The sequence below is a fragment of the Scleropages formosus genome, chromosome 15, assembly GCF_900964775.1.
Source record: "Scleropages formosus chromosome 15, fSclFor1.1, whole genome shotgun sequence".
Taxonomy (NCBI): domain Eukaryota; kingdom Metazoa; phylum Chordata; class Actinopteri; order Osteoglossiformes; family Osteoglossidae; genus Scleropages; species Scleropages formosus.
In genome coordinates, this window is record NC_041820.1 from 26,001,120 (window position 1) to 26,072,417 (window position 71,298).

Sequence of the window (71,298 nt, forward strand, 5' to 3'; positions counted from 1 at the left end):
CCAAGCACTGCGATTTATGCATTGCACATAACGATGATGATGATGACCTTCCTATCATTACAATTCATGACTGCAATCTTACAGGGTAGAATAGTTCCAGCTTTAACACTTGCTTGTACTGGTTATGTTTCAGTAATGATTTATATTTATTAATAATATAAATCCTGGAACGGAACGGATGGAGCTGTACGTGCCATGGAGTAACATGCAGTTTCCTACATTACGTATTTGCTGCTGAAAAGCTGCATTGATTCCCCAGCCAAACTGCAGAATGTAGAAGGGCAATCTTGATGAAAATGAAAATCCAAAGCAGATCAGATGGTAAAATACCCGCCATGATATTTGCAGAACTGGTAACATCCTTTGACAAATCAGCAAAGGAGGATATGAGTCATTCCGGGGTTCAAAGTGCCTGTTTTCATCAATGAACCCATAATTTGTTTGGATGTGAATCATTAATATTTGCTACTCCCACTCAGTGGCTCAATTTGTAGTAGGATGCTCGTGAGGTTTCACAACAACATCAGCCTTTTAAAATCAGTTTGTTCCTCGTACTCCTGTTTATTCTAAAGACCTCATCTTGCGTCGCGCCACTATCGCCGCCTTACACATTTGCCGGGAAACACGCAGCTGAGTTACACTGTGACTGCAGGCAGCCGCGAACAAGTCGCCGCTCCGCGGACTCGCAGTCGCAATCTAAGTATTAGGGGAAGACAGGAAATGTCCCCCTTTAAGCCTGTCAAATTTAGTGGCATTGCGAGATGGAGCTGCATAAAGAGATCTCTTTCTCGGCGAGCATGACAGCTGATGTTGGCAGGCTTAGTAGGAGTGCTTCGAGATATGAATAAACGCCCATGGAAGGAAGTGTGTGCGGACACATGCCTCGCAATCCCGGCGTCTTTGTTAGAGGATTTGTGCGTCTGTGGGGTGTTTGGGTGGCTCTGTCTGTCTGTCTCTCTGTCTGTCTCTGCATATACGCTGGGGTGAGGGGGGACGATTTGGCCCCGGTTGGGGCTATTTGTGTTTGGCGTTTTGGGGACCCTGTCAATGTGCATAAATCTCTGTGAAACACTGTGTCACGGGATTCTCCTTTCTCCTCTCGCATTGTACCTGTGTGCCCGTGAGTCGTCCGTGATCTGAATGGGATGAGCATCGGTCTGGGTTCGTCGTTGTGTCTTTTCCTATTAGTTTTACAGCGATCAGCTCATTATAGCAGGGGAGGCTGGTAGCGACGTGGTTAACGCTCTTACCTTTACATCCTGACGTCACAGGTTTCAGTTTCACTTACTACTGTAGCGTGGCATGGTGGGTTTGACCGGGTCCTGCTCTCCGGGGGGTCTGGGGTTTGAGTCCCGCTTGGGGTGCCTTGCGATGGATTGGCGTCCCGTCCGGGGTGTGTCCCCTCCCCCTCCAGCCTTACGGCCTGTGTTGCCAGTTTAGGCTTCGGCTGCATGGGATAAACAGTTTCAGACAGTGTGTGTGTTACTAGTGCAGTACCCTTGAGCAAGGTACTCACCCTCAATTGCTGCAGTAAAACTAGCCAGGTGTGCAAAAGGGTTAATGACTGTAGGCACCCTAACAATGTAAGTTGCTTTGGAGAACAGCACCAGAGAGATGATTGTGTGTGTTTTCAGGGGTAATTTTCACGAGCTGTGGATTTTGCATGTTTTCCTAGCACCGATTTCATGACAGGACAAAGCAAATTCAGCCGTGACACAGTATGACCTCACTATTTGTCAGACAACGTTGGTAACGTGGAGGCGGAGCCACGGAAACATGCTGTGTTTTTGACTCGCTTGATAGATCCCCATGGGGGGGGTGCTGACCACCTTGAGGTCCGAGAAGTGCGAAGCAAAAAGCTAAAGACGAAACAGAAGGACATGCTCTGACGCCACACACACACACACACACACACACACACACACACATAGAGGTAAACTCCATGACAGAGGGCTGACTGACCTTAGCTAAGTGCAAACCCACATTTACTTACCCAGTTGAGTCACACCACCGTTCGGCCCCTTCAGTTTCCACTCCTCCATGCCCCTCCCTGCCCCGTAAAGGTTAATGCGTCCCCTCTCTCCTGTTTAAATCCCTCCCCCCCTCCAAAAAAAACCACATGCACTCTCCCTCCACGTGGCAGCTATCTGCAAAGATAATGAATTTAATACCCCGCTCTTACAGCCCTCTAATATTCTCTAATAGCCTGGTGCCATATGGATGCAGGGCTTTGTCTATTACAGTAATTCACATCCTCCGATGTGCCCCCTTTCGCCTAAAGTCTGCAGCTCGGGAAGACGGGGCTCCCACCGTAATCCCGCCGCCGCCCGGGCGGCTCCTCCGAGCCACCGCCGGGGGGCGCCGTTCGCGAACGGGCCTCGGCCCGGAGCGTTCGGCGCTCACACAAAGGGAGCGCCGGCAGCCGGCAGCTCCACGGAAACGTGGCCTGGGTCGGCGCAGATGTGGGGCACGTCGGTTTGTGGCCCAGCGGGGCCCTCCGGGGGCCACTTGGGGGCAGTTGTGTGTTCTCGCAGCACGTGGCCTCAGCACCTTCCTCTGCAACCGCAGCAACAGTCTGCGATCAGTGTGTCACTCATGGGAACTGGGGGATGTGGACTGAGGTGAGCTACGACATGAGGGGTTCCCTTTGTCCCAGGACCCTGGTTTTCAGACTGGCATCAGGAGTGAAATGACATCCCGCGCTCGCACACAAATGCACGCACGCGCGCACACAGACGGCCTCCGGTACGGTCCACCTCTCCTCGTATTTGAGAACGGGGCTCTTCTACGAATCTTAGCCGGTTATGTATTGAACTGGAACATACAGCTGTAGTGAAGCACTGACTTTGGTGGGGCTTCCTGGTGTGCCCCCACCACCCTCCCCGTGCACCCTCCCATCCCCGTCCCCCGCTGGCGCTGCATCCTGGCAGATAACCAGGCAGGGATTAAGTGTGACATCATGGCGAGGAGATGGCTGAGCAGTGGGTGAGTGTGGGGGGGTAAGTCTGATTAGACAGGACGGATGGAGGTGGTTGTAGTGGGGCGTGGGGGGTGGGGGGGGTGGCGGGATGAGGATTAGGAAACTGTCTGTGAGTTCTGACGTGCTGACACACAAGCCCCCGTCTCAGTGCTGCTCACAGTGCCCCCCCCCCCCACCACCCCCTGCCTCCTCTTCATCACTAGCCCCTCAGTTTTACCATTTTTTTACCACTCCATATGGTCGGAAGTGGTACGCCGATGGCCCCCTTGCTCAAATTGTGCGTGCCACTCTGGGTGGCGGTGGACGGCTCCGCTGCGGGTACCTCGTGCACGTGCCGTTCCTCCTTCTCTGCCCCGAAATGCACGGTGGCCCCAGGTACGAGGGCCGACAGCTGCCCTGCTGTGTGCCACAGCTTGCTATAACACCGGTTATTCCGAGAGCTAGACCTGCCCCCAGTTCCTAAAAGAGAAATGGTTTTGTAATCTGGAGAAATGAGCAAAAAACATCAGTAAATATGTCAGTATTAGTGCGGTAAAACATATAACTGTGAGCTACGTAAGTGGCTTTGGGTAAAAGTATCAGCTATGGAAGTAAACAGTGTAAGGGAGGAAAGGTTTCTCCACCCTCCGTGTCTCTGGTCCCACATCATGACAGCTGCAGTGCTGCGGTTCGAAACAAGTGACTCGTGGAAAGCCGGGAAGGATGAGGAGCTCCCTGCCACGGGTTCCGAGGAAAGTGCCGCAAACAAACTGGGCCAGGCTGGATGCGCCGTGTGGACTGACGGACCGGGTGTTGCTCAGTCGAACTCAGAGGAAATTAATACGTGGCTTTGGATACTATTCATTATATTGAAACAGCTGCCTTTTTACCACTTGAAACACGGTACTTACCGAGTGGCACGCTTTATTCCAACCGTATGGATCCAGGTGTCTCAGCCCTTGGAGGGAATTGGACACAGGATTCACACTCGATACAAATGATATACAGAAGGTCCTCGACTTACGATTGGGTTACGTTCCGATAAACCCATTGTAAACCAAAAATATCGTGAGTCGAAAATGCATTCAATGCACTTAACCTACTGAACATCATCGCTTCTTATCCTTTAAGATGGTCGAGATCGTCGACTGCGAAAGTCCATGTTCACGAGCAATGGCCATTACGGGCTTGCCGCCTTCATGCTGGGCAATTACAGCATCTTGAGTTTCTCCTCAAGAGTAGCTGCCTTCCTCCTCTTCTTCTCGGCAGTAGCAGGAGACACAGATGGGCTTTTCGTAGACATGATGGACACACAAAACACAACGTAGATACGGGGGGTATCCAAAAAAACGCTTGAAACGCAGAACACTGTAGAGTATCGGCCGTAGATACTAGTGACCGCGTAGCAGACTGGGAGATGCGGATCACTAGGGCTGCCCAGCATCACGAGAGAGTATCGTACTGCAAATCACATGCCCGTGAAAAAAATCAAAATCTCAGTTTCTACTGAATGCGTATCGCTATTGCACTATCGAAAAATCGTAAGTTGGACCATCGTAATTCAGGGAGCGTCTGTAATTATAATTACACAAACTATTAGCTGATGGGAGACACCTTTTGGTGCAATATATTGATTGAAAGGAAGAGATCACAATATAATATATGATATAATATATAAAGCATCTCGCTTCACATACTGACAGCACAAGTACAACTAGGGGACAGCTGGTAGTGTAGTGGTTAGTACTACTGTCCTTGGATCCAAAAGTTGCAGGTTTGATTCTCACTTCTGGCTGTAGTACTCTTGAGCAACATAATTACACTAAATTACTCCAGTAAAATTACCCAGCTGTATAAATGGGTAAATAATTGTAAATACCTTAACATTGTAAGTCACTTTGGAAAGAGGCATCAGATGAATGTATTACATTACATATGGGAATAAACCCAGAATTTTCTGCAAAATATCAATACAAAAGTCTCCCTGCTGATGCAGAAACTACAGAAAAATGTTATTTTCCATTACGATGGATTACGTTGCTACTTCGTAGCGGTATTCCTGCGAAAGTCTAAAAAAAAATTTGTTTTCCTTTTTTTGGAATAGAAGGGAACAGCAGAGTGTGAGAGAGTCGCTGTTTTCCCGCTTGTCCGGTGTTTGGTGCACGTTTGCGCCGATGCCTCGGCGAAAAGCTAGCTAGTATATGTATTTTTAAAAAAATTGCGCAATTGTGCCGAGTCGGTGCCGGAGCAGTGAGGGATGTCCGCGTGTAGAGGGCGCTGTTTCCCTGTGTGTGACAGCTGTCGGAGGGCGGCCGCTGCACACAGCTGACAAGGCAACCCGGACCCGGGGCTACAGCACAGCGGTTCACCCACCCCGGGGGGCGCGACACCAATCTATTAAAGGCTTAATGCCTCTTGTCTTAATAGAAGGCCGTGCGCCATTAAACGCGTTGCCCCGTGACACGGACTTTCAGCCACCGACACTCACTCCTCGCATTCAAAGGGTGCCGATAATCTTCCCTCTTGTTTGCTTTGTGCGTTCGTCCTCAAGTCCTTTATTAAAACGGAACAGACACATCATCGGTAGCATAATATAGGCGTCGAGCGCTGTTCACCCCTTCTTTTCTAGATAAATGTACCGCCTGCAGGAAGTGCTTGCGTGGCGAGATCGCGAGAGGCCCGAAAGGGTGCGAACCGTCCCGCCGGCCCCCTCTCGCAGGGCCGAGGGGTCAATCCTGCTTCGGGCAAAGCGGCTCGACTTAACGCCGCCTTGAGTCCCCAAAACAAATAAAGGGAGGGAATGTGGGCCGCGAAGCATTTCCGACGGGGCCTCTCAAATGACGACGGCGCGCCTTTTTAAAAGGCTGCTAAATCCGCCGATAAGTCGCCCGCGTTTAAAAGAAGGTTCGCCGGGTCGGTGGGCAGGCTGAAGCCGAGGGCGCCGTACGTCGGTGGCGCCAAATTGCTTCCGCCGTCGGTGCTTGCGACACACAAAGAAGCCGCTCCTCTGCCGCGGTGCAGCGACGGCAGACGCTACGCCTGGCCAGGGCACATTGGCGGGTGTGTGAAAAACAGTGGGGGGGTGAGGAGGAATCAATGGTTTGTTGATCAAGTAAGTGCAGCTTTCGCCCCCCACCACCCTAGCTGTGATCTTAGCCAAAGAAGCAAAAAAGGAAGAGCCAGGAAAGGCCTAAAAGTGGCAGTGAAGGCAAGGCAGTCCACAGGGCTCCTCCTGTGTATCCCCTGTTGATCACACACACACACACACACATATATAAAACATATACACTCGCATATACATATATACTTTTGTATATATATGTACAGTATTGCTATATACCATGGTACATATGTATAGTGTCAGAATAGAAATGTGCAGCGTAGGCCACTGTTGTTGGCCACCAGCAATCAGTGGACTATAATAAGTCATTTGTTATCCTACATTAAATTATAAGATTACAATACACACATTAACTAATAGACCACAGTTGTCATATTACTTGATTTAAGGATTTAGCATTGTTGGAAATTTAAAATTAAACCAACAGAAGATGTATTTTATCTATAAAAGCTTATCTTTCGTTATCTGCGAGCCAAGTGTAAAATGTGATTTTTTTTTTTTTTTAAACCAAATCACCTAAAGGGACAGTTCTGCAAAAAAAAAAAAGAGAACTGGTACGTTTTACAGGATTTTACTGGAACATCTTCTTTAAATTGCTTTTAAAGTATTTTAAGGAGTGCATATTGTTCCCGACACACGCTGCGGTCCTGCCAGAGCTCTCTGTCCAAGGCGGTGTCCTCAACGCTCGCTGTCCCAAACCAAGTGATGCACATCCAACACATATTAGTGCTGTTTCGCACAAAAACTAGCGCTTCATTTGGGCTCTTTGCTGTCAAATTCCAGCGACCAAGGCCACGCCTTCACGGTGTCCCTAAAGGGAATACCGGGGTAAATGTAAACCGCGACTCTGGGAGACACCAAACAATATCCACACTGGACAAAAACATACAACTATGGAAATTTGTTCATAGATGATCTCAGGTATGGTTTCATTAATAGAGTGACCAGATTTGGACACATCATAATCTGGATACCTTTGTAATAATCAGTCCATAAAAATGATTAATAATCACTGAACTGCCTTGCTATAATGACTGCATATGTATTGATTATTGGAAATAATTCTTTTCATGATTCGGTGAATTGTTGGCATGTCGCTCTTGTGTGTTTGGTGTGTTGTAGCTGTTACTGTACATACTGTATTTCCATAACTCTGCTATTTATGAAGGGCCCTTTTCAGCACAGTCTACCCGACAGACCCTTATACTACTGTACAGTTAAACTGTAGGAATTATCGTTTTTTTGGGCGGGAGGAAGACAGCTGGTGTGTAATTTCAGTCAAACGGGGAAATCTTTTTGTATTACTTCAACGTATTTAATAACCGGCCACTTTCACGCTCTTAAAAAAGCGCTTTTCCTTCGTTTTTAATTCCGTCATTGATTTGGCGCCATTTTCCCGGGCTCCTGCGACTGAGGAAAAGTCACGGAAAGGAAGACAGCTGCTCATCTTAGGAAGGCTTTCAAGAGCCGCGCGACACCGGACATGATCGGGCACGTGCCGCGTGTGCGCGCGCTTTTACCCCCGCGCCCCGTTTTTTTAAACTCGTTCCCTTCAAAAGTTTACTTCCCTTACCAGTGTAAATCTGAACAAAATTCGCTTTCTGGCTGCGCGACAATAAACCTCCGCTGTCCAAAAGTAAAAGAAATAGATAATCGATATAAAGTACAGACATTTTCTGTTATTTGTTGGCATATTTCCAGCACACATTTAAGTCATTCTTTACGTTCTTTTATTCTTGTCTCCCTTCGAATTGTTCATGATTTTCTTATATAACTAATCGTACTATATTGTTTAAAAATTACACATAGGTCGCAGGATATATCGCTTAATGTTGGATAAAGAGCGATTGAAGAAAAAAGTTGATAAAATAAAGCATTTTTCAACTTGAAACAATCGTAACAGATTTCCTCGTTTATACGTAACGTGTAATAATGCTGACGTTTAATTAAGCATTTTAAAATTTGATTATACAAATGTATGATTTATCGTGTGAATGCTTGAGAAATTGTGAAGGCCATTAAAGTTTGGATATTCCAAAGATTTATGGCATCTGGGACCCGTGACGTCTGATTACTTCCAATTATTCCCCGAACGGCGAACTCACGCGGCGCTTCACGCGGAGTCCGCCTGCCTCGCGGTACAGCTCACCCGCGCGCAGTACCACTTTCAACCGACAGGCGGCACCCCTGAGTCGGTCCTGCCGCTCCTGTATGGTTCAAATTTTAAGACCGTACCATAGTTGGTCTTAGAGGGGGAAATTAAATCAGAATGTTCTTTTTTAACTCATATTAAGGGGTAATTTATTAAAAATAGATTGTAAATTGTCTATTAAAGGTTATTCAAAGTAGGACATTTAAAAGCAATTTCGAAATGTTTAACAATGAACCTCAGGCAAATAGTGTGTGATTACGGGTTCTCCTGTTTAGATTCATGATGCCACAAAAACAAGGAAGCAAAATGAATCGACACGTTGAAACGGAAGGAGTGTCGGGGTAACGCGTTGTTGGACGGAACGTTGGTGTGTTTTCTCACATTTAGTTCTGCTTCTGTCTGTTTGGAACACGTTTGTGGTCCGACAGAGACCTGTAGGAATGGCGCGTTCGTCTGTGACTTCAAACTACTTGTTTTGTGCAAGTGCGGGACTGGCGGTTAGCAGCTAACACTAACAGTTCAGTTCAGTTGTACTCTCTCTCTCTCTCTCTCTCTCTCTCTAGTTCAGCGCGGTTAACAAAACGAGAGTGGGGTTACTCGTTAATAACATGTCAGTCATTTACTTAACTCAGTGTTGGTCAGAGCGAGTGGTCGGACAGTTTACTAGTAAGTGTGTCAGTCAGTGTTGGTACAGCGAGAGGTCGGACAGTTTACTGCAGTAAAAGTAAGTGTAACTCGTGTAGTGGTACACAGTGACGACAGTTTACTGTAGTAAGAGTAAGTGTGTTACTCACAGTGTAGTGTGAGTGTTGGAACAGCGAGGACAGTTTACTGTAGTAAAGTGGGTGTGTAACTCACAGTGTAGTGTCAGTGTTGGTCCAGCGAGGGGTCGGGCAGTTTACTATAGTAAGTGTGTTACTCACAGTGTAGTGTCAGTGTTGGTACAGCGAGGAGAGTTTACTGTAATAAGTGGGTGTGTAAGTCAGTGTAGTGTGGTACACAGTGATGACAGTTTACTGTAGTAAAAGTGGGTGTGTAAGTCAGTGTAGTGTGGTACACAGTGATGACAGTTACTGTAGTAAAAGTGGGTGTGTAAGTCAGTGTAGTGTGGTACACAGTGATGACAGTTTACTGTAGTAAAAGTGGGTGTGTAAGTCAGTGTAGTGTGGTACACAGTGATGACAGTTTACTGTAGTAAAAGTGGGTGTGTAAGTCAGTGTAGTGGGTACAGCGAGTGGATGACAGTTGACTATAGTAAGTGTGTTACTCGCAGTGTAGTGTCAGTGTTGGTACAGCGAGGGGTCGGACAGTTGACTATAGTAAGTGTGTTACTCGCAGTGTAGTGTCAGTGTTGGTACAGCGAGGACAGTTTACTGTAGTAAAGCGTGTTACTCACAGTGTAGTGTCAGTGTTGGTCCAGCGAGTGGTCGGACAGTTTACTGTAGTAAAAGTAAGTGTGTTATAGTGTCCTCTTTTGGTCGATCTAGTGGTGTGTCATTTTACTCCAGTAAGCGTATGATTACTGTAGTAACTTTCAGTTTTGACAGGTACAGAGGACGTCATGGTGGCGGCACAGCGAGGTTCCTGGCTCCTCAGTGGTGCCACAGTGGCCGCCGTCGCTGCGCTTTACCTGCCGTGTGTTCAGAAGGCAGTTCCTGGCGGAGACTCAGGTACAGTGTGTGCGGTGTGGACGGACACAGAATACAGCCTCACCTGTGCTGTGTGTGTGTCGTGTTTGTGCGGGAAAAGCACGTTTGCGCACCGCGACAGTTTAGTGAGTGGTGTAGCGACCAGATCCCTCACACTTTTCATCCTCGTGACTTTACGGGTGTTCGGGGGACGACCGGCGGCTCTGCGTACGTCACCGAAGCGCGACCGCGCAGCAAATATCGGCAGCAATTGTAATAATTACCGAAACACGAGCGCACGTCGCACGTTACGGTCGAGCCACGGCGATCCGCCGAGCGAGAAATCCTGCGTGCCGTTGTTTTTAACCCTTCTCTCGCCAGGGTTGCCGTGGCGAAGTGTTCCCGCGCGGGAAGCGTGCTCCTCGTTCGCTTATTGAACATATGTCGCCCGTCGATGGATATTGTACCTGGCTGCACACTGTTTCACACCTGTTAGGGCTGATTTCGCTAATCTGGTATTTGCTGCCACTTTAACAAATTTGAAAGCCCTCAATTTACAACCTAATCCTCGTGGCCTGCGGCGTGCCAGGACCCAGGCTGGAGCAGGGCTGTCTGAGGTGGACGGAGATTAGAGGCAGGCAGGCGAGCGCGCGCGTCCGTGTGTGTGCGCGTGGGGGAGGGGGGACCCACGTTGGGCCTCGACTCCTCCCTGCGGACAGGCCCAGCTGTCCACCCCAGCCTCGCGGGCCGCGTGGCCGGACCCTAGGCCCTGGGTGGGGGGGTGGGGGGTGGGGGGGGGCAGGGACATCGACGTCTTGCCCGTATCCGGAGTCCGTTACTACGTGTTAGGATGTCCTCCTGCAGGGTTACATCACCTCTTTGAAAATGCTCACGAAAACCTTTGATCTTCGCACATTTGCAAACTCCTTTCGGCCGTTAACTCTCTCGGGTACGTTCGCGACAGGGGCGGCGCTCTAGCGGTTTCGTCGTGACCGCCACCGGCCCGGTGGTCAGCAGGCTAACGTGGTCCCTCCGCTGGCTTTGCGTCGCGCTCCCGCCATGTCGTCAGTTTCTGCTCATCTCGTTGTGTTTTTGGGATGTCGTTAATATTTCTGTTTCGTATAAGCTGCCTAAAGTCTCCTTTTCTGTCGGTAACCTCCTAGCTCGCATCGCAGGCTCGCCTTGCTTGGCAGCATGGTTGGGCGGCATCGGAAAGCAGCACGCTCCCCCGGCAGCCCCCCCCTCGCCCCGTCTCAAACCGTAGTTCCTTCGCCTGCGATTATCACGCAGGAAGCATTATGCAGACGTTGGGAAGTAACTTTGCCACAAAGGAGGAGATAAGTCTGACAGAAAGTGAAGATTATGTTAATAGATATTTTCATTTATTTTTATTATTATTTTGCCGATGACAATGAGGTGACAGGGCCGGCGCGCGGGGGCCCTGACTTAATGCAGTCATTATGCAGAGGCGACGGCGACGGCGGTGGCGCTCGCGAGGAGCCGGCGGATTGCTCCCGTGTCGGGATTATCGGCGCGCGGGGAGGCCGATTAGGGCCGGTGGCGCGGAGGGGGCTGACAGTTGGACCGGGGGTGCGGCGCGCTCCTCGCCTCCTCGCCTCCCGCGTCGACGCCTATTATTGCTGTCGGCGACCGAGCGGCCTCGTCGCCCAAAACATCGAGATTCCCGTTCTTAGCTTAACTTAAATTGTCGAAAATCAACGTTTTCCAAGTGTCATTTAGCATTTATGTAGCGAAAGTAGAAAAGTGTTAAGTGGAAAAAATAATTACGGTTTGGAAATGTTCTGTTTACTTTGCTGATGCTTTTGTTGACGCAACACACACTTTTCAACGTGCGCTTGTTGTTTTGCTGGAGCGGTTCAGGCTCAAGTTGTCGTCCTTGAGCATCACGCCACCTGCTGTCTCTTACACGGAACTTGAAGTATGACATGACGCAGTGGGCATGGAACATCTGAGTTGTGTTTCAAGTGATCTTAAAGGGGGTTTGCTCATTGCCACTGTGTGTGTGTTGGCGGGGGAGGGGGGCTGGAGGTTTCATGCCCCCCCCCCACACACACACACACACACACACAGTGAGCCTTGCTGTACTGCCTGTAAATGCAGGTGAATGACAGGGATGTGGGCCGCTGTCAGAGCTGGACGTGACGCTGTGGAGAGACGCAGGGTGGCACTGCTGTGGTGGAATGGCTCTGCTAAAAAGGAAGGTGGGGGTGGCGGCTATCCTATCCCAGAGTGTTTAGGGACGGTCCAGGATGCGGGTCCTGATAGCGGACCGGGCGAGTGCGCCGCGCGGTCCTCCCGGTCTCGCTTCCCCCTGCCCTAATCTCTTTAGGTGTGCTGTGCCCCGAGTGGCTGAGCGCCCCTCGCAGGGGGAAGCTGTTGTCTAGGAATGGGAGCGTGGAAATGGCCGGATTATGCACAGGCTGGCGCCGGTGCCCTGGAACCACAAAGGCGCTTGGCTCTCGCGTGTCACCCCGGCACTCGCCGCTTTTCCTCTCTCGGAAAGGGGACGGCAGCCCCTCTCGCCGGGACCGTGGCACTTGGCCGTTCGCGTCCGTGTACGAGGCCTCCGGTTTTGCGCTTCCCCCCTCCCCTTGCTGCATAAGCACCTAGACATATTGAGAGCGCAAGGGGGGGGGGAGGAGGACACATGAAAAGGGCTTTTGAAAACATGGCAGTGGCGGGTGGTTATGCCGGGTGGAAGCGATTGAACGACTTTGAGCGCTGCTGACTGAAGAGGTTTTGCATATCAGAAGTGACCGAGGCGTTGTCGGAGTGCGTTCCGTTCCTGTTTAGCACGGAAAGGCCTCGAAACGTCCCGTTTCACATGCTGAGAGGATGCGGTGATTTCAGTTGGAAGGGGGAGTTTTTTTGTTTTCTTTTTGAAACACATACGTTGTTTAATGCGCCGCACGTGTCACGAGTCCTCACCCTGCTGGGGGGGGGCTTGAATAATCGATTTCTTAATGAGAGCGGCTCCGAGCGAGTCTGTCCCAGCACACCCTGCACCGTCTCACTCCAATCCCCTCCTCCTGTGTTTGTCTGACTATTCACTTACTAACTTGTTTATTTTTCTGCTCGTTTATATGTTTGGGTTCTTTACACGTGCATGTATGTATAGCAGTAGCGTAGTGGCTTGAGCTGCTGCCTTTGGGCCCAAAGGTTGCGGGTTCGAACCCTCCAGCTGTGCTACAACCGAGCAAGGTTCGGTTTGTTAATCACATTAATGTTTAATTTAGCCTTTCTTTATTTTCCAAATGTTTGCAAAGCGAACGTCGTCTGCGTTTCTGCAAGCAGATTCCTGCTCCGCTTGGCTGTATTTCTGCAGCACCGTGGATCTCATTAATCCAGCTTGCTTCCACAGTGTTTACAGCTGGTTTATGGGTTTCGTAAATGCTGGCGATCAGTAGCAAGACGACAGTGTTGTACATGTGTACGTGATGAATTGGCTGGCAGTGGTAGACGGCTCTGGAGGTGTTGCATTTCGTTTTCAGTAATTTGCCAGTAGAATTAATTATAATATTGCTATGCGTTAATAATAGACGACGAAACGATAAAAGGGTGTACCCTGCCCTGCGTCCTGCGTTTCCAAGAGGAGCCCTGCGCCACTGCAGCCTCACAAAGGCCAAGAGCTTGATGAAATTGGGCTAAATAGAAGTCTTATGTCTTTCGCTGGTTGTGATGTAGTGGAAGAATTTAGAAACACGTTGAGGTGAGGACAGACTTGCAGTCCCAACTCTTATTTGTAATCGGAGGTTCTGTTTCCACGGTCCTGTCATGTCAACTTCGCTGTAAGCTACACATGTCCTTAAATAAGATGAACCATAACGATATATGAACAGTTTGCATAAAATCTGTGTTATATAATGGGCTTGGTTATTTTCTTTTTCGCTAATTTCACACATTCATGGTAAAATGATCATAAAATCTTTTGTCTTTCGCTTTTAATTTTCACTGGTACCAGAACATTTTTTTTTTTCCTGCTCCCTTTTTTCTTTTTCCTTTTAAAAAAAAAAAAAAAAAAAAGCTAATTGAATCACGGCTGAAGAGTTTTATAAACAAACGAGCCTGCTGGCCGTGTGGCAGTGCGGTCGGTCAATGTTATCACAGAGTGGAAGGAGCGATCGCTGTTAGACTTCACCATCGAATGTCAGCACTGGAAAATGACAACATAAGGATGATGGGTTGGCTGTCTTAAGTTCATCCGCTCATAAGTCGCATAGATCGTAACTCGAGAACTACCTGCAACTGTGACCAAGCTGACCAGGAGACGCTGTAGGGTGGCCTCTGCCCTTGGGTAGCTTCGGGAGACTGGGTCCGATGGTCTGATGCATTCCTGGAAGGACTGGACGTTTGGAGAGGTCTATAGGACGGGAACATGGGTGTCCTCTGTGCTGGCACGGTGTTGCGGTGCTATAGAAGGGTGGGGTCCGTACACTTACACTCGGCGCTAGAACCGGGAGGGGGGGTGCGGTGAGTCGGGGGCGCAAGAAGCGAGTTGGGGAGATGACGAGCGTGCCACTTAGGAGATGTCACGCTGGGAAGATTTTCAGGTTTTGATCCGAGTAAATTAATGCAAAACCCCAGTGCAAGTATTTGGACTGGGAAAACTTTGGAAGGGACTCATCTCCTATTAGTAATTATTGGGTTTACATTAATTTTGCTCTCTATTTTCTTCCACAGGAGAGCTGATCACGGCTGCTTGCGAGCTGGGGGTAAGCATTAGCTGTATTGTTTAATCAATTCACTCATTAACTCTTATAAGCATTAACGAAGTTTAATTAAGCATGGGCAAAAAGCAGATTAATTTACTTTCAGAGCACAGGTTTTTTCTTTTCTATACACTTTTTACGAAGTTAAAAGTACAGAATGCCATAATTTGCAACCCGTTTTTCAAATCCAATTAAAGTCAATGGTAAAGTGATGGCTTTGTAAGCTTTGCCTTATGTACGGTATAAGGCTTATTATATTCCCCCCCTTTTTGTGTGTGTGTATGTGTGTGTGTGCGTAAGCCGCAAAGAATGAACTAAATCGGGTTAACAGTTCTAATAAGTTTTATTATTTAATAAAGTTTATTACGCCGCTGTGATCCTTTTAGGGAGTCTGCGTCAGTGCCACTATGCCAGTAATCCTGCTGCAGTCCGTGTGGCCCGCTCGTCTCGCTCAAGGCTTCCCCCCGGACCTCCTCCGGACCCCACCCCCCTTCGACTTCCCCGGCCCCAGGCCTCCGGCCAGCCACCCGTTTCCCCGCCCCTTGCTAGCACCCCAGAGGCAGCACCCTCTCTCCGGGGCCCCGTGCAGCAGTGCATCTCCCGGCATTGGTCTTCCCGCGTCCGTCTGTCCCTCTTTGCCGTGTACCTCCATCCTGGTTCGGCTCGCCATGTCGCTGCTGGCCTGCCTGACCTTGACCATCTGTTTCCCCAAACTGTCCCCCTTCTTGCTTCCTTACTTTGCGCTGCCGCAGCCGTCCCTTTCCCCAGGCAGTGCTCTTGTCTCCGTGCCGCATCCCAGTGTTCCCCTGGCCAGGCGCTATTGGTAGGACTTGGGCCTGAGCCGAACCCTTGTCTTCCGGTATCGTGGTGCTCGCTTCGCTGCTGTACCAGCCCTGGCCTACTCCCTCTGGGGGCCTGCCCAGCCTTATCGGTGCCGCGGATGAGCTTGTGCTTAATAACCAGGTCTTATCAGTCCCGAGAAGACTTAGGCGCTAATTGCTGCGATCGCTGCCGTCCCGGGTGATGGGGCTCAGAGGCGGAGCTATACTGGCAGGGAGCTTCGCTGGCACCACGCGCCCCCTCCCTCCCTGGGCAGTCGGGGGGAGGCAGTTGGGCTCGGCCGACCCTGCCATGGGTGGGGAAGGAGGATGAGTGTGGAGCAATGGAGTAACGGGCAAGTCACCGAGCGGTCAGGGCCCTGGCCAGCGCTGCCCCCCTGGGTGCCCACACATGCCAGAGACGGTGCCCTGGCACTTGTCTCCTCGGAAAGACAGTAATTAAAATTACAGGCTTTTAATTACATTTCGCTTCCTCCCTTTCATCCTCCCCTGCTCCGCCTGTGCGTCAATGTCCTCGTCTGTTTTATCATCGTTCTGCTTCCACGTTTTTTTTTTTTTTTTTTTTTTTCTCCTGTCTTTCGTCCTTTTCCCGCACTCTCACTGTTCACCTCTGTTGGGACTCTCTGCGGGCCTCTGCCGGACCCTCTCTGTTTTCATTCTCTGTATTTCTGTCCTGCTTCTTTTCGTCTCTCTTTCTCTCCCTTCGTCTTTTGTCTCCCTCCGGCAGCACTGACGGTGTTCTCTCTTGCTTGCAGGTGGCGCATCCCCCAGGTTACCCTCTCTTCACTCTGCTGTCCAGCCTGGCGATGACTTTCTTGCCCTCCGTTTCCCCCGCCCACAGTGTCAACCTTCTGAGTGGTCTGCTGGGATCGATGGCGAGTGGCACCCTATGCTTTACTGTGTGCAGGTACGGGGAGGGGGGAACTGTACTTGAGAGCTTCACCGATGGGACTGACTTTAAGAAGCATCAAGTATATGACCTTGTCAGTTGTCAAGCTGCTGTGACACAATTTTTTGAGTGGCACAATAGCCTCATAGAACGAAGTCTGGGCCTAAAACTGTGTCCAGGTGGATGAAGATCTCCACCAGAAGTGTACAAATTGAAAGTCTGATTTGTTTCCTTGGACAAGACATGGCCCAAATGACACCTTTCAGTATCTACTGTGCTGATTGCAAAAATATTAAATTATTTCAAATTATAGTCAAATTAAGCTTTTAAATAGGTTCTTCCTTTCTCGCCTGCTTAGCATAATTGAGAAGTGTCCTTGGGAGGGTGAACGCTGGTTGTTTGCGCTTAGCAAATGGCAGAGTGCTGGATACCAACTAGATGACGGCCTGCTCCAGGGGAAGAGCTCAGGTGGATCTTTCCTCTGCCAACTGCTGTCTCTCTCTGCCTTTGTGGATTCTCTGCCCTCCTTCTCTTTGCTCAGTGTTTCCCTCTCTTCATGTGATATATCTGGGGAGCTGGGAGGGTGGGGGTGCCAAGGAGGAGGCGTACGCAGCGGTGAAGCTGATACGGTTATCTCCCGAGACCGCGACCCCTGGTTCTCAACTCAATTTCCTGTTAATCCCCCCCGACCTGGAAGTTATTTATCCAGTTAACCTTCGTGCTCCCCACGGGGTGGACGGTTGCAGGTCAGTCGAGTGTAGAGGAAGGAGGAGAATCCATACCATTGACATCGCCAGGACCTTGAACGGCCAGAGAGTGAGCGTGCTTAAACAGGCCCGCTCAGGTAGCAGCTCTGTACTCAGATACAGCACACATTACCGTGTCTTTGCTGCATGAAGGACTTCAGCTCAGAGTGTAACCAGGCAGAATCGATGAAGATCAATACTTTTCTTTGTGTGGCGGCAGAGACGCCAGCTGATCCCCTCTATTTTACTGACCTCTGCTCTGTGACCTTGCTTTGCCCTTCCTGTCTGCTTGCTGAGAATGCATTAGTGTGGGGATGTGACGGACTAATTCTGGCTAAAGTCTGCTCTTCGATCGTACTTTTGCTTTTTTGGAAGTACACCCATTCCTCCGCTTACAAACCTGATTTGTTCTTGGAAAGCCGTTTGGCAAGCATCTGTAAATCAAAACGACCTATACTGTTACTTCTTAGGGGATAATTCCATCTCATTCCAAGCAGGACACAGGAACATCAAAAAATTTCACCAGACAATACAATTATCAATGACCGTTTAATATTTTGTTAATAAAACACAGTACTGTACATACAACTGTGCATGTACAGTGAAGACAAAGGATTGAATATTACACAAAAATTTTCCAAATATAAAAGATTTTCAATATTGTATTATAAATCACCATAAGCATAAACAACCATGTTAACTAGTATTCTAGCTAAAGAATATTTAGAGACAAGAAGCCGATTCAGATTAGTTTTAACAGCACAAGCAGTCACTGTGAGGTAGCATTTGATATGACATTCATTCCCACAATGCTCAACGGCAAAGAGACGTAAACAGTGCGCTGAGTGATGCCAGTTCAAAACAGAGCACTGGATGAAGATGAAATTTGCCCAGTATGCCAACGAAAGTGTTCGTATCTATGAAATATAAATTTAAATTTGCAATGTGAAATTCAAAAGTGTAGAAATCAAGGGATCGATGCAGAAGTTGCAGCTCATCACATCGCCTTCAAATTTTAGGCTCAATATGGATGGATATGCAGGATATTGTGTTAGTGCATATGTGATGGACATTTAGGACATTAGGAAGGAAGGAGTAGAATACCAGCAGATGCAGCATTGGTGTTTTGTTGTGCGTTTATGGACTGAGCTGATGGTCCAGATTGCCCTCAACATTCTGCAGCTGCCCCTGTGTTTGTCTGGGGCCTCCAATCCTGAATTAGTGTGTTTCCTGAAGTTCCCTTCAGGGCCTCCTGGGACCAGTGGTGCAGGATCACACCAAGCGAGTGTTTCCAAACTGCCCTTGGAGGCTCAAAGGGTCACGTATCTTAACTGCAGCTGCTGCATATTTACAGTCATACTGTGAGAAATGCCCATTCGGGTTGCGAGAATTTAATTGGACTTTGTGAAGTTTTCCGACAGCTGAGTGGTGCTAGACCAGCGCTATCGTGTGGTCATCTTCACAGTTACAGTTTGGCTTGTGCTGTGTTGTTCTCAACCTTCATTAGTCGTGGATATCGGTGATCATGCACCTGTAATTATATTTACCGTATTTCTCCTATTTGATGCTCCCGCTCTAATAATAGCGCCCCCGCCCGATAAGCCAGGGTGCGGCTAATATTTTTCTGCTGATTATGTTGATTTTTAATATCCTTGTGCACATATATGTAAAACTTTAGCTTCTTGAAAATGATCAATGATTAAACCTTAGTTTAGAGAACGCAGTTTTCTTTTTAACAACTACAACGGATTTCAAGCTGTCTGGCCAAAAAAATCAATGCGGACGCCTACATCTAATGTTCGTCGCTGTCAATGTCGGCGACTCGGACCCCACATTGGTTGTGCCTCAAACCAGTTTATCAGAACAGTTTCAATATCTTGATATCTGACGGGCCGACCAGCTCTTGACTTTCTCTTCTCAGATTTAGATGCGTTTTGTAATCGTGTCTTGTTCTGGCACTGATCTTGCACTCGCCGACGGTGAACATTGAAAGCTTTTGCGGCGAAATGTTTTCCTTTTTCTTCAGCAACTGCAATAACCTTCAACTTAAAAGCAGCTGTGTACGACTTTTTGCATATTTAACCCGCGTTTACAAAATGACGTCACTCAGGCCGCATGGTTACCACGTGCCACATGCTAGGGAGAATTAGGCAAACTTCATAGTTTGCACAATCAGGCCTCAAATAGACGCGCCCTGCCCGTAATTTGCGACGTGCCCAGGCGCGATAATTAGGAGAAATACGGTATGCATTTAGGTGATGCTCTTCCCCAAAGCGACTCACAATGTTGAGGTATTCACAGTTATTTACCCATTTATACAGCTGGGCAATTTTACTGGAGCAACTTAGGGTAAGTACCTTGCTCAAGGGTACTACCACCGGAGGTGGGGATCGAACCTGCAACCTTTGGATCCAAAGGCAGTAGCTCTAACCACAGCTGTCCGGATTGTCGGAACTTATTCGCTGAATGCATTGTTTATTTCCGTTGTTTGTGTACTCCGTGTAATAGCTGCAAAAGTGCTGAATGAGCACAACTGGACAGCTGTACAGTATTATAGTAATTAATGAATGGAATCTGCCTTGTTATGTTTTGTTATAAAAACTAATGTGAAGTGCTGAAATACTTGTGTTCGCTTTTGTGGGGTGCCGTGATATTTAGCATAAGTTGCGGTCAGTTTTGGCGCTTAAGATTTTTCACCATTGAAACGAATGATTATTACATCTTTATGAGAATTCACCTTACAAAAGGTTTTTTAGGAACTTATTGCCTTTGTGAGGTGGGCGAGCACTGTAGTTGTCTTAGTAATTGCGAATTATGGCTGTTAGCGGTGAAAGAAGAGTGATGTTGGGCTGAGCCATGTGTCTTGCTTGTGGCAGCTGCTGTGGACCAGTTTCTACTTCCTGTGAATGAAAGGCACACGGCAGTAAGCTGCGATGAAGAGGTCAGAGGTCAAGGACACCTGCTGCAATGGGACGGGGACAGGAACAGGAGAGGAAGTGTGCACTGTGGGGGCTGGCCCACGTCCCAGGCTGCAGCCAGAGCACCTGCCCCTCGGCAGGGCTACCTGCAGGCTGCCAGCCGTGGCCACAGAGTTTCTTCAGCTGACCCGAGTGGACTCGTAGGCAATATTGCTCCTAACAGTGCCAGGCACTTCCAGTTTGTCCTGCTTTTCCTCCTCAGCAGCTTCTTTGGATAATAGTTGTCACCACCCATCATTCCACCCGTTTTCCATCACATTACTTTTACATTTATTCATTTAGCATTTCTCAAGAATTTGGTACAATGATTTTTTCCACTGTGGTTTTGCTTCCAGCTTTGTTATTGGTGACTTGCTAAATACACTACACTAAACTCCATAAAACCATTCACCTGTTTATACAGCACAGCAAGGTAACACACCGACGCACAAACGCACGCTAAGGGCAATGTAGAGTCACCGGTTCACCTGAAATACATATGTCTTGAGTATCACCTAGAAACTTTAACTCCTGCAGTTGGCAAAGCTTTAGCTCCACACACATACAGGATGTCAAATTTACCTCCATCTGTTATATGCACTACAACACGAACCGTAGTAATAACTACGTCTTATATGACATTATTTTGCAATGTGTGTCCATTGCAGGCCATCCTGTCATTTGCACTCAGATTTGAGCTTCTTGAATAGTCAGTGTCCAAATGTCCTTCAAATGCTTAGTTATTAGAAATGTATATGCATTCATTTCCTTTCTTTTACTTTAGAAGACACTAAAAAGACCTGTCATAGTATCTGCAAAATTCCCATCCTTAGGTCTTCGCTGGTGCAGAATTAATAATTTGGGATTAGGAATGAGGGATTAGAAATGCCTGTCTTTTTACAGTTAAAAACAAACACTGGTCCTAATGTGCATACACTGGACACACAGAGAAGGTGCATCACATGACTGTCTGCCTACAGCCTCCTCAGGTTGCTCAACACTGGGAAGTCAAAGCCAAGGGCATTAACCTAAAGTCCCATCCAGATGTCCATGTTGCCCTGTAACTCCTATCAGTATGCCACAAACTTACTGTACTTGCTAAGCACTACAATGGGTCAATGATTAGTAATCAGACACTGTTAAATGATTTGCTCTATATTTGATGGCTATTTAGTGATTAATAAATATGATTGAATTACCCTGAAAAACTAAAAGGTGAAACAGCACAAAATAACACATTTGCAGTTGTGAGCAAATGTTTGTGAATCCTTTGCAATTTTCTTGCATGATTGTCTCCCAAAATGTGGTGTGATCTTCATCAAAATAATACACCTGCATTTTCACTGCTGTATCTTGATTACACAGTCAAGGTCATTGATGGAAAAAGTGTGGTTAAGCCCTCATATTCAATAACAAATGGAACCTTTTTTTTTTTTTTTTTGCAATAACCTCAACAAAACACTTTCTGCTGCTGCTGCTCAGACCTGTGCAGGGATTAGGAGTTATTTTGCAGCATTCCTCTACATATATTTTTCTAATTTATGTACATTTTTTGGGATGTCTTGCTTGAATGGCCTGCTTCAGATCACACAGCATGTCAGTGGAATTGAGGTCAGGAATCTTAATTGGCCATTCAGAATCTTTCATTTGAGCCACTCTGTTGGTTATTTACTCCTGTGTTTTGGATCATTTTCATGTTGCATGACCCAACTTCTTTTCAGAGAGTAGACAAACACCCAGATTTTATGCTGTAGAATTTCCTGATACAACTTGGAATTCATTGGTCCCTCAATGACTGAAAGCTGTCCAGGTGCTGAGGCAACAGAGCAGCCTCACATCATTATCCTCCCTCCACCATGCTTCACTAGTGGAATGAGGTTTTGGTGTTGGTGTGCGAGGTTTTAGTGTTGGTGTGCAAAGTTTTGTTTTCTCTAGACATAAGCCTGGGCATTTTTACCAAAAGCTCAGCATTTGTTATCTGTCCATTATTTTGTTCTTTAGCAAATTTGAGGTGGACAGCAATGTTTTTTGAAGAGCAGTGATTTCTTCCCTGGCATTATTCTTCTCAAGTGTTTTTATTATCATAGTCATGAACACAGATGTTATCAAGGGAAAGAGATGCCTGAAGATCCTCAGCTGGCACCCAGATGCATCACTTTTTGACGGCATGCCCCATGCACTGATGGACACACTCCTAGGGAGAAGAGCAACAGTACAGAATTTCTTCCATTTGAAAACTATTTGCCTGACCGTGGACTGATGGAGGACCAAGTCCTTAGAAGTCCTTGTCTCACCCTTTCCAGTCCTATGAGCTTCATCAACTCATTTGATGTCTTCAAATCTTTTTAGATCAGACCATATTGCACTTAAAAAGCATTCTGTTGTGAAGACACACACGCACACACAGTGGCTGAAACCGCTTGTCCCGAGTGGGGTTGCGGCAAACTGGACCCTAACCTGGCAATACAGGGCGTAAGGCTGGAGGTGGAGAGGGCACATCCAGGACGGGATGCCAGTCTATCGCAAGGCACCCCAAGCAGGACTTGAACCCCAGACCCACCAGAGAGCAGGCCCCAGCCAAGGCCGCTGCACCACCGCGCCCCCCCCCCCCCCCTTCTGTTGTGAAGAGCAGGTATCAAGTTGTGTGGTCCCTTTATATAACAGGGAAAGTCAAAGCCTTACTTGAATTGAATGAAATGACTAAATCAGTTATTGGAATACCTGATTCTGATTACTTCCATTTGAAGATGTTATATTCCTTGAGGTTCACATACTTTTTCCCAATCAGTGACCTTAATTGTTTGATCAATAAAGATGTTATGGGTGGTGTTTGTTAAATAGCTATATATTATTATGATTTAGATCAGTTCACATTCATACACCATTCAGATTATTCCAAAAGGTTCACAAACTTTCTTCTTTTTTTTTTGGCAGTTTGTGTCTTTGTTATAAAACAGTGAGTGTGATATAAATAAATCGGACTTATTACTGCACTTAGGCCAGGCTCAATGGACGGTAACGGGTGCTGTCCACAGAGCTATGGACCTCATTTAAATCACGTTGCTCTGTTCATAATCTCCAAATGCACTAAGATCCAATTTTGAATTTGTAAAAAGAAAAAAGTCATTACCGGAAACCCTGGCATCCCTCTGTTGATGGTGTAGCAGAGGAAGATAGCATTTCAGACTGAGTGCCCAGTCACACCCCGTAAGCTTTTAAGTACAGGCTTACATGGGGTTTAGACTTTTTCCCCTCTTTTTAATCTATATTCCTAAAATTAAAAGTCAAACATAACATGCAGGTTTTTTTTTTCTTTTCCTGTTTCATTCTGGGCTAGGCCATTTACCGCCATTGAATTGGCAGACTTAGGACCACTGTGTGTGTGGTGGAAAGGGTGCTAGTTCCGGAATGACACCCCCCAACAGACACACACACACATTTCAGTGTTTGGCACGGGGACCTCAGGTGTTGCGTGGTGTACCCAGCGGGACCGCCACAATGGCATACCATCCCCCAGCAGGGGCCTCTGCCCACCGTGACTGTCCTCAGACTGGCGTGGTCATCATGCGCCAAGGCAGACCAGTCCGCACGCCCCACGCCCTCTGCTCATTCTGGGCACGGCACCGAGGAGAGCGTCCACTCTCAGGGTGACCAGGCCTGTTTACCTGCTTCGTCTGCTCCTGTCATCACGCATCTGCTTTTTTCCTCACCTGATAATTCTTAATGGTCTCACCAAAGCCATCCTGTTATATTCCTTTGTAATGTTTGTAACTGTGTGAGGATAAGTTTTAATACTGAACTTTCATATTACAGCTCTGACTTATTTTTGCACTGCATTGCAGTTTGACTGTTTCACTGCAGATCCCATCCACCTGAGTTTGTGAAATGTAGGAATGCAAGATTTTTCTTAATGTTATCTTTAGTTGATGTCTCTTCAAAGGTGTGTGTATATCTATATATGCACACAGTGCTCTTAGAAAGTATTCAGACTGCTTTACTCCTCCCCCCCCATATTTTTGATGCAGCCTTATGGTAAAATTGAAATTAATTTTTCCCTTAGTCTACACTTAACATCCCATGATAAGAAAGCAAAAACAGGATTTTAGAATTTTTTGCAAGTTTATTAAAAATAAAAAACTGAAATATCACACTGATAGAAGTATTCAGACCCTTAGTCCTTATTTGAAGCACCATTGGGAGTAATTACAAGCTCGAGTCTTCTTGGGTATGACATCACAAGCTTTGTACAGCTCAATTTGGGGATCTTTTGCCATTCTTCTCAATCTCTGTCAGATTGGATAGCTACTTTATGTCTGTCCAGTAATGTTCAATTGGGTTCAAGTCCAGGCTCTGGCTGGACCATTCAAGGGCATTCACAGAGTTGTCCTTAAACCACTCCTGTGTTGTCTTTGCTTTGTGCTTAGGGCCATTGTCCTGTTGGAAGGTGAACCTTTGGCCCAGTCTGAGATCCAGAGTGCTCTGGAGCAGGTTATCTCTGTACTTTGCTCCATTCAGCATTCTCTCAACCCTGACTAGTCCCCCAGTACCTGCTGCTGAAGAACAACCCCTCAAGATGATGCTGCCACCACCATGCTTCACTCTTGGGATGGTATTGTGCAGGTGATGAGTGGTGCTTGGTTTTCTCCAAACATGATGCTTTGAATTGAGGCCAGTTCAGTTTTGGTTTCATCAAACTTATATCTAGTTTCTCACAGTCTGAGAGTCCTTTAGCTGCCTTTTTGCAAACTCCAAGCGGGCTTTTATCATCTTTTACTGAGGAGAGGCTTCTTCTGGCCTCTCTGCCATAAAGTCCAGATCAGTGGAGTGTTGCAATGATGGTTGTCCTTCTCAAAGTTTTGCTCATCTCCACGCAGGATCTTTAGAGCTCAGCCAGATTGACTGTTGAGTTCTTGGTCACCTCTCTTACCAAGGCTCTATCCCCGATTTCTCTTCTTGGCCAGGCAGGCAGCTCTAGGAAGAGTTGTGGTGGTTCCAGGCTTCTTTCATTTAAATATTATAGAGGCCACAGTACTCTTTGGAACCTTCAATGCTGCCAAAATTTTTTTGTAGCTCCCTAGATCTGTGCCTTGACACAGTCCTGTGCCTAAGCTTTGCAGGCAATTTCTTTGACCCCATAGTTGGGCTTTTGCTCTGATTCTCATTGTCAGCTGTGGGACCTTATATAGATAGGTATGTGCCTTAACAAATCATGTCCAATCAGTTGAATTTACCATAGGTGGACTTCAAGGGGTAGAAGCATTTCATAGATGATCAGTAAAAATGAGGTGCAGCTGAGCTAAATTTCAACTGTCATAGCAAAGGGTCTGAATACTTATGTTGATGTCATATTTCAGTTTTTTTTATATTTAATAAATTTACAAAAATTTCTAAAGTCCTGTTTTTTTTTCTTTTTCCTTTTTCCATTATGGAGTATTGAGTAAGTATTGAGTAGAGGTTGATGAGGGGAAAAATGAATATAAAAGAATTTAGCATAAGGCTGTGACATAAAAAATATGGAAAATATACATACAGTGCTGCTTGAAAGTATGTGAAGCCAATAGGGATGGTCATTATTCATTCATTCATTCATTCATTCATCTTCCTCCGCTATCCGGGGCCGGGTCGCGGGGGCAGCAGTCCGAGCAGAGTCCTCCAGACTTCCTTCTCCCCGCACACCTCCTCCAGTTCCTCTGGGGAAACCCCAAGGCGTTCCCAGGCCAGCCGGGAGACATAGTCTCTCCAACATGTCCTGGGTCTGCCCTGAGGCCTCCTCCCAGTGGGACATGCCCGGAACACCTCACCAGGGAGGCGTCCAGGAGGCATCCGGAACAGATGCCCGAGCCACCTCAACTGGCTCCTCTCGATGCGGAGGAGCAACGGCTCTACTCCGAGCTCCTCCCGGGTGACCGAGCTCCTCACCCTATCCCTAAGGGTGCGCCCAGCCACTCTGCGGAGGAAACTCATTTCTGCCGCTTGTATCCGCAATCTCATTCTTTCGGTCATGATCCAGAGTTCATGACCATAGGTGAGGGTAGGAACGTAGATCGACCGGTAAATTGAGAGCTTCGCCTTACGACTCGGCTCCCTCTTCACCACAATAGACCGGTACAATGACCGCATTACTGCGGATGCTGCACTGATCCGTCTGTCAACCTGCCGCTCCATTTTTCCCCCACTCGTGAACAAGACCCCGAGATACTTAAATTCCTCCACTTGAGGGAGCAACTCCCCCCTAACCCAGAGGGGGCAATCCACCTTTTTCCGACTGAGAACCATGGCCTCGGATTTGGAGGTGCTGATTCTCATCCCCGCCGCTTCGCACTCGGCTGCAAACCTCCCCAGTGCACGCTGCAAGTCTTGACTTGATGAAGCCAACAGGACCACATCGTCCGCAAAAAGCAGAGACGAGATCTCGCGGTCACCAAAACAGACACCCTCCGTTCCCTGGCTGCGCCTAGAAATTCTGTCCATGAAGATAATGAACAGAATCGGTGACAAAGGGCAGCCCTGGCGGAGTCCAGCATGCACCGGGAACAGGTCTGACTTACTGTCGGCAATGCGAACCAAGCTCCTGCTCCGGTCATACAGGGAACGAACAGCCCGTAACAGCGAGCCCCGAACCTCATAATCCCGAAGCACCTCCCACAGGATGCCACGAGGGACACGGTCGAATGCCTTCTCCAGGTCCACAAAACACATATGGACTGGTTGGGCAAACTCCCACGAACCCTCCAGCACCCTAGTGAGGGTATAGAGCTGGCCCAGTGTTCCACGGCCAGGGCGAAAACCGCATTGCTCCTCCTGAATCCGAGGTTTGACTATCGGTCGGATTCTCCTTTCCAGTACCCTGGCATAGACTTTCCCAGGGAGGCTAAGGAGTGTGATCCCCCTGTAGTTGGAACACAATCTCCGGTCCCCCTTCTTAAAAAGAGGGACCACCACCCCGGTCTGCCAGTCCAGAGGCACCGTTTCCGAACTCCACGCGATGCTGCAGAGGCGTGTCAGCCAAGACAGCCCCACAACATCCAGAGACTTGAGAAACTCGGGGTGGATCTCTTCCACTCCCAGAGCCTTGCCACCGAGGAGTTTTTTTGACTACCTCAGCAACTTCAGCCAGGGTAATGGACGAGTCCCCCTCCGAGTCCCCAGCCTCAGCTTCCTCTACGGAAGGCGTGTCGGAGGGATTGAGGAGATCCTCAAAGTACTCCTTCCACCACCCGAGGACATCCTCAGCTGAGGTCAGCAGCGCACCACTTCCATTGTAAACAGTGTTTGTGGAACACCGCTTCCCCCCTCTGAGTCGCCGGACGGTTTGCCAGAATCTCTTTGAGGCCGACCGAAAGTCTTCCTCCATGGCCTCACCGAACTCCTCCCAAGCCCGAGTTTTTGCCGCGGCGACTGCCAGAGCCACGCTCCGTTTGGCCTGTCAGTACCCATCAGCTGCTTCAGGAGTCCCATGAGCCAGCCAGGCCCGATAGAACTCCTTCTTCAGCTTGACGGCATCCCTTACCTCCGGTGTCCACTACCGTGTTCGGGGATTGCCGCCGCGACAGGCGCCGGAGACCTTATGGCCGCAGCTCTGAACCGCCGCCCCAACAATGGAGGCGTGGAACATAGTCCATTCAGACTTGATGTCCCCCACCTCCCTCGGGACCTGGTTGAAGCTCTGTCGGAGGTGGGAGTTGAAGACCTCTCTGACAGGGGCCTCCGCCAAACGTTCCCAACAGACCCTCACTATGCGTTTGGGCCTGCCAGGTCTGTCCAGCTTTTTCCCCCGCCATCGAATTCAACTCACCACCAGGTGGTGATCAGTTGACAGCTCAGCCCCTCTCTTCACCCGAGTGTCCAAGACATATGGCCGAAGGTCAGAAGAAACGACTACAAAGTCGATCATCGACCTCCGACCTAGGGTGTCCTGGTGCCAAGTGCACTGATGGACACCCTTATGCATGAACATGGTGTTCGTTATGGATAAATTGTGACTAGCACAGAAATCCAATAACAACTTACCGCTCGGGTTCAGATCAGGGAGGCCGTTCCTCCCAATCACGCCCCTCCAGGTGTCACTGTCGCTGTCCACGTGGGCGTTAAAGTCCCCCAGTAGAACGACAGAGTCCCCAGTGGGAGCGCTTTCCAGCAACGCCCTCCAGGGACTCCAAGAAGGCCGGGTACTCTACACTGGCATTAGGCGCATAAGCACAAGCAACAGTAAGAGACCGTTCCCTGCCCCGAAGGCGCAGGGAGATGACCCTCTCATTCATCGGGGTAGACTGCAACACATGGCGGCTAAACTGGGGGGCTATTAATAAGCCCACACCCGCCCGCCGCCTCTCACCCTGGGGAACGCCAGAATAGTGGAGAGTCCACCCTTGGTCGAGAAGAGTGGTTCCAGAACCCAAGCTGTGAGTGGAAGTGAGCCCGACTATATCTAGACAGTATCTCTCAACTTCCCGCACCAGCTCAGGCTCCTTCCCCGCCAGTGAGGTGACATTCCAAGTCCCAAAAACCAGAGTTGGCGCCCGAAGTTTGGGTCGGCCGGGCACTCGGCCCCGACCACCGCCCAAATCATAATGCACCGGCCCCTTACGGTCTCTCTGACAGGTGGTGAGCCCACCGAAGGTCATTATTCTTGTATGAAATATTGAAATCAGTTTTTAAATTCTAAATCTCAAAATGAATAAATTATGATTGATTTACACACCTGATTCTACTTACCTTTTGGTTTAACTAGTGCATCTTGGGGTTCACTTATTTTTGCACTACAAAAACGATGGAGTTTGTACGTTCTGCCCGTGTCTGCGTGAGTTTCGTCTGGGTCCTCTGGTTTCCTCCCACAGTCCAAAGACATGCTGTTCAGGTTCCCTAATAATATTGAGTGACACAGAGAGAGTGTGTTCCACTCATGTATGGATGAATGACCCATCGTGAGTAGTGTATCTATCAGTGTAAGTCACCTTGGTGAATAAGGTGTGTGGGCTGATAACACTACATTGAGTTCGTTGGAAGTCATTTTGGAGAAAAGCATCTGCTAAATAAATAGATGTAAATGTAAAACCAAAGTGACTAGACAAAGACAACGTCCTGTCCAGTAGCTGCTCAGTACTCCTTGAGGTTTTGTGGTTACGTAATGCGAATAGGGCAGTATTTTCTGCTAAGAGGCGGCACCTGTACCCCTCCAGCACAACTCCTTATAAGGTTTGCCTCCATATGGTGCTCACGGACGTCTCCTGACCACACCTTTTGCACTGTTGCAGCTATTCACCTTGCGTTCAGATTGGTCGGTTCAAAGTGTCCGCAGGGGGCCATGGGTGTGTGTGGGGTCCAAGGCTGCTTGAGTGGAACTTGGATGGGAAAAGTGCAAGGACAGCAAGATAGCCAGCAACCCCCTGCTCCTTGAAAGTGAAGCTTCCTCATGTATTTTTTGTTGCTGCGCTGGAATCCAAGCCAGGTTTGAGTGTGTGTGGCCCCCTCAACGGCAGACTCGTGTTCTCCTTTGCCAGCATGACCAATACTGCCCTCAGGACCTCCTCAACAATGCAATGTAACAGATGTTTAATGAAGATGTTATTTCCTCATTACTGGAAGGGGGGTGGGGTGGCGGGGTGGGTGAGGGGTGATGGCGGCCCGGCCTACTGTACCATTTAATATTATTTTAGCCCAAAGGCCTGAGATTGTCTCCACAGCGGCCATGAATATTACATCCCTCTCTCACCAAACAGACTTCTAATGACAGTCGCCAGCCAAGTGACGGATCAGGCTTGGCAATTATAATTTGCCCAGAATTACTTAATGGAGTGTATAGAGCGACCCTATATATCAGTGCCGCCTAATGACTTTTGTCTGGGCGCAGACAAAATTAGAAATAGTAATAATGGCAGTCTGAATTGGGTAAACACCATTTATTTTGCGAGGTGCAGATTAAGACACCATTCTTGTGGAAATTGTCATGTCGGTAGCTGCATTGTTTGAGTAGCGAGAGGATTGCAGTGATTAATTCTGCATGTGCTTCATAGAGGAGACACAGCGGAGGCATTGGAGCAGCACCTGGCCTTTTAACTGCCCCCAGCCACTGGTGTGCAGGAGCACCGACCCCACTGGTCGGGAGCATGGACTCCTTAGCGGTGAAGGTGTATCCAGGTTAACACTGTTACCTGCCTTTAAGATAATTATTGTTTTAACGGTCAAGTTCGTTTGCACATACCAGGAACTTGACGTGGTGGGTGCTTCTTCATACACGTACAGCAAACATAACCACGTGAAGGAAATAAAAGTCATAAAGTAATAGTTTGAAGGAAAATAAATAAATTAAATAATAAAACGGGATGAGTGTGAGCACATATAAATAATATGGGCACAGAGGTGGAAATAGTAGCAAACCTGAACATAAGGTGCAGTTGGAGACGTTTCAAAAACTAAATGAATAAATGTAATAATTGTATTACTTTAGGATATGCAGTACACTACTCTTCTAGTCCAAAGTTTAGTAGCCATCTGTTAGTGCCAATAACCATCAGGTGTGTTATGGATTATAATGTATACTTAAGAGGTTGATGAAGGACACTGCAGGGGGTGCTGCTCTTGTGCCTTGTGTTTTTAAGTCCTGTGTGCCCTCTATCACTTACCGGAACAGAGGGCATAGAAGATGTGATAGCTGGGAAGCATCTTCTATAATCTTGCCTGCACACTTTCTGGTCCTGGATATACATGATACTCTTCTCCAAAGCAGCTCGCAGTGATTTACCCATTTCTACAACTGAGTAACGTTTACCGTCTCAATTTGGGGTAAATACCTTGATTAAGGGTACTGCAGAAGGAAATGGGATTTGAACCTCACTCCTTTGGAGTGCAAGGCAGCAGCTCTAACCACCACAACATCTGCTGGCCCACGTTTACTACCATGGTTGGATGCCTAACCCCACCCAATATGTAAACACTCTGAAATGAGGGGGGTGCGCTGGCGCAGTGGGTTGGACCTTGTCCTGCTCTCCGGTGGGTCTGGGGTTCGAGTCCTGCTTGGGGTGCCTTGTGATGGACTGGCGTCCTGTCTTGGGTGTGTCCCCTCCCCCTCCAGCCTTACGCCTTGTGTTGCTGGGTAGGCTCCGGTTCCCCGTGACCCCGTATGGGACAAGCGGTTCAGACGGTGTGTGTGTGTATTACTCTTTGATGACCACATTATCTCTCTATTGTGGTTATTGTAGCCTTCTGGAAAACATGCATTGCAGTTTATACATGTTTAAGCACATATTTAAATATAATCATCCTCTGGTTGGAAGACATTTTTTATGCAAATTCGTTTTAAAGTGAACAGCTCGCATTTATATCTATTTCTTCACTTAGTGGAATACTCCCTGCCTAGTTTGTCCAAAGTGTCTTGGAATTGATGACCATGTCTTTATAAACCTAGTATGTTTACTTTTAATTGGAGAATAGACAAGAAGTGCCTTTCTCCATCACTGCCACATGACAGAATGACCCCACATCCCCCCCTCCTCTGACCTCACTTCTTTCCTCACCTCGTTTTCCTGGTACGAAGTGCCTTGTGTGATCGTCAACCTTTTTTATTTCACATTTCATAGTTTCATGGTGCCCATGCTGACGTGTTCTTCACGTCATTGTCATGATCGTCACGTGATGTTGCAGTACATGTTCTTTACTTATGGAAAGGACGACTGTATTAAGGAGCAGCTTGTATTAATGTCGTACCAGTTACTGACCTTGAATGCTTTGCAATATGTCACATTTGTCCGAAATTTGCCAATTTTGTTGTGCCTTTAAGGGAACTGATGCTTGATGCTACGACAGTCTGTGAATTTAAAAACATCTGCAGAATGAAGGATTGCAGAAGACAAGAACCTTTTTAATACTGGGTGCAAATTTGGATTCCGCAGGTGACATTGGCTGTCGAACCCTTTTCCTGGCGAAACGCACATCGTATTGATGCAGATGGTGCGATAAAATTTCTGACCAGAACATGAGTGGCTGGTGAGCCCTGTACCCTTGCGGATATTGAGGGAGTGCAGTCTGAGTCAGGACAGTTGTCATATAGACTTAATCTAAATAGTGATTTTCTCTCATCCCTCTGTATGTACACTGCTGCTTGAAAGCGTGTAAACCGTGTAGGGATGGTCATTGTTTCTTGTGTGGAAAATTAAACGTATAAAATGTAAATATTAAACTTTTAAAATGAAAAATCACTGTGATTTACACCCCCGATTCTGCTTACCTACTCGGTTTAACCAGCACAACTTGGGCTTCACTCATTTCCTCACCTGCACTGCTTGTGTGTTTTTACTACGCACATGATTTCCTCCAAAGCAACATGTGGAATTGGTCCTTACACAGCTGTTATGTCACATGAGAAACACTGATTCTCACTGAATGACCACTTTGTGGTAAAACCAAGGGACCCAAGGGCTATACATACTTTCAAGCAGCGCTGTAGATGAAGAGGTACACAATGCACATGAGGACACTCAGATGGACACCGAGTGCATGCGAGAGCCCACGTGTTACAGCACGCTACACCCGCTCTTCTGTAGAGCAACCAACATGCATGACGGTGCCTTCGGCCACCTTCCACCATTCTGTGGAATTCCTCTGTAGGACTCCAGTGGACCGCCAGCTGCCACTGCTGGTCCAGAGCTGGTGCCGCCTGGCCAGGACGGCTCCCCGCAGACCCTGGGCAGCAGGGCGCAGTGCCACCGTGGCCTCCGCAGCATCCAGGAGATTGCCTCGCTGCCTGAATAGCTGTGCTTCGTCGCTCTGGGGGGCTGCGAAGCCAGTTGGAGACGCCGTCCAACTCCCACTCCTGAAGGAACCTCTCCCCATTGCTCCTGCTCAGGAATGCACGGTGCTTTCCAGTGGGCTCTGCCCACAGCCCCCGTCTTGCGGCGGTGGCGGCAGGAGATTTCCCGGGGGTGTTGCTCAGTGGTGTTAACAGTGTCCCTCCCTGTCCCCCTCCTCACACGTGTCACAGAGCTGCTCCAGGAGATCTTAAAGCAGGCAGTCAGGAGCGCAAAATCATTTATGTTTAATTGCGTTTGTGTGTTTATATGCTTTCCTCATTGTGTTTAATGCTGCACCTTTGTTCTCCGCTGCTTCATTTGCATATCACACAGCATGATGGAGACGAGGCGAAGTAGATGCTACACCGGCCACCGTTTGCGCTCCGGATTTACGCATTCCCCGTGCTGTTTGTTTGCTTGTCAAAGTGAAAATGACGATGTGATTATTTTGTTGCTTTGCTGACACCCCACCTCCCACAAAGTGACTTATTACAACTTTTCCCATTTAAAGAACCACAAAGTTTGTCATATCAAGCATTGCCTGTTTCCACATGTGTGGCGGACACAGGTAATGGATGCTGCTTTTTATGTATGGGGAATGTGTTTGGTCGCTGTCCTGCAGGAGCGCAGCAGCTCTTCTCTGTTCTAGTGACGTACAGTACTGAGACGCAGGCGCCGCACCATGCCGCGTTCCCCGGGACGCCGTCCTGCCAAAAGTGTCAGCTCGTTACACGCGTTATCAGCGGCAAGGGTCAGGGGCCCCGGGCGGTGTGACAAGGAGAGATGGATCGTGTGCGGCGCCGCAGTACAGCGACAGCTTTGTGGAAAGAGACATCAACCACTTGCGGGGAATAAAGGCGCCGAGCGGCGAACCCGAGCCAGCGGGACTTCCCCGCCGCCACCGCAGCGGCTGTCAGGCGTCACTATTGAAGGCAAGCCTGGCTGGTGGAAGAATACGTCTCTGAGAAGCCCCGGCTCTCCAGCACGAGACCTCTCCTCCTCCCTCACTAAGAGTATGTGCCCTGGGTTAATTACCACGCAGGAGGGTAGAATCGAGGGTGCGGGGGGTCCGCGCACCTCAACGCAGGGCCCCTCCCCGCCCCCTCGGCTGCTAATTCCTGGAGCGGCACGGGGAGCGAGGGCGCTATCTCTGTGCAGGAGCAGACAGCCCTCTCCTTCCCACCCAGCACCGCTCCTCCCCCTTCCCTGCACAGGAGGCAGAAGCGCAGAAGAAGGGAGGAAGGAGCGAAAATGGAGGGAAAAAAAAAAGGAGAAGTAGTCAGCGAGAGTACGGTTTTTTTTTTTTTCCCCTTCCTCCCCTTCCTCTCCCGCTCCCCTTTTTTCCTGATTTACTGCGCTTTCCTCAGAAAGCTCCATTGTTCCCTTCCCTAAGTCTCATCAGGCCTTTTGTGGCTGACTATCACAGCGGCAGGCAGAGAGCTGGAAATGTATAAATGGTATCATGCCTGTGATTAATGGCGGTGCTTATGAGTCAGGTCTGATAACGGGCCTGCTCTCTACTCAATTTCAGATACCGTTAATGGAATCTGTCTTCTGCGATTGTAATGTGAGAGCGCCTAATTTGCTATGGAGCTTGAAGCTGTCACCGGCAAGGGATTGTGGGGTCATAAGGGACCTGGCAGCCGTTTGGCCTGCAGCTTGTATCTGCCGCTCTGAATAGAGCAGCTCTCTGCCTGTCAGTTAGCTGATAGGCTGATGAGGACTCTAAGCCACTCCACACAATGGAGGAGAGGGCCATACCGCCTGACTCCCCTAATTGTCAAGCCTGCTCAAATTTCAGAGCCAGCATGCTGGGGACTCGATTTTTTTTTTCCCCCCCAACTTTTTTTTTTTTCCCTTCATTTCATCCTCCATCCTCACACTCCACCCCCCCCATCGCCGCCGCCACCACCACCTCGCTCTCTGCACCCTTTTTTCCCTTTTCTTCCACTCTCCTTCCTCTCATTTGCCGTCTCTCTCTCTCTCTCTGTCTCTCTTTCTGTCTCTCTTTAATAAGTGGTGGGTCTTAGCGTATAACAGATTATCCCAAGTTTGCCTCAATTACTGCTAAAGAGATGGAGGGAGAGGAAGGGGCTGGGTGGCGGGGCTGGGGGGGGGGGCACTTTTGTGGAAATATTTAAATTGCTAACGATATCTCCCGCGGCGGCGATTGCTGGCAGGCTGTGCTGGAGCGGGTGGCGGCCCCGGGGAGGGGGGCGCTAATCGCAGAGCGTCTCCGGCCAGCAGTCCCGCACTGTAGGAATGTGGCTAATTTTTCGACGCTCTCATCACAATACATGGGCTGCAAGTGCTTTTCACGTTTTCAGCAGGCGGCGTTACGGCTTTACTTTAATTCTGCATTTACAGTAATGTACATTTGCGGTTTTGCGCTAACGTCACGGGGCATCCCTTCGGCACTTTCGCGCGGCTCCGGCCGGCGCACCGCTTTGGCCTGATGCTTCGAGGGGCCTCGAGGCTGCAGGTTCGAATCCCGTTCCTGCCGCGGCACCCTTGATCGAGGCGTTCACCCTAAATGGCTCCAGCAAGAATCCCGTGCTGTTTTCGATGGGTAAAACCCATCCTTTGTATTTCCTTCGTATAAAGATGCGGGCTAACGAAGAAGCAAAAATGGTTTTCATTCTACCTTTATGTGGCTCCTGTAAGCGTTCACCCGTGTGTGTGTATGTATTTACGCATCCCCGGCGCCCGGGGTTCTCACACCGCGCTTACCGGGGCGATCTCTCTCTTCCGCAGACTGGCTGGGCCGGGCCCGGGAGCCGTGCTAGCCGGGGGGGTGTTCGCCCTCTCCCTGCTGACCTGGCGCTGGTCCGTGGTGGCAGAGGTCTTCTCCCTCAACAACCTCTTTGTGGGCTCGATCCTCGCTTTAGCCGCGAGCTTCCACCGCGCCGACGGTGCCGGCGAGAGAAGGAAGGTAACCGCTGCGTCTAACAGCACGGTAAAAAGTGCGGCTCCGGACGGCGGGAGGCTGACCTTTTTTTTCAAAAAGCTTAGAGACCCGCAGGCACCGCTTGAACAACTTACAGAACGGGGACTTGGGGGTCGTTTCTGAAATTGCCACCGTTTTTAATAAAACATGTCAACTCCACATTGCTCCGAGTTGCCTCGATACGTGTTGTATGGAAATTCTAAAATGGTCCATGACATCATTGCAGGTGAAGAAAGGCGGCAAAGATTAATATTAGCTAGCGAGAGAGTTTAATCCCGAGAGTAATTTTAGTTGGAATTATTCAGAAAGGGTGCTTAAAGTGTGTTGCGCCTCGGCGCTCTGCTGTGACTAATCGAGGGAGATTTTGCTCTGTCCAACCCTAGGTGGCGAGAAGTTTACAGCACACCCACGAGTGCGCGAGTTCCGATTCGATAGGAAAACACAAAACTATTGTACGCTCACTATTTTCTCAGATTAAAATATTTTATCCAGGGGCCAGCCGCTGGATCATGTTCACGTGGAGATGGATGTGGGAATTAAGAGCACTGGTTGCTGCTGCTGCAGTGTAAACACCGATTTGCGTTCGCTGACACTTGAATACGACGAAAAATTGCTGCAACTTGAAACTGATGAATCTCCAGATCAGGCTGAGCAAAGAAGTAAAATATATTTTGTTTGGAAATGCAAATATTTAGTACATAAGTGCATCATTTTTTTAAAAAATAGATTTATAAAGATATGCTCTCGGGGGGCGTGGTGGCGGAGTGGGTTCGGCCAGTGCCCCCTGTGTGGTGGGTCTAGGGTTCGAGCCCTGTTTGGGGTGCCTTGTGATGGACTGGCGTCCTGTCCTGGGTGGGTTCCGGTTGGGTTCCGGGTTAGGCTTCGGCTCGCCGTGACCCCGCTCGGGATAATGAGCTGTTGATGACAGATGGATGAACATATGCTGTCAGAAGTTTGAAAAGTACACAAATGATTGCAATCTTTTTCTTTTTTTTTTTTTTGCAAGGAGGCAAAAAATACACAAAAAATAGGCGGACTTTGAACCGGAAGGTTTCGCAATGAATTGTTTCTGCATGGTAAAATTTGCATTTATTTAGTCGATTGGCAGACGCTCTTCTCCAAAGCCCTGTGCAGCGCAGAGTAAACAAAGGTACGACGACTGATGAAGAGCTTTAGACACAGACACGGGATTATCGAAGCGCAGCTCGCTTGTCTGGTACTGCGGTTTTGCCGATACGTGTCACTCAAGAGCTGCGCAGGTACAAATCACGTTCCGAATCTGCGCGTGTGAGTGAGTGAGTGTTTAATTGTACGTGTATGTTGTGGCTGTCATGGAGCCTCAAGCTGAATATTCTGTCGCTCAGAAAGTGCAGCATCCGGCACATCTTCACTTTAGTAGCTCAGTGGCCCGGCGAAAGTGATGCACGGGACAGCACTGATACCCAGTACAGTAAATACACAGTAAACAGTAAACACTGCTAGATAATAGGTCCAAACGATGCCTGTTTCTGTAGGAATTTGCTTTAATTTATTAGAAAACCATCAGCGAGTGTGTCATTGATCAGTTGTGCCGCCACGTGTCCCTCCGTCAGTTTTCCCGCTGGGGGGCGCTGTGCTGCGGCTTGGGCCTGTGTAACCAGCACACCTTGGTGCTCTACGTGGTGCCTGTGATCCCGTGGGTGCTGCTGCGACTGCACACCTACCAGGTGAGTATGCCCTCACGGTGCGGCTACGCAAACCCTTCGAGACCTCTTCGCCGGGTCGCCGCGCGATCATCTGTACGCTGCACCCTGCTGGCCAGGAGCTGTCGTTGCGCGGCGCGGCGCTGCTGGCCCTTCACTTCCTGTTCGGCTTCCTGCCGTACCTCTACCTCCCGATCTCCTCGGCGGCGAACGCGGCTCGCTGGAGCTGGGGCGACCAGACCACCGTTCGCGGACTGCTCACACACCTGCTCAGGATGGAGTATGGCACCTTCAGCCTGGTACGATCTCTCTCCTTCTCTCACACACACACACACACACACACACAAGTCACACTCTTTTTGTTCTCTAGCTCATCTGCTCCCACGGCAATGCTGTATTGGAAAATGTATAATTAGAAATAAAAATTGGCACCGAGTGTTGAGCGCGTGCTGGAGCGCAAACGGGAGCAGCCTTGGCCTCCGGCGGCCACACGGTGAGGTCGAATCTTGGCCGCTCTGATGCGTTCGGCTTGGCTTCGTGGGAACACGGCTCGGGTAAAGCATTGAACTCTGTCCATTGGACTCCGCTGTTCTCCAGCGGACGCGCAGATAACTGTTCCTGTGGCCCGGGACGCCTGTCCCCCGTAATTAGAGATTCCGCTTGTGCGACGTTAACGTGCGGCTCAGTCGTTCACGTGACCACGGGGAGTAGAGCCTAACACACCCGTCTCCTTCTCCCTCTCCCGGTCTCTCGGACTGCATCACGTCAGGCGAAGGCGGATGGCTCGGTGGGGTCAGCCAGGATGCTCCGGTGAGTTCGCCGCCCGACCGTTAGGTCACGTTGCCTCTCGCCCCGTTTGTTTGGTTGCGGATCGTGCCTCGGAGCGCCAGGGCGGAAGACGAAGTGACGCCTCGAGCAGGAACGTTCCAAGCAGAAGATGGAGAATTCATTGAAGTGGCCAGCAAGCGATCGCGCGGACCTCTCGGTGATAAAGCATCAGAAAGCAGGTGTCAAGATTGAGTCTGGCCTGCTGCTCTCGTGCCCTCAGATGCTCGTTCGTGGTTCGAACGTCCCTGAGGTCAGGAATGCCGATGACAGCACCCGAGGCACCGGTCGCCCCAAAACTTCCGAAAACAGGGTGATGTGCGGTATATACTGATGATCTGAAGGTCACTTTGACTGTCTTGGCCCACATTTCTGATGAACAGAGCATACGGTATCCCCAGTGTAACACACACACGCGGGTCATAAGTGATTTCCACACTGCCGCAGGGTGTCGGAATCGGCGAACCGTCCGGAGACATCCGAACGATGCCGGACAGTTAGATCACCCCGAAGCTTTGTTTAATTCTACGACCGAAGACCTTGTTATTGTGCGATTCCCGTTTGTGCGTCGCCGTGATGTTTTGCCCGCGTGTCCCGCGTTGCGCCGCTTGTTTGCCGTCGCGCTGCGGACGGTTTAGTCACGGCTCTGCGGCTGACGTCCAGCTCCTCGAGATCCCTGGTGCGCCACGAAGCCCGTGTGCCGTCGCCGCGTCTTTTCTGCCTTTTGTTCTTCCCCCGACTCGGTCCCGATGTCGAAGCCGAGCCGGGCCCGTTTCGCTGGGCCAAATCGCCATGTTGTGTTTTCCCAGCACTTTGAGATGATCACACAGCTCTGCTGTTAAAGCGTGACCGGCAGTGATGACAGAGTCTGCAATACCGCTGGAGAGATTGCGCACCCCCCTTCCACCCCACCCTACCCCACCCCCACCACATTATCCATCCTTGTGCCAGCGTTTCTGCGGCTGATGGACAAACGCCCCCCCCCCCCCCCCCCCCCCCACGCCTTGCGGTGCTGAAAGACAGGCACAAGTTTAACTTCAAGGGAGACAGTGGAACATGACAGGCAGTGACAAGCGTGCCGTCTGCGCAGTGTAAACCGCCACGCTGGAGTTGACACACACACACACACACACACGCACACGTAAACAGGAAGTGGCCGCGCTGGCTGACGGACAGGGGGGACACGGAGCCTGATGGGGGGGCGGAGGGGATGTTTGGGGTGACGCGCTCAGCTCACGTGGCCTCCTGTGCGTTTGTGTTCCAGGGCCCAGCTGGACCACTGCGTGGCTCACCTCACTGTCCCTGTGTTGATTCTGGCGGGGATCAGCCTGCTCCTCTCCCTGTGGGACAGGTGAGGATACGCTGGATGGAGTTACACACCAGCCATTAGTGGAGGGTACAGTAACCGCCTGCATACCCTGTGGAGAGACTCCTTCCATGGAGCCTTGCACCCTGACATGCCGGTGTTCCAGGATTGAATGTAAGGATCACCCTTACATTCCCGATACTGGGGCAGCAGGTAGCGTGGTGCTAAGATCTGCTCCCTTTGGACTCGAAGGCCCCAGGTTCAGATCCAAAATCCTGCTGTAGCACCCCTGAGCAAGGGACTTACCCTAAATTGCCCCGGTAAAAATGAGCGCGGCTGTTTAAAGGGGTGAATTGTGATTAAAGGGGTGTTTTCGGACTGGAACGTCTGTTCGCGACGGTGGCGAAGGAGTGGCGCGGGGGGCGGCTGCGGGGTCGGGACTGGAAGTGTTTCGAGGGGGGATGAGTGTGAGGGTAGGTGGGCGAGAGGGCGCGTGTGCTTGAGAGGTCCGGGTTGAGGCGAAGGGCACGGGTGCGACAGCGGGGGGCGGATTGAAGTGGGGAGGGGGTCGGGGGGTAATTCAAGGGTGAGCCGCACGCAGCATCACCTCTGAAGCAGTGCCGATAAAGCTGTACGGTGCCAGGGGCGCGGGAGGGGTACGGGACGCAGGCACTCCCGGGGGGCATCGGCGGGCCCCATCCCCACCCAGCGCCGAGCTCACGAAGGAACTGTTCGCGGACGCTTTAATATGCGCCGATAGCAGCCGCTTCAAAGAAGCCCCCATTCAGCGAGATAACAGGCGTTGAGCCGCCATGCACAGCAGCTCCTCCCCAGGGGCTCGGGGCTCACCGCCGCGGGGTGGGGGGCACCCGTCACACACGCGCGCGCCCATTAGGGCCCCCCGCGCGTGACGTCACGGCCTCGGCCCCTGCTGCCGCGCACGGAGCGATCGAGAGCAAGGCACGCGGCGGCGCCCGCAGCGTGAGCTTACCGCGGTGATTTCCTTACACTTTCACAACGGGACAGGTTCCCTCCTTCTGACACCTGTCGGGACGGATGGGTGATAAATAAAGGGAAAATGTTCAGATATTTGACGCGAAATGATGACTGCCATCGAAATAAAATGACTGTGTGACGTCACCCAACGGGCCATTAATGTGAACCTCTGAATGGCAGTTTGTGTTACACATTTATTTATTTAGTCAGGCCCTTCCCCTGTGTAATGGAATCATTTTATCTCCACAGCAGTTATGTTACTGCTTTTTCACTCAGCAAATCAGATGGGCGCCGTGGTCCTTCTGCAACAAATCCGCGTACTGTACGTTCTCCACTCTTCTCGTCATCCTGATCACAGTGTCAACTGATCACGACATTGATTATGATGACTCCAAGACAAAGGGGATGAGTGGACTGCTGCTTCTGCTTGAGCTCGAAGCGTCTTCGCGTGCAGGGGTACGAGTGCAGAGGTGACCGGCGCTTTCCTGATGAAGTCAAGGACCCAACCGGTCGTACCGGGTTAAACTTGTCCTTCTCAATATCCGACGGAAGCGAAATGGTCACGTGGATGATCATACCCGGAGGCGTGTTTTACTGCCAGTTACTGTGCGCGGTGTGCGTTCAGCCTAAATGGGACCTATAGGGGGTTCGGTCGCCGATGATGGCGCTCGATGCGGAATCAAGGATGCAACTTGCAGATTTCTTGTGCTTCTTCATTTGCGTATGTGCTCAGGTAGAGATGCGTGGCTGTGTAAACGAAATGAGGCAGAGTGTTTGCTACGTGGTGCCATGACCTGTTTGTCCCTGCAGGAGGCAGTATGTGCTGCCCTGGCTGCTGGCTGCCATGGTGCTGCTCTACTCCCTTTTCTTTGCCTGGAGGGCCAACCTGGACATCAGCAGGCCGCTGCTGCTCGGAGTGGTGCGTGGCGAACTCTCCCGAGTCCAACCAACCAGTGCGCCGTTTTTTTCGGGGGGGTTACTGCACGTCCGCAGCTCCGGAATCTGAAAAGTTCCGAAAGCCGGGCGTTTCGTGGCAAACCTGTGAAAACACGACCTGACGGTGGTAACGATGGCAACGATGGCATCCCTTCTTCTCCGAGATCCTCAAGAAACCAGATGTGCTGCACATTTATTGCGTGAATACGTACAGCTGTTTAGGGTTACTTTGAATCTGTGTATGTCTGAAGTTTTAGTAAACGTATTTTCCTTAGAAATAATTATCACAAGAGTATTTACATTGTATTGCATTACAGAGTATTTATCCCACTACTTTTTTACCATACAAACAAACTATAGTAGTTTTTATATCCCATTGTCCCAGATCCAAATGCAGGTGTTCTTCCAGATGGGCTTCATGCACTGCGTTTCCTTTCTAAAATTCGAAAAACACTTGAGTAACACGCCGGACCCCAGGGGTTTTGGCTGAGGGACGCGACTCCACCTTGCTCCCAAGTGCCGTTGTCTCACAGACGCTGCGGAAAAGTTCTGCAGAAAAATGTACATAGATGCAATAAAGTTACTTTTACATTGGAGTCTCTCACACAAATTGCTAGGATTTTTTTTTTGGCCTTTAGCTCAAATAAGTTTTTTGCAAAATTCGCATCCTGGTATAAATAACAGACTAACAGTAAATGCTGTTGTAATCGGTAATTACTGAGCACTAATTCTTCAAATTGAAAGCACTATTGTAGGGTCGTATTCTGCTGTAATGATTTTGGGCAAACCCTATTGGAGGCTCAGGTCCTGGAGAGAGTCTTTTGGTTCTACCCAAATCCGTTAATTAGTGAATTAGATTAATTATTAAGCTTAATTAGGCTTCTTGTTAAAGGTATTTAGTCGTTGATGATTTGTAGAGACCCATAAAATCATGTGAATTGCGGCTCTTCATGCCCTTGTAAATGATGGCGACGGCCCTTGGTGTCGACTGTTGCAAACCAGGGCCTGGATGCGATCCTTGATTTAAAAAAAAAAAAAAAAAAAAATTAAAAATCATTCACCCTGAACGAAGGGGTGAATCTGTAAGGAAGGTGGAATCGTGAGCTCCTTGGAAGTGTCCGCTAAATGAATATAAATGTGAATTTGACACGAGGGACTCCGATGGGACGGTTACGAGTAGCGGGTTCGCATTCTTTCACCTGCGGCCTTTGCAGCTTCTTCTGCTTTTCGCTTCTTTCCGGCATAATTAATTTCGCAAAGTCAGTCGAGATGGATGAGATGCGCTCGTCCAGGCCGCGTCCTATGGAAATTGAAGTGAAATTAAAAGAAATTACGGTGAATTCAAGGTTTTCTTTTTTTTTTGTTGTTGTTGTTGTTGTGGGTCCAGATGAGCTTCTGAAATTCTGCAGAGCCCCTTTGCGAAGAAGGGCACGTTGCGGCCTCCGGTCCCGCGGGGCCGTTGGTGCCGAAGCTGCTGTTGCGGTGAGATGGCTGGGGCGACAGGTATGTTGCTGAGTTATGCCATATGCTCTCTCTGCAGGTGGAGCGCTTCTGGCTGCAGGGCGACGCCGTGCTCTGCGTGCTGTCCGGCCTGGGTCTGGCCGGGCTGTGCGCCGCGCTGGAGCGGTGGCTGGCCCGCGGTACGCTGTGGACCGCCTGCGCCTGGGCACTCACCGCCGGCCTGCTGGCACACCTGGCACGCTCCAACTACAGGTGAGTGCGAGGTGGGTGAATTGTGGGGGGGGGGGTCGGTCGGAGGGGGCTCGAAGGAACCAGGTTCAAATCCCATCTCCTGCTGCAGTACCCCCGAGCAAGGTACTCACCCTGAATATGATACCGTAAAAATGACCCGGGTGTGTAAATGGCTAAAACATTGAAAAGTGATGTGACCCTGTAAGTTACTTAGATGCAAAGCGTCAGCTAAATAAAGATAAATCGTTTGTCAGGTAGGCTAGCGACCGGGTGGTTGAGGCGAGTTTGGAAGGTGGAACGCAGGCATGCATCCCATCGGGTTCCACCCATTTTCTTACATTTATTTATCTATCTGACGCTTTTCTCCAAAGCGACTTCCAGTGAACCCTACGTAGTGTTACGAGCCCACACACCTTATTCACCGCGGTGACTTACACTGCTAGATACACTACTTACAATGGATCACTCATCCATACAGCAGTGGAACACACACACACACTCTCTGTCACTCACACGCTATGGGGGGAACTGAATAGCACATCTTTGGAGTGTGCGAGGAAACCAGAGCACCTGGAGGAAACCCACGCAGACACGGCGAGAACATGCAAACTCCACACAGACTGAGCGGGGATCGAACCCACATCCTCTCGCACCACCCAGGCGCTGTGAGACGTCACCGCGCCGCCCACACGTACTTGTGATCGCTTTCTGTCCTCCTCTGTCTATTACTCCGCTACTGTCCTCCCTGTCCGCTGTTCCTCAAGACTGCTCTGACTTACTCTACTCCACAGTTTACCCCTCATTGCTCCTTGTTCACTGTGGTACTGCACCCCACTTCTAGTTGCTGCGCATTACGCCCATTAGCCCTCATCACTGCGCCCCATTATTCCACGACAGGGTCTTACTCGCCATTATTCCGCGGCGCTCTCCACATCCCCCTCGAGCCGCTCTGGTCTTACCCAGTGAGACGGAGCCAGAAGGTCCCTCATTACCATGTAGAGCAGCGGCTCGCGGTCTTCCCGCAGGCTGCCGGCTTCCCTCGCGCTCCGCCGTTTACCGAGTCTAATGGGTGCGCGCAGAAGAAAGGGGCCCCGAGGAACGGCTGCCTTTGTGGGGGCTAAATGGGAGCCGGGCCGCGGAATAATGAAGCCATTAATGCGTGATGGGAAACGTCCGCGATCAGAGTCAACAGATCGCACTAACAAGGTACTTTGCCAGGCATCAGAGGCAGCGCTTTGATCAGGTGTTCAACCTGGACGGTGCTGTCAGTTCACATGGCGCCTGCCTGACGCTGATTTGAAAGTCAAATCGCAGGAACATCTCAGCGGGGGCTCTCGCCTGACAGCGGGAGAGGGAAGACGGGGGTGGGGGTGATGAGCAGGAATAATCGCGCCGCGCCACACGGCGCTCGGAAACTCTGGGCTGCCGCACAGACCAACACGCATCAGCAGAGGAGGTACACTTGTATGTCACGGGCATCAGTCAGTGGGCCACTTTCTTTTTTTTCTTTTTTACTTCGCTGCATTACCATGATTTTTTTTTTTCCTTCTCCCCACAACGCGCTGCACACGTGCTCTTCCTGGCGAGAATCTGAACACACAGGACCCGGTTTGCCGGTCCCAAAATAAGTCCTGGACTCCATCTGAGAAGAGAGCCGACTGTGAACATTTTAGCAGAGTGCCAGTGTAAAAATGGAGTGTTTGCACCTGTGTTGGGGGCGGGGGCGGGCTGGCTTGGCAGCGACTACTTGTTTCAGAACTGGTCGCTAACTTTTGAGCTACAGCGAAAGAGAGTCCAAATGCGTTGAAGAGAAGTGGGCAGAGCCTCCAGGATGCGTAGCTTCTCGGCTCGGCATCTTGACGGCTTTATCCTCGGCGTCCTTGCGTATTCGGCGTACCGTGTGCTTCCTTCATGCCGCGTGCGCGTACGCAAGTGCTCTCGTGTGTGAGCTGCAGGGAATGCGACCAGAGCCGGAACGACGTGGTGGAGCGCTTTGCACGTGGCATTCTGGACTCCATGCCCCAGGACTCCTTGCTGCTCACCCGGGGTGACCTACCTGGGAACTCGCTGCGCTACTTGCACTACTGCCAGGGGCTGCGTCCCGACTTGCGCCTCGTCGACCAGGAGGTCAGGGCTCCGGGGGATCGCGCGCCGTCGGCCGAGGTGCTCGGGGAAGATGGGTGTGACCGCCTGCTTTGCGTCCCCTCCGGCAGATGATGACCTACGGCTGGTACGTGGCGAAGCTCGGCCGGCACCATCCCGGGGTCCGCTTCCCTGGCCGGCGGTGGGACCCGGCGCGCGCGGCCGAGGAGGACGCGTTCGGTTTGGAGCGGTTCCTGCGTCACAACTCGGAGTGAGTGGAACGTGCGACGCGAACGGCCGCTCGAGGAGCCCGGAAAGGGCGCAGCGGGAATGTCGCTGACAAAGGGCAAGCGTCAAACGCGCGCGCGTCACACACTTGCAACCACCAGGCGGCAGTGTTTGCTTGGCAAACAGTGGCGGCTGAAAGGGGGCAACACTGACCAACAGGATTAACCTTGAGTGCAACTGGGGCCTTTGAGCGAAGGGGTGAGAAAAGCCCACAAGTGTTCATGTGATTACTGCGCGAGAAGACCTCCGTGGCCCAGGGATTACTTTAAACTGAGTGATTTAAACAGGCTTGGTGGCCCATTTACCCTCAGAAGTGTAAGATAATTGAAAGACACACAGGCCGGGCCGGGCTGAGGGAGGTGCTCGAGTGCGGCGTTGTATTTTCGTGCTTAATACGTGAGCTCTTTAGGTGCGAGGCCCTCGAAGCAGCCCCTCGAAGCCCGTGTGATGTGTCCCCGCAGCAGGGACGTGTTTGCCTGCATCGGCCTGCCCGAGGGGGATCCCGGCTGGATGAGGAGCTTCTCCCGTTGGCCTTGGGGCATCTGTGAGCAGCTGGTGCCCGCAGAGACCCGCCTGCAGCCCGAAGCGTGGGCCCGGCGCACCAGGAGCCTCTACAACTGGACGGAGCCACACGACAGGTGTGTGGTCCCCGCGGCAACCTGGGCCCGGGGCTTTCGAAAGCCCACGCGCTCCCGTAGTCTTCGTTTAACGGCACCGTTTCTCCGCAGCTTCCGTGCTGGTTCTTGGGAGAAGGTGGCCAACGAGGAGATGTGGCAGGCCAGGTAGGAGGTGACGGGGCTCGCGCGGCGATGAAGTGCCGCGCCTGCTTTAGCGCGGCGCTTCTCTCTGTCTCTGGCACCTGCCTTAAAGCTTCCCTGCACTTTACAGGATGAAGACGGCCTTCTTCTTGTTTGACGTGGCTGAGAAAGTTCCCGAAGAAGGCAAAGAGCGCCTCTTCGAGCTCTCCTACACCGTGAGTTCGAGCGCAGCCAGCAGCACTGCAGCGGCGCGCGGCCACCCCTGGCCTAGTGGGGTTCATTTGTTCCCTGAAATCTTGTTCAGTGAATTCCTGTTATGAGGTGTCTTCCCTTACCGTTATATCTTCGGGAAAAGCAAATGTTTCCTGGACAGGATATATTACCAAAGGCTAAAGATTTGCTAGAATAAATGGTCTTGTTCTCCATGACAACGCTAAGTACGTTGGCATTTATCCGACACTTTCTTCCAAAGCAACTTGCAACGTTAAGTTACTTAAAATTATTTACCCGTTTATACGGCTGGGTAATTTTAGTGGAGTAATTTAGGGTGAGTACCTTGCTCGAGGCTACTGCAGCAGGAGGCGAGACTTGAACCTGCAACCTTTAGGTCCAAAGGCCAGCGCCTACGCCACCGGCCATCCCAACTGCCTCGATCACGTGGACGCAGGCATGCATTTTTAACGTTTGTGAGAAAAGTTATTGAATTGTAACACTTATCATCAACGTTATTAACGCTGGTACCATGGATTGCGCAGGGGAGTGTTAAAAATTTTGTCGCCTTCGGACTCCGCCTCGTAAAAAACAAGGGAAACGCTTCATTCGCGACGGTTTGAGATTCTTGTTATAAAAGCCGTTTACGTGATTTGATAGTTACAAATAATTTTATTAATATTTACATTTTTATACGGATTATTTGCAAAAGTTAGTATTCGGTCTGCTATTTCAGTTGAGGATCGGGCTCATCGTAATCGATGTCGCCTTAAGTTGACACTGTGATCAGGGCGAGTCGAAGTGTGCAGTACGTACAGTACCTAGATTTGGTACAGAAGGACCGCGGCGTCCGTCTGATTTGCTGAGTGAAACGGAGCAGGCAGTGAGTAACATACCTGCTGTGGACACAAAATGACTTCTTTTGGTGAGGTCTTCTGCATTGTGTAGAGACACAACTGAGATCGATCACCAGTAAAGGCGTCCTTCAATTTACAAAACTAATCCGGTCCGGAAAGCGTTATATATACCAAGATTTTTTGTTTTCGTAAAGTGAAAATCGGATATGAAAAGCCAAGTGCTGTTATACCAAATTTTGGATAAAGACAGCTCACGAATCAACACGGTGGCACAGCGAGGGTTTGATCCCCACTCCATCTGTGTGGAGCTTTCATGTTCTCCCTGTGTCTGTGTGGGTTTCCTCTGGGTGCTCTGGTTTCCTCCCACACTCCAAAGATATGCTGTTCAGGTTCACCCATAGCGTGTGAATGATAGAGAGAGTGAGTCTTCCACTGATGTATGGATGAGAGACCCATTGCAAGTAGTGTATCCAGCAGTGTATGTCACCGCGGTGAATAAGGTGTGTGGGCTGATGACACTACATAGAGTTTGAAAAGTGTCTGTTAAATGAAACATCGTTAATTCAGGGATGCCTGTATTTTGTACACTTAACATTTTGATGAGGAATTTAATTTTTGCTTTTACTAGTGTTTATTCCTATGATCTCACCATTACAGAGCACGCAACAGTGCCATTTGTAATGATCCATCTCTTTTTGCCGTCATTCACAGCTCTATAAGGAGATAGTAGACGCGCATGAGAATCACCCGTCCAACTGGGATAAGAACCTGGCGCTGGCCGGCGAGAGGCTGCTCAGGTACGGGGGCCGGGGGCACGACCCCGACCGCCTGCTCGCGCAGACTATCGAAAGCTTCTCGTTGTACCTGGAGAAGGAGCCCGCGGACCCCAAGGCGGAGGCCATCCGCTCCGTCATTTCACACCTGCGCAAAGAGAGGCAGCGACTCAGACGCAGCAGACACGCTACTTGAGGCCCAGCCGACAAGAGAGGTGGCATCTCATCTTGTTTGAGGGCATTATGAAAACGGCGGCTTGTGTTTAATACGCAAGGAGATAAAAAGCACCAAGAAATGACCGAAGGCTCATCGTTAACAGCCAAGGGCGAAAGGCCGGCATTGGAACGCGGTACTGCGAGATGATCTGTAACTGTTTTCTGTGGAAAAGTGTAGAAATGTTCCTGTTTTTTAAAAAAATCTTTTATTATGTGAAAAATAAACCACTGTCACAAGAACTTTGTTTCCTTTTCACCTTTGCGTTCATTTGCTTAACTGCTGCTTTTCTCCAAAGTGACTTATAATGTTAAAATTATTTACTCATTTATACAGCTGGGTCATTTTACTGGAGCAATTCAGGGTAAGTACCTTGTGCAAGGGTACTACCGCTGGAGGTGAGGATCAAACCTGGGCCCTTTGGGTCCAAAGGCAGTAACTCCAACCGCTACGCTACCAGCAGCTGTGCCGCCGCCGCCTCCCAGGCCTCCCGATGCACTTGGGCCCTAAATTGGCCTTTAGTGCACGTGGTCTGGAAACGTTGCTGACCGCATATGGCGGTAACCGGGCAGTGACCCTATTCAGGCACCGCGTGGTGTTGAGCGCGGTGTGAGCACTTCACCTTTTACTGTTGAAATGACACCCCCCCCCCCATCCCCCGCACCCATTTTGTCCCCTTCCTTGGGATTGAGAAAAACCCATTCCGGGCACAGGAGCGAGGATTAACGCCGCCAGTTAATCTGGGACAGACTTTAAATGTTCCCGTCTTGCGGTTGCTGCTTGCGGTCGTCCTTTTAAACACTAAAAACTAATGGATTTGATGAGGTTTTTCTCTTTTTTTTTTTTTTTTCCTACTGGTCGCTAATCCCTGGTGGATTTAAGGGAAATATGAAAAGTCGGCGCCAGAGACCCTTTTAAAGGCGCCCCGGGGGCCCCGGCTGCGCTCTCCCTGCGGGGCCCACGTGCGGCGCTCGAGCGGCCCCCGGAGACGCGCGGTCGCGCGAACGGAGGTTCGGGCTCGCAGCCTTCGCTACGGGGGAGAGGAGGCGTCCAGCTGTGCGCGCAGAATGTACAGCTGCACGGCCATACGCTCGCACGCCGACGCACTGACATGCAAATAGGCAGAGGGACACAGAGCCGCCACGGTGTAGAAGTACCGGTCTGAAATGGGACGGCGGCCGTTCGGCTCAATAATCCTTGCGAGTGTTAAATATATTGAGGCTCGTTCGTCCGAGCAGCGAGCGAGTGGCTCCTGTGTTAGAATAGCGCATTGAGAAGCGGTAGTTAGTGTGGAAGATGCAACCGAAAAGGATGTTGGGCTGAAGTTGTGCGTGTTAGAAGCGTGTGGCTACAACTCACTGTATATGATCATGGAGCAAAGGAGGCAAAGGAGACGGGCGCTGTGCTGCGGGGCCTTTTTCATTTGAATGTTCTAGAAACATTCTAGTGGAGTGGCATGGTGGCACAGCGAGTAGCGCTGCTGTCTCGCAGCACCTGGGTGGTGTGAGAAGACACAGATTTGATCCCTGCTCAGTCTGTGTGGAGTTTGCATGCTCTTTTCATGTCTGGGTGCTCTGGTTTCCTCCCACACTCCAAAGACATGCTGTTGAGGTTCTCCGATAGTGTGTGTGTGTGAGACAGAAAGTGTGTGTGTTCCACTGGTGTATGGATGAGTGACCCAGTGTAAGTAGTGTATCTAGCAGTGTAAGTCACCGCGGCTGATAACACTACAGAGAGTTCATTGGAAGTTGCTTTGGTGGAAAATGTCTGCTAAGTAAATAAATGTAAATGAGGGATCCGGTCACATTATCATTGTAATGATACAGGCAGTAAGTGTCTGGGTTACGAATGAGTTCTGTTACTAAGTCGGAACAGTTCGATATGGTTTGTATCTAACGTCAGATGTTTGTCTTACTATATCGTGTACCTTCCTATACATGAAAAATATTAAAGAAACACTTCTGGATACACTAAAACATCTTTAATATAACAATACAGTAATAATAACAACAATATTAATAAATGTAACTACAGTATGTATAGTGGAGAGAGACTGAAAGAGAATAATAATTATAATAATAAATGTTACTACATTCTTTATAATAGAGAGTGTGTGTGTGTGTGTGTGTGTGTGTGTGTGTGTAAAAAACAAAGACGCTTCCAATGTTCGTTGGCATTTCACCTTTTTCCACTCGCTTTATTATTTCCACTTTAGTTTGAATCATGATCCTTTTCCTTTTCTTGGATGCATCACCATCACTTTCATCAGATTTACACTTTGGTGCCGTGGTTAGGAGGGTAAAAACAAAAAAATTAAAGCCAAATACAGTAACACACGAGACAGAGACACTTAACAGCGACGTGGTCCGACTGAAAAGATGGAAATATTTGTCCTACCTCGGGCTCACAGGCCGACGAACCGCTGTAGACACTCAATGTTTTGATGTGCATCGCAAAGTAGCACCGTTTCTTATTTCGAAGCATTGTGCGTAACTTGAATTTTTAATATAATAGACTTTACAGGGGGTGGTTCATAACTACGGGTTGTATGTAAGTCGGACGTTCGTAACCCGAAACTGCCTGTGCAGTATGGACATTCTCGATGTGATAGTGGGTTCGGTTCTGTCTAAACGTTGGCTGAAACCATTTATCTATGACATTTTTTTCAACTGTCCAAAGTAGAGTCACTGTGTTCCAGAAACCATCCTTGAAACATAGTGCAGAAGGGTGGGGGCGCACTGTGGACGGGATGCCAATCCTTTGGAATACTTTTATTTTATGATCTCTTATTCACTTGAGACAACATGCGCAAAATTTTTCAACTTGTGGCCACTTTCTTAGCTTTTTAACCTATACAGTCAATAAAAGCAAAAAAAAAACACGGATGTTCCTGAATTTATCCTCTTGGGAGATTCAGTAAGAGTCTCACGGAATCTCAAAATTCTCACGTATCATATATCTTATATCTCGTATATCCCCTATACCTTGTGCTTTCATTTCTTAACATTTCTATTAACTTCAAGGTACATTAAATTTTAATGCAAAAAAAGTGAAAATCCTGTTGACCGTAATGCTGTTGGAGGCGTTGGACTAACAGGGACCCACATCCCTACTCTGTCTGGGTGTGGAAACGCAGGTGGCCTTTGCTCCGCAGCAATTTCTGAAAATAAACAATTTAAAGCATATAAATAGATGGAAAAGGTTTGTGTCTTCAGAAGTTTGTAACTTTAATGTTTCTGACTCAAGGACTGAGTGTATGCTATGGTGTCCCTTTAGTGCTCCTCAAGCTTCTGTTGAAAGGTATCCATGTGAACAAACGGAAGGATGATGTTGGACGTTGCAAACTGGCTTCTGGGTCCTGCCTGTGTCTCCGAGGTCCATACCCAGCTGGGACCGCATGCGACGTACATCTCACTGCAGTTAAAGGAACCCTCTCTGGACCCAAACTGAGTCCAGAATAACAGGCCAGTCTTCCTTCTTTGTCAAAAACTGTGGAACAAGCAGTCCACAGTCAGTCATCTGGATTTGCTGCCCAGATCTATCTCTTTGACACCAATCTATCAGTCTGGGTTCAAAGTTGGTCATTCCACCAAGGAAGCCCTCCTTGCAGTGTGTCAGATGCTCTCCAGTCGACCGGAGCAGATTGCCTCTCCTCGGTCCTCATCCTTCTTGACTTCTCCGCAGCATTTGACACTGCCAACCACCTACTCTCCTCTCTTGGACAGCTTGGCCTCAAAGGAACTGCACTGAAATGGTTTAAGTCCTACCTATCAGATATTACCACGTTGTCTGCTTTGTCTTCCTGCCTTTCCTCAGCTTTTCTCAGCCGGTGTTCCTCAAGGCTCTGTACTGGGTCCCTTACTCTTCTCCGTCTACACCTCTTCCCTTGCTTCTGTCATCATCTCCCATGGATTCTCATATCACTGCTATGCCAGTGATACCCAGCTCTCCTTCCCTTTTCCCACTGCAGTTACATATCCATAAATATCCATAAATATCGGTGCCTTCCTCTCAGACATATCTTCTTGGATGTTTGATCACCACCTACACCTCCACCTCTCCAACACCAAGATTCTTCACTTCTCACCTGATCCATCATCCTGTTGAAAATTATACATCAAACTGTACAACATACTCATATCACCTGCTTCATTCACTCAAAGCCTGGGAGTAATGATCAACTCACATGCTCTCAGCAAAAGTGATACCTTAACCTGGTGCTGCAGGTACATCCTGCATAACATCCACAGGATCTCACAGCAAGCTCTACGCAACATCTGCTCTAGCCTTTAGCGATACCCCACCCGGGATGCGGCAGCTCTCTCCCGTCTGATCCGGCCTCTTCCATCAAACCTCTGAAGCTGATACAGACTTGTGCACGAGTTGTGTTTGACCTGTCAAAGGAAGAACTTGTGATGCACGTTGCAGAGAAGACATCAAAATGCGCAGAGCTGCACGGATAGGAATAAATAGGAGAAAATTTTATTGTAAGAAATGAGGTGGTTTGAATTTAAGAACCAGAAAAAACGTGAACAGACCCCATTCTGACTTTTTGGTAAAGCTATCGTTGTGGACAACGGGTTTGAGTGAATTCATTCCCCATATTCCCCATATCTGCTTCCCGGCCTCATGGCCCATTTTCCGCTGCCAAGATAACATTGCTGTCCCTCCACCATTCCCAAATTTTCTCTGTTCATAAACTATGAGTATTAAAAATTCCTGTTCCCTTTTCTCTTCTGTATTCTTGGTCTTGTGCTGTGATAGACCCTTGTTCTAACGCAGCTCCTCCGTGCCACGCCTCGGACCGGGGTCACCCCTTCACCCCCGAGAGAAGGTGCTGGAGGTCAGAGGGCTTTTCATATGAATGTTTTTTCTGCAATCAGGCAGGATGTGGAGACTGGGCCTTCACACATGGTTTGGGCACCCTACTCTGCCTGCCTTCTGTGAATTAAATAAAATAAATGAGATGAAGAAAAACATTGTGCAGCTCCGTCATTGTGAGTAGTTTTAAACTGTAAGTTGTCTTGGAGAACAGTGTCAGTTAAAAGAAGAAATGTAAAAATACCTCGATAAAGACACGTCTTGTGTTTTTCTCCTTCGCAGTCGGGGTCGCGGTGGTCCTGAACCTATCCTGAAAGCGCAGGGTACTAGTCTAAGGTGGGAACACCCCGGACGGGCCGCCACTCCATCACAGGGAAGGCGAGCTGCACATTTTACTTTGGGTGCAGCGGTGGAGGGACGGACCGCGGTACAGTACTGCGCAGCACTGTCCCTCGCCACCACCGTGTCTGTGCCCGTTGGGGACGGAAGCCCTAGTGGACGAGCGCCGAGCACCGCGGACGGCCCCGCGGCCCGCCTTGGACGTGTGTGGTATTTAGCCAGGTAGCACGGCGTCTGGGGGCCAGGTGGCGTGTTCGCATACCCCCACGGCGGCCCTCCACAGCCAGCCGAGCGTCCACTCACAGAAGAGTATCTTTCAAAGCAGGTGCTCTCTTTTCATCTCCGTTCAATGCCCCCGATTCCTCTACGGGCTGCCTCTCCTCGTCTCTCTCCCTCGCTCTCTCTCTCTCCCTCTCTCGCTCTCGCACCGCTGTCGTGGTGAGTGTCAGTTGCCCACCCCAAGTCAGAGAGCTGCCGGGGGATTGTGGGAACCCGTGGAATCGCCGTGACCATGGATGCAGGCAGGGAGCCACGTAAACGCTGGAATGTGGAGCGTCTGTGCAGATAAGGGCTGTGAGCCCAGCCAGGGAGGGAGAGAGCGAGAGAGAGAGAGAGAGAGAGAGAGAGAGAGAGAGAGAGAGAGAGAGAGAGAGAGATGCGGGCCCATGAATGGGACGGGAGAAGATGACACCATAAACAGCCAGAAAGCAAGAAGGGAAAACAGCAACGGAGGAGTGCTGCGGGCGAGCGAGAGAGGGGGGTGGGGGGCGTGGGGCAGGGGGGGCACACTGGAGATGAGAAGCCAGCCTTATTCCTCTTTGCATTTCATTTACATCCCTGGCCGTATCGTCCAATCGGATTGGGAGCAAAGCCCAGGACTTAGGAGGGGAATAAAGAGACAAAATGCCTTCGCTGCTCTCATCCTTCCCTGATAATACCCCTTCTGTTTCTCCTTTCTCCTTCCTCCTCTCCGTAAGGAGATACTGTCCGAAATGCCAGAGGAAAAGCGACACCTCCGCGTGCTGCGCGTCTCAGATAGACCGAACGGGAAAACAGGCTGAAAAGACGGCTTTCGCTGCCGGGTCTATCTCTCTGGTGGGGTGCCCGGGGGGGGGGGGCGCGCGCATGGGGCGGGTGGTATAATGTACGGCCACAGATTCTGCAGCATCTCGCTTTCTTTTCCGAAACTTGAGCACGCACACGAGTCCCTAAGCGGGGAAGCGGGTTTGCGAGGGAGTGCCGTCCACTTGGCTCATGCCGGGCGACTACGGCGTGTGCGTATTTTTAGCCCGCCGGTGTGCTTTTCCTAAATCCCTAATAAGGCGACTCCAGTCAGCAGATTCCACGGCCGCCCTGCCGTCGGCCCGGCCGCCGACTCATTGCCCGTTTCTGCCGGGTATTTCATCATGGAGGAGAAGCGCGGCGGCCGTGTCGGCCTTGGGCCCTTTTAAAAACAAGGTACTCCGAGCCAAAGGCTACCTGTTGCATTTCTAAGTAGCGGCGAAGAAGAAGAAGACGTGAACTCCGCATCATGTGGGGCTTTTACACCTTCTGTCTGTCAGCCAGTAAGATGGTTATGAGCAAAGCGCAATTATGCTTATGATATATATTCAGTGGGCAGACACTTTTCTCCGATGGCTCGATTCATTCGTATAGGAGGGTGGTTTTTACCGTGCTCCTTCTAGGTGCGTCCCTTCGTCGAGGGTACTATAGTAAGAGGTGGGATTTGAACGTGGGTCCTCAGAGCCTGAAGGCAGTAGCTCTAACCGCCGCGCCACCTGCTGGCCGCCTTTCTCTTCGCCGTTAGTCTCTCGGTGCCAAGAGAGACAAACCCAGTAGCGTCAAGTCAGATGTTCTGCACAAATCCAAGGACACTCGTTTAATGAAGTGTATCTGGTGGAGCCTCTCGAGGGCCCTCGGCTGTGCCGGAGCTCGGAAGGCAGCGTCTATTGTTTCCCGTGAAATACCGGGACCCCCAGTGGCAGCAGAGAAACAGTTTCGAAAAAACAATGCGTTTAAAAAGCGATCGTGAGCAGATAAGAGCGCCGTCGGGCATCTCGTGTCCTCCAGGACGCACTGAGTCCAGGACTGGAAGTGGGGGAAGCGCTAGAGGAGCGCTGTGGGTGGCGCGATGGCACAGTGAGTAGCGGTGCTGTCTCACAGCGTCTGGGTGGTGCGAGAGGATGTGGGTTTGGTCCACACTCAGTCTGTGTTGAGCTGGCATGTTCTCCTCATGTCTGGGTGCTCTGGTTTCCTCCCGCCATCCAAAGATGTGCTGTTGCGGTTCACCCATAGCGTGTGTGTGTGTTCCGCTGATGTATGGATGAGTGACCCAGTGTAAGTAGTGTATCTAGCAGTGTAAGTCACTGTGGTGAATGAGGTGTGTGGGCTCATAACACTACAGAGAGTTCATTGGAAGTTGCATTGGAGAGAAGCGTCTGCTCCATAAATGTAAGATGCTTCTGGATGTTCTCCTCACAAAATGCCATGAGAAGGTCTGGATGGAAACACACCACACACGGTGTGTCGTTCTTTACATTTTTACAGCAGTTCACTTTTCTCCACAGGGAGAATGATCATTAACTCGTATTGAGCTGACGCCTTTGTCCAAGGTGATTTACACTGTTAGGTACAGTACAGTGCAGTAAACTCCAGTACATTCAGTCACTCATCTGTACAGCAGAAAAGTGTAGCGCACACACGCTGATAGACTGATCGGCAAGGATCAAACGCACATCCAGTCGTTCAGTCCGGATGCTGTGAGCTGGTGTTTTACTGTCCTGCTCAGGTTAATTACCGTGCTTAAGGGCATTTCAGCTGGACTCCTCCTGGGACTTGAAACAACAACCTTGTGATTGCAGCCGTTTACCCTACGCTAACTTTCCTCGCACACACCACACACCGCAAGGTTTGTGGATTCGTTGCACTCCCTGTTCCACTGTTTCGCTGCTGCTCCGCACAATCATTGTAAATTGAACATTATTTACCCCGTAGTGAATTATTTACCCCGTTATGCCCTCAGACCTGAACCGTCCATTTGGTTCATCGACCTCGGAGGCTGCAGCGATGCTTGGGATCGCTTTAGCTCAGCTCTTCAGCGTTTCGTTGCAGTAAAGATGCCGGCAGGGGGTAGAGTGCTTAAAGCTGCTGCCCTGCATTTGAGTCTCACCTCCTGCTGTAGTACCATTAAGCAAGGTATTTACTCTGATTTACTCCAGGGAAAATCACCCTGCCGCGTACACACGCGCACACACGCGCACACACGCGCACACAGTCCGAAGCCGCTTGTCCCAAGAGGGGTCGCGGCGGGCCGGAGCCTAACCCCGCAACTCAGGGCGCAAGGCTGGAGGGGGAGGGGACGCACCCAGGGCGGGACGCCAGTCCATCACAAGGCACCCCAGGCAGGACTCGAACCCCAGACCCGCCGGAGAGCAGGACCCGGCCAAACCCGCCGTGCCACCGCACCCCCCCTCCCTTCTATACAAATGGGTAATTTTTTTTATTTTACTTTTATTCAATCTCAGTTTTTTTTTTTAGCTTTTTATAGCATCTGTTGAATAAATGTAATGAATTGGATAATACATCTACGCTGTGAAAGTGTGAAAAGATTCTTCGGTGACTGACAGTTTCGCTCACCCCACCCGCGTGTCATCCGTCTGTTTTTGCGCACAAGCGTGTTCCCTCTCCCGATTTTGCACCTTTTCGGCCGCGGGCTCGCCATCCTACTAGCTGATGCTCCTCAGTCACACGTGTTCGCGGGGGGGCCTGTCCCTGAAAGTGGACACTGTCGTCTCGAGGTGCTGGGAGCCCCTTCCCCTGCCTTCCCCAAGTGCTCAAGGATAATACGGTGACTATGGAGCCTCCGATGGCCCCCAGTGGGCCCTTAGGCTATCCCCTACTGCGACCCTTCGTCTGTCACCGGTGGCCTTCTGGCAGCGCCCCACCCCCCACCCCCCAGTGCCCAGCTCCGTCTAATCCCCCTCCACCGTGAGCCTCCTCACCCCTGTTATCGCCCTCTCCTTCCCTCACATTAAAACCTCCCGCACAGCGAGTCCAGGCGGTGGGGACAAGCGCTGGGATTTGGAGGCAGATTTTACCATCTATATTTCCAGCCTTAACCTTAATCCAGCCCCCCCCCCCCGCACCAACGTCCCCCCTGCACGGCTCTGGAGGACCGCCACGGCGTAGCTGGCGGGGCACCGGGCACCGGCGGGACGGCAGCCACAATGAGTCCGTGAGGGACGGGCCCCGGCACGGCCCCTTCTTTCCTCTCCTCCCGCACGGACTCTCCAGCGAACATGTGTGTGTGTGTGTGTGTGTGTGTGTGTGCGCAAGTGCCCGTCAAGTGGAAAACGTCTCTTCTCACGCACTCTGGGAGCTGGGGTTTGTACGTGGGCTAATTTGATGGTTGAATTTCACTTAGATGACGAGTCGGTGTGTCGTTTCACCCCCACCCCACACACAGCGAATGCGCGCCGCCTAGAGCCACTGTTGTACCTGAGCTCAGCTGTCAGCTGCCACCGTCTACGGGTGGGGACAGGAAGAGCGCGGCACCGCACCGCACCGCACCGCACCGCACCGCACCGCTCGTACCCCCACGGACTCGCTCTAAATCGCATTACTGGGTATGCGGTCGAACGGCCTGGTCCGGCCCGTGCATCCTGCCATATTAGCGGGCGCGGAGCCCCCTGATTCGGCTCACCCAGAACGCCACCGTGAATCCAGCAGCGAAATTGCCCAGGCGAGGTGTGCAGGCGCTGGCCGCCCGGCAGATTTGACGCTCCACCCGAGTCCCCCCACCGCCGATTCCAAGGAGGGGGGAGCTATAAATGCCCCCATTCCGCCTTTCTCCGCATGGATGCATTTAAATAATTGAGGGCTAAATGGCCACATTAGGCGCGTCAGCAGCCGGCCCCGGGCCCTTCTCACCGCTGCCTCGCCGTCTCCGCGCAGGACTGTGCTGTGGGGCACACGGTAATGTCTTTGTCAACTTTGCAAGTGTTTGTGCATGTGAGCGCGCGCGTGTGTGTGTGTGTGTGTGTGTGTGTGTGTGTGCGCTGGGGGTCGGTCTGAGGTGCTGCAGCGGAGAGGAAGGAGAGCGAGGGGGGCTGCTGACAACCTGGAGCGGTTTCTCCCGCCGAAGCGGCCGTGCTCCCCGACTCAGCCCCCCTTAGGTAGTAATTTTGTGCCATGTTAAGGAATTCAAGGCCCATTCAGCACAGAGGCATTTTCATAATTTACCGCCTCTCCGGGCTGCATGTGAATGGCAGCCCGTGGATGGGGGAGGCCGCGGCGCCCCTTCCCGTCTCCTGCCGCTCGGGAAGAGCGCTCTTCAGCACTAAAAGCGCCCTCCGGTCACAATCCCGCTCGCCGCGGTCGCCTTAGCCGGCGCGTGGAGAGACGCGGCAAGGGCGGCGAGCCGCCGCGACGCCGACCCTACCTGCATTGAGCGGCGCGTCCCCGCGGCGCAGCCGAGCGCCGGGCCGTGCTTCGAGAAGCGAGCGTGTCGCCGGACGGACGCGCGGCACGCTGCCGAGTCGCTGGGGAAAGGTTCGCCGCCGATGCCGACGCAAACTAATCTAAAAGCTCCCAGTTTACGAACGGAAATCCCACTATCCAATTGAGCTAATAGGAGGACTTGAATGGGATAATAAGATGCTGTGTAATGCCATGTAAAGCGCCTGTAATGCCGTGCTGCTGTTTGAGCCTCTGTGGCCGGGGCCTCCGCCGCCCGTGCCGATTACCGGGCCCGTAGGCCCGGCGAGCGGCGGACCGGCCCGTCCGGGAGCACCGGCCGCCACCCTTACGCTTCCCCGCCGCCTTCCTCCCTCACGTCCGGAGGCCCGCGGTCGGGGGTCTTGCTTGGACGGAGCGCCGCGGCGGGATCTTTGTCGCCGTAGCTCGGCTCGTCCCCGCGGCTGCCGCACGTGCGCGTCCGCAAACGTGCGCGAACGAGAGGAGATTAAAGCCAGAGGAGAAAACAAAACAGACAAACGGAATTAGAGAGGGGTGTTGCTGGGCTGGTTGGCAGCGATAATCACGGTGTGATGCGGTTTGTCTGAGTGTGTGTGTGTAGGTCCCCGTGTTTTGGGGATTATCTCCTCCTCCTTGGTGTGTGTGAGAGTGTGTGTGGATTTCTTTCCCAGGTATTTCCTGCATCTGTGCCTTGGGAGTGGCTGAAACTTTTTCGCTCGTGTGTTTCCGTGCACCTCCGCCGCGTGCGTACATGGCCGCGGTCGCTGGGGGTAAACCGCGCACTGACCACGCTGCTGCGCCTCTGCCTGCGCAGTATCGGCGCTCTTTATTCGCAGCCCGTTATCCTCCAGCAACCGGTGGCTCCAGCTGAGAAGAGCAAGAGCACTTTAACTTGTTCGTGACTAAAGTGACTGAAGAAAATCTGCTACGAAAAAATTGCAGGTTTGAATCCATGCGGGGTAAAAATGCTGCGCCGTTGGGCTCTCAACGTAACCTGGGCCCAGTAAATATCAACCTGTGTGAATGGAAGAAATAACACAGGTGTGTATGAATTTAATACATTGAGAAAATATTCATCAATATGCACAGCGCTGCTTGAAAGTCTGAAGCTTTGGTTTCACCACGAAATAAACGATACTCAACGGGAACCAGTGTTTCTCGTGTGACATAAGAGGCGTGTAAGGACCGGTTCCGTGTTTCTTCAGACGAGATCGTGCGCGTAGTAGAAACACACGAGTAGCGCAGGTGTAGAAATGAGCGAAGCCCAAGTTGTTCTGGTTAAACCGAGTAGGGAAGCAGAATCAGGGGTATAAATCACAGTCATTCATTCATTTTATAAGTTTAAGATTTCATAAATTCATTTTAATCTTTCATAGTGGGTTCACATACTCAAGCCATTCTGCGTACGCAATGAGCGCATTGAAGAGCTGCGAGAAACGTGTTCGTAGACCTACGTATGACGAACGGGCTCCGCTGGCGCTGAGAAAAGGACGTCGGTTTCACGCGGAGGCGACGGAGCCGGAAGCGAGAGCAGCCGTCCGGAGGAGAGGAGGCTTACGAGTGCCGAGCGCAAGGCCTGTGGTGCGCGCGAGTCGAGTGCACAACGCTGCGGAACTGTGACGCTGGGATGGAAAAAGCAGGTTGTACGCACGCAGCCATGAGATGGAGCAGGAGAATGGAGATGCCCAGGAAGTCATCAGGGCATCTTCCTCCAAGGGATACATACATTTATTTATTCAGCAGACACCTTTCTCCAAAGCAACTTCCAACAAACTCTCTGTAGTGTTGGACTGTGGGAGGAAACCAGAGCACCCCGACATGAGGAGAACACACAGACTAAGTGGGGATTCAACCCACATCCTCTTGCACCACCCAGGTGCTGTGAAACAGCAGCGCTACTCGCTATGCCACCGCACCACCTAACATAGTATAAATAGGAGTACATAATATAGTTCTGTAACAAATCATATGCAGTAACCTCAGGCTGTTAATGATACTTGTTAATGCTCGATGAATAAAGGTGTGACTGCGACGTAAATGTTTATATAACGTTTCGTACATTGCCGGTACTCTTGCTCGTTAACTGAAGTGTGTGGAAGCGTGTTTACTCTCAGGTGCCGTAGGGCTCTTCGCTTCCCGTATCTGTGTGTTTGTTCGTACATGTGTGTGGAGCAGTGGCTACCCCAGGCCTGAGCGTGCTCTGTGTGTGTGTGTGTGTGTGTGTGTGTGTGTGTGTGTTCCCAGGGATGCAGAATCTGGTGCGTCTGTCCGCAGGGGAGGGCCGATCAGCAGTCTGCATGCCCCCTGCAGAGGGGCTGGGGGATTAGGGATAAATCCTGCCCTGCCAGATGGGAGCCACGCTCCCAGCAGCACACCCCCTAACCCCCACCGGCTGCCCCCTCCACCAGGGCCGGGCCACGGACACTGGGATCGCGGCCCGGGGGGCAGACGGGGCGGAGCGTCCGTAACGCGTATTCCCCAAAACACCATCACAGCAAACGGACCTTCGGTTGCCGTGCAACAGGTCCGTGGTGCGACGCCACCTGAAACCAGTGCCTCAGGCCTGCGGATTCAAGTGTGCAAGCGGCATGCTGGGAATTTAGCGGGACTGCCGCTTATTCATCGACACTGTTTTTACATCCTACAGTGCCTTCAGAAAGTACCGACCCCTTCCACCCTCTGGTGTGCTGTCAGCTTATTGACACCGAATTGAATTGATTCTTTTTTTGTCATCAATCAACGCACAGTATCCCATAATGACAACATGAAAACACATTTTTAGGATTTTTGGCAAATGTAATAAACTCGAGAAACTAAAATCTCCCGTTTACATAAGTTTTCGGACCCTTTATTCGGCACCTCCCACAGCAACTGCGGCTCTTCCTGGATACACTTCATCCAGCTTCACACACCTCAGTTTCTCTCATTCTTCCTTGCACATCCTACCGAGCTCTGTCGGACTGGACAGGCAGCGTTGGTGAGAAGCTCAGAAGCACCCCCACAGCATGATCCTGTCGCCACCATGCTTGGCCAGAGGTATGGTATTAGCCAAGTGATGAGCAGTAGCTGGTTTTCACCAGATACGGAATTTGGCATTCAGGCCAAAGAATTCAATTTTTGTCTCATCAGACCAGAGACTGCATCTCTCCCTCTTCTCAGAGACCTTTGAGCGCCATCACGCAATCTCCTGGAAGGCTTCCGTCTAGCAGCTCGACCACGGACACACGATTGTTGTTGGCTTCTGCTATCTGTAAACAGGAACTCCGAAGGTCTGCTTGAGTGGCCATTGGGTACTTTGTCACCTCGCTGACCAATGCCCTTGCTGCCCAAATGCCTAATTTGGCTGGGAGTCCAGCTCTAGGAAGAGTGTTAGTGGTTACAAACTTCTTCCATTTGACAGTGACGGATGCCAGTGTGCTCCTGGGAACCGTCAATGCATCGCCAGTTTTTTAAATACAATTTTTCGGATCGATGCATCGACACAGTTCTATCTCAGAGGTCTACAGAGATGCTCATAAGACACCATTGCTTGGTTTTTACTCTGCCATGCACTGTGAACTGTGGGACCTTATAAGGACTGGTGTGTTCCTTTCTATATCATGTCCAGTAAGGTGAGTTTGCCACAGATAACATCATTAGTTTTAACTAACGATGTTATCAGAAAAGTTACACTTTGTTTTACGTGCCTCTTACCTTCCGATGCACATCACTGTAGGAAGAGAGGACCGTACTGCAAGAATTTCACCGTATTCATTGAGTACACGTAACAATAAACCTTGAAACTTCTACAAATTTATCTGAAATTACAGCAAATAATGACCGGAGCTTCCTCAACAAAACCATCAAACCTTTCCTGGGAGCTCAACCAGCAACCTTGAGATTACCTGTCCATAGTCTACCTGCTGGCAGGTGAGATGCAAGTTGTGGGAGCAGTGGGCAGGCATCACCATTGTGTTGGGATAATTAGCAACACACACAGACTGAAGCTGCCTGTCCCGAGCAGGGTCATGGCGAACTAGAGCCTAACCCAGCAACACAGGGCACAAGGCTGGAGGGGACACACTCAGGACAGGACACCAGTCCACCGCAGGGCACCCCAAGCAGGGCTCGAACCCCAGACCAACCAGAAAACAGGCACAGGCCAAACCCACTGTTCCACCGCACCACTACACCCTGCTGCTGGAGTCAGCAGATTGTGATGTTACATGGAGCGATCGGATCCAGTAAAGTATAGGTGGATCTACTGTATGTCAGAACTGAACATCTCTAGATCAGACAGACTGGTCTGAAAGATGCTGCAAATTAGGTTCAAACCTGCAAGTTACCTCTTTGGTAAATACATTTATTTATTTAGCAGACACTTTTCTCCAAAGCGACTTCCAATGAACTCTACGTGGTGTTATCAGCCCACACACCTTATTCACCGTGGTGACTTACACTGCTAGATACACTACTTTCACTGGGCCGCTCATCCATACATCACCGGAACACACACACTCTCTCTGTGTCACTCACACACTAGGGGCGAACCTCAACAGCGTGTCTTCGGAGTGTGGGAGGAAACCAGAGCACCCGGAGGATAAACACAAACTCCACACAGACTGAGCAGTGATCAAACCCACATCCGCCCGCAGCCCTCAGGTGCTGTGGGACAGCAGCGCTACCCGCTGTACCGCCGTGCCGCCCGGCTGCTCAGGGTGTTTTTATGAAACGTTTCAGACGGCTTCTGCGATTCCTGAAGCGGACGAGCGAACATCGAGATGCGATTTTAGACGCGGGTTCAAGAGGGATTAGAGCCTCTCCAGCAGACACTTTGACGTGAGATGCCGCTCCCCCAAAACGGTCCCCGCTGACTAGAAAGCCTTGTTTACACTTTTATGAAAATGTTTTTGTAACGGGGCTCGGGAAACACAGCGTCTTGGCACGCGCACCCAAACGTGCGCTTATCGAAATAAGTCCCCGGAACGCCAGGCTCCACACGGAGAGGAGCGAACGTTAAAACGCCCTTTCCAGATCATGAGAATGGCGACGAAATACATGTGGGACAATAATACAGCTTCCTTGTGTACATCATCTACTTCCATTTATTCCCCGCAATCCCTCTCCGCCTCTTATCTGATCGCCGCTCTGCAATGTCGTATGATTTAATCCGGCCACGGCGAACTTCACAGAAATATTTTGAAAGATGCATTTCGCCTCACTCGACCCGGCTCCTCTGGCCCCGGCTGCCGTCCCCCTCCCCCGTCCCCGGCCCCGGCGCTTTATTTTGAGGGGTTTTTAAGTGTGCCAAATTTTTAATCTCCCGATTCTTCTGAACTTTGAACTCGCGAATCCGTTCGGAGCATGAAATTCCTGTCGCGCTTCCTCAGAAAAGTCCCAATGGACCGTAAACATCCATGTCGCGCGGAGGAGCCCGTCGTAAACACGCGAGGTCGCGGGCTCAAAGGACTGGGCGGATTTCGTCGCCCGTGTGTTTTGCGCTCGCCGTCTGGCTCCGTTTGTTCGGGCCCCTCGGGTGAAAGTTCTACCCTGTTGCAGGACGGGCCCGTGGTGGCGCGCACGTTCTTGGACGCTGCACGGCGGCGGGAGCGGTCTGAGGTGCGACGTGTCCTCGCTGTCCGCCGGATGGCTGCTCAACAGGCTCAGCATGCGGGCGGAGGGGGTCCTAGTAAAACACGCCGATGGATTCTTTCACATCTCCGGTCGCTGGTGTCTGATTTCGAGCCCTTGGGCAGAATGTCCACCGACAGAGCACTCGAGCTCAGCTGCGCTGCTCTGGGTCCCCGTCTACTCTCCTGGTGTGGACAGCAGGCGGACCCATGGTGGACTCTCTGTTTTTTTTTCTTTGTCCTGCCATTTCGGATGAAAATGCTAAAGAAGCCTTGAGAACTGCATTCTGGGAAAAGCATCATTTCCTGCTAGGGGTATCGGGAGGTATGGTGGTACAGCGAGTAGCGCTGCTGTCCCGCAGTGCCTGAGTGGTGCAATAGGACGTGGGTTTGACCACCGCTCAGTCTGTGTGGAGTTTGTATTTATCCTCCGGGTGCTCTGGTTTCCTCCCACACTCCAAATACATGCTGTTGAGGTTCGCCCCTAGTGTATGAGCGACAGCGAGAGAGTGTGTGTGTGTGTGTGTGTGTGTGTGTGTGTGTGTGTGTGTGTGTGTTCCACTGGTGTGTGGATGAGTGACCCAGTGTAAGTGGTGTATCTAGCAGTGTAAGTCACCGCGGTAAATAAAGTGTGTGGGCTCATAACACTACATAGAGTTCATTGGAAGTCGCTTTGGACAAAAGTGCCTGTTAAATAAATAAATGTAAATGATGAGCATCGTCATTATCATGTCGCCGACTATCGATAGCGCCTTTCCTGCATTGATACTATAATCCCTCGGCTCTCGCGCGCCGGAAAGCCCGCGTACCGGTACCAGCGTTACGATGCGCTGTCCACGGGCACCAGAGCCACACTTTGGAAAGCTCTGCATTGCAAGAAAGCAGATTACAAGGGAGACGTGTACAAACAAATAAAAGAGATTACAGAGTGTAAATATGTTCAGTTTTAAAGCCCCCTTTCAACAAGCCGTTTTCCGCACAACGTCTTAGCCCGGAATTTTCTCTCGCCGACAGCGTGCCGTTCCCTCGAACCGTCCGCCGGGCGCCCCTCCCCTCACCTGAAGGTGGCGACCGGTGGCGGCGGCGGGCCCTCGGAGGTGACGCGCCGCGCGCCCGCGGGCTCTACGCGCAGCCGAAGGAGAAGGGAGACACACTGTTGTTCTTGAAAAGCTGTGTTTATCCCGGATTAGAGACTCAAAAATGTTAATAATTGTTCCTCAAAGAACTGCAAAGAGGCGCCTTTCCTAATCCCGTAATCAGGCATTACACCTCTGAGCGCGCCCGCAGCTTCGTAGGCGCGCTGCCGAGTCCCGGCCTGGCCCCCACGCCCTCTGTAAACTTTTCCCCGTCCTCCGCTTGACACCTGCACCTCCCGCCCCCGCCGCCTCGTCGCCGTCGCGCCTCTCCCGCCCCTCGAACCCGGACTCCGGGCGTCTCGCTCAGGGGTCGGCGAAGGGAAGAGGGAGCCGCGACGGCCCGAGCGCGCACGCCCGAGCTGTCCTCGCGGGTCGGGGGTGGGGTGGGGGGAGGCGGCCGTAATAACGAAGGACCCCGAAGACTCTGGCGCACCCTGCTGGGCGCTCGTGACCGGGGCAGAAGCGGCCGCAGGACCGCGAAGAGCCCCGCGATGGACGAGGGTGCGCGTGGGAGTCGGGGGCGAGCGAGCCTGTCGCAAACAGCCAGACGACGCACCGGGGGCAAATTTGGAGCCTTTCGAAAGGGCGCCGGGGTCGCGAAAACATCATTCCTCAGCATGTCAGAGCCCCGCTGCTCGCTGGAACCCGGGTCACACGGGGCCGCAGACCTGGAGCTCTCTTTATGAGCACGAGTGTGGAACGCTGGCTTGTGCCGCGTACGGCGGAGCGCCTCTTTGTTTCGCTTCTGCAGCCGAGGGCCTTTTCTTTGACAGCGGGCGCTGCGAGGCAGCCGGAGGTCAGGGTGTCGGCGCAGCGGCGGCGTCCGACCACGCGGTCGCCATGGCGACCCTCCAACATACTTGCGTACGATGACCGGCAACCGGGAGGCGTGTCACCGAGAGCCCACGTGTTCCTGCATATTGTTTTTAAACACAAGTCGTGCAGATACCGCCGCGATGCCCCAGCATGTTTTGACCCCACTTAGGGAATGCGTGTGTGTGTGTGTGTCTATGTGTGTGTGTGTGCGATACATGTCGTTATTTACAGCGTGAAACCTTTACTGAGTAAACTGAAGGCAGGGTGTCAGGGCGCTGGCTGATATTTTTTAGGACACGAAGTTCACGGTTCCTTTTTGCTCTGCTAGTAATGTGTGGCTCTTCAGTGTGAGGAAAAGAATGAGGACAGAGAATTAATGAGGTCTTACATTTATTTAGCATTTTTCGCCAAAGTGACTTCCAGTGAACTCTATGTAGTGTTATGAGCCCACACACCTTATTCACCGCGGTGACGTACACTGCTCGATACACTACTTACAATGGGTCACTCATCCATACATCAATGGAACACACACACACTCTCTCTGTCACTCACACACTATGGGGGAACCTGAACAGCATGTTTATGGAGTGTGGGAGGAAACCAGAGCACCCAGAGGAAACCCACACAGACACAGGGAGAACATGCAAACTCCACGCATACTGAAGAGGGACCAAACCCATCTTCTCTCTCCTCCCCCCAGGAGCTGAGAGACAGCAGAGCTACTTACTGTGCCACCCTGTTCCCTCAAGTCGTTTGGGGTCACGTTCTAGGAATTAGGGCCGCAGCCTTATTCCCCTTTACGTAAAAGCCAAACCTGAGAGGTGGAGCGGCGTCCGCGCATTTGAGTTCAACGTGCTCGTGCTCACGCGACTCCAGGTTCCCTCCGCGAGCCGTGTTCGTGTCAGGGCAGGCCTCTCGCGCATGCAGAGGGGCCGGAGCGTGTCGATTGCTTCGCGGTCGCCACCTCGACGCCCCAGGATGAGCGACGCGGGAACTCGCCCGGGTTTTGAAAGGGCGTGGAGGGACGGGGGGAGGGACGTGCCTCAGATTGTCCCGTGCGAGCGTGGGCCGGGTTCAGACTCGTGCCAGCTGAGGGTGGCACGACCCCCCCCCCCCCGCTGCCCCCAGACGGAGCCCGAGGGTCTTGCGGTGGGACAGGGGGTGGACGCTGCGCGCTCTCAGTAATCACAGCTCAATCCAAAGCCGACACTGTTGCATTGTAATCCCGATGCTAAGCCCCCCATTAGCCCATCTGGGACCCTCCGCGCCGGCCGCAACCCCTGCCTCGGGCAAGCGCGCACACGCGCGCACATGCACGCGCAAACACACGACAACGCACTTACTTGCCGGGGTGCGAAGAAGCACGCTCCGACAGCGTGTGTCCAAGCGTCTCAAACCGTACCGTCCCCGTTAGCGGAACGATGGAAACCACCGCATACGTGTCGCCCCCTGCTCACGTGCGTCGGGACCCCTCGGGGGTAACGTGCCTCATACCTGCAAGCAACCGCTTTCTCCAAGCAGCAGGTGGTGGTGCAGTTAAGGAGCGACGTTCGTCACCCGAACGTGGATAGTTCCGGCGGGGGGGGTCGTCCTTAAGGACCAATAAGTAATTTTACAACATTAAAAATATTTCAACTTGATTGCACTGCAAAAACATAGTACATTTCTGTGGAAATCCTCGACTCGTCGTCAGTTTAGATGAAGATCTCTGGACAAGTGAAAAAAACACCGTTAAAAAAAAAAAAAAACTTCACTTTTTACCCTGTTAACTGGCCACAGTTGCGCACTTCTGTTTTTTCATTTCTGCTCATAATTACGCACTCGGCACCACCGTTGCCTTATTTCTGAACACGAGAACGATATTTTAGGGCGGCCCAGTCGCGAGCGGGAAGAGGGACGCTTCGTTTCCGATCGATGTCTCGTTAGGCCGGGGGGGGGCTCTTCCTGAATCTGTGACGTGCACGCACAAGCCGACCCCCTCCGCAATTAAAAGGGCTCCGATCCGCCGTGCGTCCCTCGCTTTGGAGTCAAGAAAGGCGCGGGGAGACATAATTGGAGTCAACAGGATTTCCCCGTGACACGGGCCTGTACGTGGGAATGTGTGTTCGAGGGGACACGCCGGGGGCCCGGTGGGGTCACTCCGTGCTATGGTGGGGGCGGGTGGGACAAGGAGGGCACCCTGCTGCGCGTTCGGGGGTATTGGCGAGGGGGTGGGCCACTTGTTCGCTTCCTCCTCGCCCCTAGGCACCAGCCTCGTCCTCAGTGGACGGGCACCCCCCTCCCCCGACCGAGCCCTCCCCATTCACCGCTGTGTCAGTGCGCTACTAATTAAGGGAGCGGGGTCTTAACGAGCGGGGGCTCATTAGCGGGCCGAGCCCCCCCCCCCCGACCCCCACCCCAGCCCAAGTGCGGGAGGCCAGCGGGGACAATGCAGGACAGCTGATCCGCCCGCACAGCCCGTCGTCCCCGTACAGCGGCGAAGGACGACGACCCCACCCCCGTCAGGGCGTCGATGATCACATTTGGATTGCGCCACACGCTCCCTCAACTGTGCTCTCCCACGTGAGGCATCGGAAATAGTTTAAATATGTGTATTATAGTAAAAGCACAACCTATAACGTATGTTTTCTTGTGCTTGGAAACAGTGTTTTTTCTTTTATAATATACGTGTTGCGTGTTACTTTATGTGATACGCGTGTATTATAACACGTCATACGCTTAGGAGCAATTACAGAAGTCCCCCCTTATCCGCGGGGGATACGTTCCAAGACCCCCAGCAGGTGTCTGAAACTACGGATAGTACCGAACCCTATATATACTAGGTTTTTTATCATACGTACGTTCATATGTATGATAAAGTTTAATTTATAAATTAGGCACAATAAAGGGTTAACAATAATAACTAAGAATAAAATAAACCAATTATAACAATATACTGTAATAAGAGTTATGTGAATGTGGTCTCTCTCTCTCTCTCTCTCTCTAAAAATATCTTATTGTACTGATTTCATCATGACACTCGTAATTTAAAACTTATGAATTGTTTATTTCTGGACTTTTAATATTTGCAGACCTTGGGTAACTCAAACCGCAGATAAGGGGGGACCGCTGTACTGTTGCTTGACATGGGAAGGGAGCACATAAAATCTCTGTTATGATAAAGAAAATTATTTTCGTGATACATTCAAAGTAATTACGAGCATCTTCATGCGATTAATGTCAATGATGTTTTGTTAGAACTGCGAAACAACCACAGTTTAGGTCCAGACACATTGTGGCTAATAGATTCATAACTTTCTCTTTTGAGACGTGAGTTTTTACTGATATCTTAATAAGAACTTGAAAGGAAGCCTAAATTAATTCAATTTGCCATTGTTTTCTTTTTTCATGTGCCCCCCCCCACCCCACTCCCCCCTGTCTTGCCTGAGGTGTTTTGCCTATTGTTTTTATTATTGTCATTAATGTTCAGACAGTCTTTGTTTCTCCTGTCCACTCGCCCGCCCCGCCCCGCCCCCCCCCACTCCCACTCCCACTCCCACCCCCCAGTCCCTCAGCTGTCCGATTGCTCTCCGCCTGTTTACTCCATTTTAATGGAAATTACAAAACAAATGCATGTTTTTGTTGACGAAAGTAGGCCAAACAACCGATGACGAACGAGAAGGGAGGCACGGGCTGCGGAAACTCCATCCGTACGCGCTTCTTCGCATGAGCGGCCTGAGCGCAGACACAACACAAAAACAAAGTCTAGACAAAACACCAGAACGCAGACAAACAAAACACAAACAGCAGCAGCGACGTTCGAGAAACAGATCGGCGGACACGACCCCACATGTGCGGTACAGCAGAGGACGGAACAGAACCGCAGTCAATATTTCACTGCAGAACTATGAACCAACATTCTTCTATGTGGTTAACTTTTTTCTGTCTATTTTTTTAACGGTTTCTTTGTGAAAACTACTCTGAACCGCACATACAAAAATTCATATATTTTGGGCATAGTACAAGCAAATAAAAAATTTTTATTTGTGGAGCATCAGTGAATATGGAGACACAAAACAATAACCTGGAAAAAATCACCTACAGCCAGTCGGCGGATTACGAATGAGTTCCGTTCCTAAGTCTGTTTCATGTCGTTCCTAAGTCGAATTTGTACGTAAGTCGGATAATTGTAGATTTCATCGGGGCAGAGCCTTTTACATGCGCCGTTGTTTTCGCTTTGTCCTTTAAAATTGTCCTGATCGTTGACCAACTGTATCCGAACACTTTTCCAATGTTCGTTGGCGTTTCATCTTTTCCAATCGCTTTATTATTTACCCTTTAGTTTCACTCGTGATCGTTTTCCTTTTCATGCATCACCATCACTTGCGTCACATTCACGCTTTAATGCCATGGTTAGGAGGGTAGAAACAAAAAAATTAAAGCCAAATACAGCAACACACGAGACGCTTAACAGCCACGTGGTCCGACTGAAAAGACGGAAGTATTTGTCCTACCTCGGGCTCACGTGTCCACGAGCCGACGAACCGCTGTAGATGCGCAATGTTTTGATGAGCGTCACAAAGTAGCGTCGTTTGTTATTACGAATCATTGTGCGTAACTCAAGTTTTTAATATAATAGGCTTTAAGGGGAGTTGTTTGTAACTGCGGGTTGTATGTAAGTTGGACGTTTGTAACTCAAGGACTGTCTGTATTCCTCATATCACCTATGTGTGCTGTGCGCTTGAAAA

General features: G+C 50.6%; 1 protein-coding gene across 5 annotated transcripts; it reads left to right on the forward strand.

Annotated features, from left to right (window-relative positions):
- The first annotated feature begins 8,532 nt into the window (after positions 1–8,532).
- On the forward strand, positions 8,533–48,606 carry LOC108941446 (transmembrane protein 260-like). Of its 5 annotated transcripts, none has more exons than XM_029258583.1 (17): positions 8,533–8,599; positions 9,780–9,902; positions 14,562–14,593; positions 16,185–16,336; positions 35,561–35,738; positions 37,346–37,459; positions 37,555–37,734; positions 38,205–38,245; positions 39,525–39,611; positions 41,373–41,481; positions 43,039–43,211; positions 45,146–45,317; positions 45,404–45,543; positions 46,022–46,198; positions 46,289–46,342; positions 46,449–46,533; positions 48,097–48,606. In XM_029258583.1, exons 2-17 carry the CDS (start codon positions 9,794–9,796, stop codon positions 48,352–48,354), a joined length of 2,061 nt encoding a protein of 686 aa, XP_029114416.1. In that variant the 5' UTR covers positions 8,533–8,599; positions 9,780–9,793; the 3' UTR covers positions 48,355–48,606. The 5 variants fall into 5 exon arrangements, with proteins under 5 accessions (XP_029114416.1, XP_029114420.1, XP_029114417.1 ...); XM_029258584.1 differs by having other exon boundaries at positions 8,557–8,749; XM_029258586.1 differs by having other exon boundaries at positions 8,561–8,599; positions 9,786–9,902.
- Positions 48,607–71,298: the final 22,692 nt, after the last annotated feature.

Coding starts and splice junctions, on each gene's coding strand:
- LOC108941446 (XM_029258583.1), top strand. CDS start 9,794: ATGGTGGCGGCACAGCGAGGTTCCTGGCTCCTCAGTGGTGCCACAGTG. Junction 35,739..37,345: donor GTGCCGGCGAGAGAAGGAAG/GTAACCGCTGCG, acceptor TCCCTCCGTCAG/TTTTCCCGCTGGGGGGCGCT. Junction 38,246..39,524: donor GGGTCAGCCAGGATGCTCCG/GTGAGTTCGCCG, acceptor TTTGTGTTCCAG/GGCCCAGCTGGACCACTGCG.